This window comes from Vicia villosa, unplaced genomic scaffold (genome assembly GCF_029867415.1).
Source record: "Vicia villosa cultivar HV-30 ecotype Madison, WI unplaced genomic scaffold, Vvil1.0 ctg.001937F_1_1_3, whole genome shotgun sequence".
Taxonomy (NCBI): domain Eukaryota; kingdom Viridiplantae; phylum Streptophyta; class Magnoliopsida; order Fabales; family Fabaceae; genus Vicia; species Vicia villosa.
Window position 1 is genome coordinate 37,117 of NW_026705783.1, and position 72,089 is coordinate 109,205.

Genomic DNA, 72,089 nt, shown 5'->3' on the forward strand with positions numbered 1-72,089 from the left:
AGTTTCGTAGAGATTTCACTCCCTATAAGAATGTTTCTCAAAGGGTGCTCAGAGAATTCTTCGTTTCAAAACCAGAACTGGTGTATCTAAGACTTATCAAAATGTTATACGCAAACCTCAAATAAGACATGTCTATCATATTAGAGTTGGCGCATTCAAAGTGTATCTTGAGAGTCATGTACTAAATGATATTGCCCCGTGTTCATACGCTGATCACCATGAGACGCATCAGTTGGACGTCATCTCATTATGCTTCGGATGGCTGGCATGTGCTTTAGCTCTGATGTATCCCTATATGCCCGAACAAGTAATGCGCCAATTGATGTGATACTTGAGGATTTGGAGATTCATTTGGTACCAGAGGAGTATCGTAGGGTGCCAACTCATGTACATTAGACTTATACACACAGCTACATGACATGGTTCTATATGATGTCACACCACATCATGACAACTAATGCTCTTGGAAGACCGCCTGAGCCATCTAATTAGGAGGTACTTGAGACTAGGGATGGCCACACTAAGGATTTGTCGACGGTCTGTTGGCGTATTGTGGAGATAGAGTGATCTAACATAGAGGCCAGACTCTTTGAGGAAGGAAGCCCTCGGTTGGCGCTTGTAGAAGGCATGATTGTCGAGGCACGGAATGTCTTGCAGTATAGGTGGATGAGAAGCCAGAGGGTTAGGCAGACCCAATAGTTTATGTTTGGTTGTATTTTTTTGTTTTTTTGAAACAAGTTATGTATTTATTGCATATTTTGATTTTACTTTAATTAATGTATGACTCTTTTAATGCATGTTTGAATCAATTAATGTATATGTTTTTGAGTTTATGGCCTAAAATCACCCAAAATATGAGTTGGTCTAAAAAACTTCTAATGTTGGAACAATGTTGTTGCCTTGAAAGCATCCATGGGAATTTATAGAGATGCATATCCGGAATATCTCATGTCATATGCCTTTAAATGACTTTAGGAGGTATTTCGGAGATGCATCTACGAATACACTCAAATAATATATGGAGATGCATCTCTGGACCATATTTTATTCAAAATGAAATGGACACCAGAAAAACAAATGTTAGTGTGATTTCACGTGGGTCTGAAAATGCATCTTCGAATGTATGAAGGACATTTTTGAATTTTTAAAGATGTGGGGTGCTCCCTTAAGAATAAAAAGAGCTTTTCACAGGATTCAATAATTTGCATAAACAATTGAGAAATGGTTGTTGTCGATCCAATTATGATGCGTGAAATTTTAAGCCTTGCAACATTCATACACTCTAGTAGATCAAGGTGGTAAACTTAATAACATTTAAAAATGAAAAACGATCGGATGAATTAATTAAATAGACAAGTGAACTAATTATATAAGATTTAGTTATAAACTATTGACAGAAAGAATACCCAAAACAATTCAAAATTATGAACAAAAATTAAAAGATAAATATACTATATTAGGTGTGTATCAAAAGATGAAATACTGTCAATTTTTTTAATGGAAGAGAGAAATATTGTAATAAAGAACAAACTATAATACACATATAAAATAAAATATATATTATGTCAACTACAATAATTCAAGAAATATTGAACATATTGATTTACACATGAATCATGCTGACAGTTTATTATTGGTGAGTTTCATTGATTTACCTGCTGCAATACTGTGTATAGTAACAATATCAACTACATAGTTACCTCTTGTAATTTATATTCAATTAATAAGATATTGTGTATCTGTACATATAAATTTATTTATTATTGTATAAAACTAGTATATAACCCGCGCAACGCGCGGTTGACTTATATTTTAAACTTCAAAATATTGTTATTATATTTATTATTATGACTATTAAATTTAGAAAAAATATATATTAAGTGATGATAACTCAATATCACACATTGATATACACATAATTATGAATATAATAATAAAAATAAATAATTGATTGATTTAATTGTTAATAAAAATTTGTATCAAAACAATAACTGACTCAATAAATATAAATAAATGATAGAAGTTACAAAATAGAAAAAAATAGTTGAAAAATTTATTAGTTATATTTATATATTTATTCAATCAATGACATTTTTAAATTGTTAACTTTTGATATTGTATTTATTTTAATTTTGTAAGAATTCACTCTCCTTCTAACTATTAATTTTTTATATTTTTCATAGATTTTAAATTATTTATTAATTTCATTCGTTGATATTCATTTCATTACTATTACTATGAAATATTTAAAAAAATATTTTTATTATTATTAATTTTGAAGTAATGATGGTTTAATTCAACAGTTTTATAATGATCAGTTTTCATTAAAATTATTATAAAAAATTTAAAAATTCTAATATTTAATTTTATAAAATTAATTAATTAATAATTAAAAAAGTGAGACCTTGAATAAATAATTTTTTTTGTTAAAATATCAGGTTAATGATTAAAATATATGATTAAAATATATTGTAGGACTCTTTTCTTAAAATGAAATATTATATATTACACTTAAATTTGTAGAACAACAGTGCTCTATAACTATTCTTTTTATCTTTAAATAATTTTAAAGGTCAATAGTCAAATTAAAAATTCTAATATTTAATTTTATATAAAGCCCATAAATTTTGAAATTAGAAGACCGATAAATATGTGCATTTTTAATTCTATAATAATCAACATATATCAAAATAAATATGACTATAAAATATTATTAAAATAATAATTACAATTTATATCTAAAGAAAACAGTACTACCATTCTAGAATTGTGAAGCAAGAGGAAGAAAATTTTTAAAAAAAATTAAAAATCATACTAAAAATAAAAATATCTTAACATAAGTAGATGTATTACAATTTCTAGAATTTAGATTTTTCATAAGAATGCAAGAGACGTATATTTCAATATTCGTTCTGAGATTGTTATTTGTAGGAGCTTGTGCCAATTATACCTTTTTTTAAATTGCAAAACCTGCAAAATAAAAATTAGAAATTATATTACACAATATGAATATGAGTATTAAATGAATTTGAATATGATCAAAATAATATTGATGAAGTAAATTTAAATACGATCAAAATAAGAAATAAAATTTATTAGAAAAAATATGGACATAAAAAAAAATGGAACCTTCCAAAAGCTTTTGGATTAGATAAAGATAGAAAAATCAATTATCTTTTTTATTCAATAGAATATTTCACTCATTTATTCCATGCTTTGTCAGATTATTCATCAAATCAAATTCCAAAATATATGGGTGAGAAAGAAAGTGAGAAGAGTTTATCTATTTAAGGAAGAAATGTTGACAAATTTATGGGTTTCAAAATAATAAATGGATATTATGATGGACAGATTCATAAAACTCTTCACTTTTTAAACATTAATTTTTGCAATAATTATAAATATAATATAATTAAAAAATTTGTAACTGATTTTGTTCCAAAAATAAATTGTAATTAGAATAGGATGGGGAAAACCTTCAAAATACATCGTTACTAATTGGTATTGGAGATTTATAACTATATTAAAAATGTAATTGTAGTAATTAATTATTATAACTAAAGAAGGAAAGAAAAGTTTTACTCTATTTCAAGTTATTATTTATTTGTATTATTTATCAAAATGGCTCAATATTATTATTAAAATATTTATTATTTTTATTATTATTTTATTTTTTAACATTGCATCAATTATTAAATAATATTTTTATTATTACTATTATTTGAATTATTAATACTGTGTCAATTAATAAATAATATTAATTGTTACTTATTATTTAAATTATTAAGGATATTATTATTATTATTAAATTTTTAATGATTATTTATTCTATTATTATTATAATTATTATTTATTTCAATATAGAGTTTGTATAATTATGGTTTGTATTTAGAATTATTTCCAAATGACATGTGGTAATAGTTGTTATCAAGATGACATGTGGCTAGGGTTGCCATCATGACTTCTTTACATTTATATTAAGTAGATTTATTTATTTACAATAAATTTGAAAAGAAATACTAAATTATAAAATTAAGAATATCATAAAAATTCAATTTTATTAAATAAACATATAAAAAAAGAAAAAAGAGAAAAAAACATTATAGGAATAAATTTTGACATCTAGGAATAACCACATAGAGAAAGAAAATTTTGACATTTAGGTACAAATTTTGTCTCTAAATAAAAAATATAAATGTTGATTAAAATAAAATATATTATATTGATAATGACTCGTGTGATAAACAATTAATTATTTGTACACAATCATCAATCGATACATTATTAGTTAACTCCTTTTGTAGATATATATTATAATACAATTAAAAATATCTGAGATACTTACTCAAAAACATCTATTCTGGAGCAATACTTACTTGGGCAGAATCTCAAATAAATCAACTTTAGACACTCTTTCTCATATATATATATATATATATATATATATATATATATATATATATATATATATATATATATATATATATATATATATATATATATATATATATATATATAGGGAACGACTCAAGTGAGAACATTTGGTTATTATGAGAAATGAGAACAATGAATCACGACCATTAAATTTGATTTTAATGGACTGGATTGGTTTCTCTTTTTAAGATCCAGTACATTAAATATTAAGGATCTTAGAAAGAGAAACCAATCCAGTCCATTAAAATCAAATTTAATGGTCGTGATTCATTTTTCTCATTTCTCATAATAGCCAAGTGTTCTCACTTGAGTCGTCCCCTATATATATATATATATATATATATATATATATATATATATATATATATATATATATATATATATATATATATATATATATATATATATATATATGCTAATTAGTGCCCTTGGGGCTAACTTTAAATGATTAAAATGGTAAGTTTTTATTAAAATGTGTGTATTCAATGTATTGAAAATTGAAATGTTGACTTTTATAAAGAATATTTTCTTTATTTAGTATGCTTAAAGAGTGCCCTGAAGGCACTGGTTAGCAAGACCATATATATATATATATATATATATATATATATATATGAGGAGGGTTACATTGACTCCAATAGTAAGTTATAATAACTTACTCCACATCTTGACCATTAATTCTTTTCAAGTGTAATGGTTAAAAATAACAAATCATTAAATGTGGAAAGAGAAAAGTATTCCTTATTATTTTTAACCATTAGATTGAAAAGAATTAATGGTTAAGATGTGGAGTAAGTTATTATAACTTACTCTTGGAGTCAATATAACCCTCCTCTCTCTCTCTCTCTCTCTCTCTATATATATATATATATATATATATATATATATATATATATATATATATATATATATATATATATATATATATATATATATATATATATATATATATATATATATATATATATATATATATATATATATATATATATATATATGGGGACGACTCAAGTGAGAACACTTGGTTATTATGAGAAATGAGAACAATGAATCACGACCATTAAATTTGATTTTAATGGACTGGATTGGTTTCTCTTTCTAAGATCCTTAATATTTAATGGACTAGATCTTAGAAAGAGAAACCAATCCAGTCCATTAAAATCAAATTTAATGGTCGTGATTCATTGTTCTCATTTCTCATAATAACCAAGTGTTCTCACTTGAGTCGTCCCCTATATGTATATATATATATATATATATATATATATATATATATATATATATATATATATATATATATATATATATATATATAAAAGATTGTTCAGACAATCTAAATTTATATTTGTGTCTAACTAATTAATCCTGATAAAATGTAAAATATATTTTATTTATCATATACAAACTTAACTTATATTAAGTTTGATTTTAATAATTTATTATGATGCACTAAATTAATGATTTTTGGTACAGTTTTAATGTCTAAATGTAACATCACTATATCAATTCACTCTCTACGTAGAGCTAGTGTAGGGTGTATATATATATATATATATATATATATATATATATATATATATATATATATATATATATATATATATATATATATATATATATATATATATATATATATATATATATATATATATATATATATATATATATATATATATATATATATATATATATATATTCAAATCTAATTATTTTATATCAATCACTTTACTATAGATTAAAATTTTGGCACTTGCAATACATATGTTTCAACACAAAATACAATGTTAGGACAGACGTTATAACATCATCTGCTGACACAAACCTCTTTTACCAAAATAGAAATTATACAGAATTAAATTGCTGAAGGTAAAAGAACACGATAAATTGTTAACCCATTTCGGTGGAACGTCACCTACTTTGGGGGCTATCAAGCCAGAAAGAAAATTCACTATGATAGTATTAGTTCAAAGCCTAAACAATTGTAGTTTAAATTTTTCCCCTAATCACTACCTTGTGCAAATTCTACCTAGAATCCTCAAGATATGAGATCCCCCTCTATCACTTCCTACAATCACCTTAGTAATAAAACCAGACACAACCCTGTTAAGTGCCAAAATGTAGTTATTTTGTGTTTGTAAATAGTGGCACTTATCGATACTTTTTGTTCTTACCGTTTGAATAATTCCCCGTTTTTGTGTATATTTGTATCGTTTGTGTTTTGTTACGTTTTCGTGTAAATATATACCGTTTGATAGTTTTGATGTCTTTTTGTAGGTATTTATGCGTGTTCGGAGCTTCGAGGAATAAAGTGTCGAAGACACGATGGCGAACGCGTTTTTAAAGAAATAAAAGTTGCTGTTCTGTTGAGCCCGCTTAGCGCGCTCTTGTGGCGCTTAGCGCGGTCTGGAGATTTTGAAGACCAAGACTGGCAGAAAGTTGGGCGCTTAGCGCGAGTTTTTGGCGCTAAGCGCGCTCTGGCGGTTTAGCAAAAATAAAGGGCAGCCCGCTTAGCGCAGTGGGCGCGCTTAGCGCGGTCTGCGATTTTCAGTTTTGCATATATGTTGTAAAATCACATTTTTAGGGTCTTTTATCATCCATTTCCCCCATGGAGTGGCTCTGGTCCAATTTTGATAGTTTAGAGGCTTAGGAAACACCATTGGGTGCGACGTCATGTGGATTGATCATGGATCTGTCTCGATTTCATTGTACCGGTGAGATCTTTCCGGTTCATCTTCTCTCTTCCCTTTGTTTCATTCCAATGGTGGGTGTTGTATGTATGTTTCTACTCTTATTGTATGTATATTTGTGGATCTTGGGATCGTTTATATATTCGCTTTACAAATCATCATTGTTGTTGTTCTTGATCTTTTTGCTTAAATGCTCTGGATTTGTGTTCTTGCAGACATGGACACCATAGATCTTGATTAGGAATGATAACTGTTAGTTTCTGGGTTGCAGACATGGATTTAGGACTAACAATCGTAGTGGGTATCGAGTCTAATGCCTCCGTGTTGTTTGTGTCGGTGGAGAAATCGCTGATGTGAATAGTACGGTTGAGCTTTCGTCGGTGTTGCAGACATGGACCCCGATGTGGCATCTCGAGTGATGCCCGGTGATGTTGATGCGTATTGTGAGTGTCGAGCGATAGATCTTCAGATTTAAGTATTCGACGGGTAGAACGAAATGCAATTCCATAACTATTTCTCTTAGACTATTGAGATTGTTTATCTGCTTTTATTTACTTTTCCCGCATTTACCTTTCCGCAACCAATCATGAAACTTAGAATGCGAGATAGTCGAACGACAGTTTTTCTCAACCAATCTCTGTGGACTACGATACGATATAACCTATATCACCCGGTAATAAATAATACCTATTACTTTTTGCTTGCCGCTTTACCGCTTCAACAAAATGGCGCCGTTGCCGGGGATTGGTTTTGAGATTAATCGCATTGCGATGGTTTTGTGTTTTAAGTTTCGTAAATATGTCCATAGCGTATATTTTGTGCATATTCCCATACTTGTGTGTTTTTGTATATTTATACATGTTTATGTTTTCATACTTGTACATGTTTGTGTGTTTGATTTTGTTCCTCTTTACTTTTGCTATTTAGCAAGATGAAGTTGGCTAAACAAATTGAACTCGGATAGTTCGTAAATTCTAAATCTTCACTTTTCAATTTGTTTAGCCAATTAAGGATTTTGTAAATTTTGCATTTTATGTATATTATGTTTTTACACATACTTGTATATACTTTTTCTTTTGATTCGTTTGTTAAGTGTTTGGGCAGGACGTTTCCTTTAGGTTGCGTTTGAGGCGAAAGCATTGGCGTACCGCGAGGAAGTTTCTTACCATTCGCGAAACAATAAAAGGCGTCGAGCTAACGACGTAAAACGAGCGCTTGTTGGGAGGCACCCCAACGGTTTTATTTTTCTGTTTTTCTGTAAATGAGTAGTGTAGGTGTTAAGTGGAGGCACACTGGAATTCCTGTTTTGTTGCACTGTTTTTTTGTCTTTCTGGTGTAGCGCGCTAGACCGCGCTAAGCGAGGTCTGTAGCTTTTGGCTAATGAATTCTTTTTAATGATTCATTTGCCTCACCTTTTTCCCACTTACACCAAGGCTTTATAGTATGTATTTTATAGTTATAATTTTAATTCTTTTGTTGTTGTTTAGACTCAAATTTTGGCTCGATTACTTGAAGTCGCATTTGGTAATTCTCCAATTTTGATTGATTCTACATGCCAATTGTGCGGTAATGATTGTTCGAATTTGTACATAGCAAGGTACTCGTTTATCGCTTCCTATAGCTTAACATGTTTAGGAGACTTTTCATTTGTACATTTTTCATATTATTCATTCTTTTTGCATAACTTGTTCATGACTTGAATCACATTAGTTTCCCCTTTTTACCATAAATGTGAGGTGGCTTTCCATTGTATACATATGCGAGTGACCGACATTTCTTGTTTTAACTGGATATTATTATGTTTAATCTGTCGTTTGTATTGATTTTGTGAATGCACGAAAGTGATCATGGCACTTGTTTGATTTTGAGCACAACTACCTTAGCCAAGTATCAATTCACCTTGTGAGTGTGTGACCATTCGTAACCCCTTTGCACCTTTTCGTCATTGTCCATTTTGTTTTTGAACTTGAGACATAGTTCACATTTTTGATGGATTTTGATTATCGTTTTTCTTGAACCTTTAACTATGATGTTTAGTTGTATTTTTACCTTGCCTTAGAAAGTAGGGAGTATTCACTTTATATTGTGGTTGAATTCAAGTTGGGGAGAGGATGTTTGCTTGTTTATGTTGTGATTGATGTGAGGTTGAGGAAAGAAAAGAAAAAAATGTGAAAAAGAAAGAAAAGAAAAAGAAAGAAAAAAGAGAAAAGAGAAAAAAAATTTGAAATAGAAAATAACAAAAAGAGTTGGGAATAAGATTGTGCTAATAAGTATTGGGTTTGGTGTGAAACATGTGATGAAAAAGAAAGTTTGATTGAAATTCCTTTGTTTGGAACTTTGTGGAAGTAACTACTCCCTTAGGTTTAGGCAAGTTTTTGTTTCGATTAGCTTTAGGACTTATCGCTTGTTTGTTAACCGAGCCACATTACAGCCTTTAAAGCCCTTGTGATTCGTGTCGTTGCATTTTTCATACTATTTTTGGATGAATGCATAATTTTGTCTATTGTTTGCAAGATTGTCGGGTGTGTGTCAAAGTCCTCGCCTTTCGGTGTTTTCCATCTACCGATGAGTTTTTGCTAGGGGTGATTCATTATTGAGCTTGTTTTTGTTTAGAATTTTTTGTATGATTATTGTACTTACGATTGGTTTCATTTTCATGCGTCGTTGTAGGATTGTGGTAAGTTTTTACTTTGTTTGTACGTTTTTGGTTTGAACTGTGCAATTGTTTCGTTTTCTAAACTGTGTTGATTCTTGATTCTTTGGATTTTTACTTTTGATTCTTTGAGTGTTTGGCCTTGTTTGAGGACAAACAAATTCAAGTTGGGGAGAGTTGTTAAGTGCCAAAATGTAGTTATTTTGTGTTTGTAAATAGTGGCACTTATCGATACTTTTTGTTCTTACCGTTTGAATAATTCCCCGTTTTTGTGTATATTTGTATCGTTTGTGTTTTGTTACGTTTTCGTGTAAATATATACCGTTTGATAGTTTTGATGTCTTTTGTTAGGTATTTATGCGTGTTCGGAGCTTCGAGGAATAAAGTGTCGAAGACACGGTGGCGAACGTGTTTTTAAAGAAATAAAAGTTGCTGTTCTGTTGAGCTCGCTTAGCGCGCTCTTGTGGCGCTTAGCGCGGTCTGGAGATTTTGAAGACCAAGACTGGCAGAAAGTTGGGCGCTTAGCGCGAGTTTTTGGCGCTAAGCGCGCTCTGGCAGTTTAGCAAAAATAAAGGGCAGCCCCCTTAGCGCGGTGGGCGCGCTTAGCGCGGTCTGCGATTTTCAGTTTTGCATATATGTTGTAAAATCATATTTTTAGGATTTTTTATCATCCATTTCCCCCATGGAGTGGCTCTGGTTCAATTTTGATAGTTTAGAGGCTTAGGAAACACCATTGGATGCGACGTCATGTGGATTGATCATGGATCTGTCTCGATTTCATTGTACCGGTAAGATCTTTCCGGTTCATCTTCTCTCTTCCCTTTGTTTCATTCCAATGGTGGGTGTTGTATGTATGTTTCTACTCTTATTGTATGTATATTTGTGGATCTTGGGATCGTTTATATATTCGCTTTACAAATCATCATTGTTGTTGTTCTTGATCTTTTTGCTTAAATGCTCTGGATTTGTGTTGTTGCAGACATGGACACCATAGATCTTGATTAGGAATGATAACTGTTAGTTTCTGGGTTGCAGACATGGATTTAGGACTAACAATCGTAGTGGGTATCGAGTCTAATGCCTCCGTGTTGTTTGTATCGGTGGAGAAATCGCTGATGTGAATAGTACGGTTGAGCTTTCGTCGGTGTTGCAGACATGGACACCGATGTGGCATCTCGAGTGATGTCCGGTGATGTTGATGCGTATTGTGAGTGTCGAGCGATAGATCTTCAGATTTAAGTATTCGACGGGTAGAACGAAATGCAATTCCATAACTATTTCTCTTAGACTATTGAGATTGTTTATCTGCTTTTATTTACTTTTCCCGCATTTACCTTTCCGCAACCAATCATGAAACTTAGAACGCGAGATAGTCGAACGGCAGTTTTTCTCAACCAATCTCTGTGGACTACGATACGATATAACCTATATCACCCGGTAATAAATAATACCTATTACTTTCTGCTTGCCGCTTTACCGCTTCAACAAACCCTGTGACAAGAACCAAAACAGAAGATTACACTTACAATAAACAATACTTAGTTTTGCGTAAAAGCTTTAAATTAAGAACAATACTCAACTCTTTGCTTAAAAGCTCATGAGTGAGAACAATCAATCTACCTCAATGTATCAAAAGATACATGAGTGACATACACAAAAAAACACAAAGAACTTGAAGTACTCTTAAAACCCTAAACCCTTATTTTTGCACCCATGGTTTCTTGTTGTGAATGCTTTCTATTTTAGGTTTAGCAAGTCCTTATTTATAAATTTTTGCAGTATGGATGTGACTCTTTAATCAAATCCAATCTTCTACTTTTAAATCAGCTGCAAGATCTTCACAAAAAAATATGAATAAATCTTCAAAATTTCCTAAAAAGTCTCCAAGATACTTTTTATGAAACCAAATCAAATCTGCATTGTTCTTAAAATATTCTCACTCGGCTGCGCCCGTATGAGTACTAAAATCTTCCCGAATCTCATATTTTTCAGCCAAATTTTCAAGAATTTAAACTAATTGTATGCCAAATTTATGAAGGACATAATCTCCATTGATGGATATAGATAGAGAGAGTGGTTGACTTAAGAATCAAACCAATCCAATTACAAAACTTGTTATTGAATCCAGAATGTTGTGAAGACCTTATCAATTTGTATGGTGTTGGATATTGTATTAATTTTTTTATTCAAATAAAATTCCTCTTATTATTTTTAGTTTGAAATTGTAAATATTTTTTTAAAAAAAATCTTTTAAATAACACATGAAATATATAAAATTAGTGAAAAAATATAAATTAAAGGATTATTTTTTTTTCTTTATCAAAATGAATAAAAATATAAGAATAATGAAATATGAAAGAAAAAAAATGTATTGCAAATATTGTTTAGGGATTTATTTACGATTTTGACACATTAATAAAACAATATCATTCATATTTTAAAAAAAATTATATTTTAAAGTTATAAAATATTACAAATTTGTCATTAATAAAAACTAAATCTCTTTTTCTTGTTTTTTCTCTTCCAATTTTTCAAAACTATAAATCAAAATCTCTAAAATCTATTTTAATTTTTTTAGTTTTCAAAAATCATATTTTAAAAATTAAAAAATAGTTTTGAAAAACTATCTCTTGTTTATGCATTTTGAAAACTAAAAAATTAGAATATATCTTAATTTTTAGTTTTAAAAATTGGAAAGAGGAAAGAACAATAAAAATGATACACTTTTTTATTAATGATAAATTTATAATAATTTATAACTTTAAAATAATTTTTAAAAATAAAATTATAAAACACATTATTTTCTTTAAAACTATTTTTTAAAATTAATTTATAAAATGTCATTTAAAAAAATAAATTTAAAAAATATTTTTTTAGAAATTAAAAATAAAAACCATTCAAACAATCTATAAATCAAATGACCCTTTAATTTAAAACTAAAAACTCAAACCATATTTAAACATACAAGTTAAATAGAAACATTTAAACCATATTTTTACTGGGTTGAGATCTTCTTCATTTCTCAAAAGAAATAGAAAATATTATTATCTATGTTTTCATTAAATACAAGTTAAATTATATAAATTATATGTCACACATTTCAAAAATATATACATTTATACAATACTAATATTTTAGTAATTATGTATAATGGAGAATATTTTAACTCATTTTTACCGAATGTTTTCAATACAACTTCCTCGATTTGATGTTGCAGCTTCTCCGATTTCTCTTGCACACGGAAAAAGTTGACTGCAAGTATTCAATTTCGACGAGGACCGTAGTGAAAATTAATAATTGAAGAAGTTGGTATTGCTTTTTTTTTTTTTGTTGAAACATAATTAAAAAGCTAAGAAAGAAGGTCAAGAAAATAGCTATTGGGTTTTTGGGTCGTGGTACTGAAAGTGATGATGTTATGATTCATGTTGGCAGGACCGGCCCAATTCATATTGAGACTTGAGGCGAAATTAAAAAATGAGGCCTTTTAGATTATTAGTAATAATTTTTTTTAAAATATATTTTATTTAAAATTTTACTTTTCGAGCTTTTTGTGATGCAAAATTATTTATTAAATCTTTGTAATCAATTTTGTTTAACAATTCTTTTTCAATTGATAATAAAGCCAATCCATTTAATCTTTGTTGAGACATTGTAGATCTTAAATAAGATTTTATTAATTTTAATTTTGAAAAACTTCTTTCAGCAGTTGCAACAGTAATAGGAATTGTTAACATTATTCTATAAGCAATATATGCATTTGGAAAAGAATCAAGTCTCTTTATATAATTAAGTATATTAATTGGTGTATCAATTTCCACCTGTATTCTTTCTCTTAAAATTTTTAGTTCCATAAATAAATCCGATCCATCAATATCAGATTCGGCGTTATGTTTCAATGATTGTTCAAGGTTAAAACAATTTTCTTTTAAATTTTCAATGTTAATCGATTTTAATATCTTAATACTAGATAGAAAACAAAAAATATCATTATATATTTAAATTGTTCAAATCTACTTTGAAATGAAGTTATTGCTTGATCTATTATATATAAGAAATAATCTGTTTTAAATGATTCTTTAGGAGATTTTATAACTTCATTGTCTATAATCTCATCAAAATGTCTCTTTCTACGAATAATACGTTTTTCACGAAATTTAGGTTCTATATTCATTTCAATAGCAATTTCTTTTGCAGAAATCAAAGCATTTTCAAATCCATTTTCTCTATACTTTTCAAAAAAATGAAACAAGACCTTTAAGTTGTTCTATAGCAACATCAATACACATATCATTTGATTTCATATTTTTACTAATAGAGTTTACTGGAAACAATATCTCATACCAAATAGTCATGCCTAACAAAAACTCGAAATTTTCAAGTTCATAAGTAGTTAAACAATCTGCTTCACTTTTAATTTTAGGTTCATCAATCATTTCAGGTAATTTTAATAAAGCATCTCTAACCTGTAAAGTTTGAAATCTCAAAGCTCTTACACTTTCAATACGACTTTCCCAACGTGTTTGTGACAATGATTTAAGTGTTAGGTTGGGAATATGATCTTGTAGAATTTTCCATCTTTTAGTAGAAGAAGAAAATATTGTATATATGCGTTGTAATACTCCAAGAAAAAGATGTAGCTTTAGGACAACAACTAGCCATATCACAAATTACTAAATTTAAACTATGACAACCACATGTAGTATAAAATGATCTAGGATTAATGGCTAAAAATCTTTTTTGCACACCTTGATGTTTTCCCTTCATATTAGACCCATTATCATAACCTTGTCCTCTTAAGTTATTAATATCAATTCCAATAGTATTTATTTCATTCACAATTGCATCAAAAAGACCTTTTCGAGTTGTATCATTTACTATTAAAAATTCTACAAAATGTTCAACTATTTGTATTGAAGTAGAAGAAATGTCCACACATCGTAATACAAAAGACATTTGCTCTTGATGACTTATATCCGGAGTACAATCAAGTATAATTGAAAAATATTTTGCATTAATAATTTTTTGAATAATTTTTGTTTTAATTTCATTTGCTATCAAACTTATTAACTCATTTTGTATCCTATTTCCAAGGTAATGATTGTGGATTTATTATCTTTAATTCGACGAATATGTTCTTGCACTATAGGATCAAATTCAGCAATCATTTCAATTAGACTTAAAAAATTTCCATTATGTTCTTGGTAAATCTTTTCATTTGTTCCGCGAAATGCTAAGTTATTTTTTCCAAGAGTTTTAACAACCGCAATTATTCTTAACAATACATTTCTCCAATGTTCTCTATCTCTATTTATTTGGTCTTGAACATGTTTGTCAATTGTTTTATTTTTTAACAATCTCATTTCTAAATCAATCCATGGATCCATATTTACAATGTGTTCCTTACTCATCTCATGACTCCTCAACGTATTACCCATATTTTTCCAATCGCAAATACCATCACATGCTAATTTGCTTGTACTAGAAAGAGTATTAAGCAATTTACAACAAAAACAAAATACTTTATTCAAATCTTGAGAATATATTAGCCATCTTCTTTCACGTTTTTCACCATTAGGCAACTTTTGAATATAAAATGAAGAAGAAAAGTGTCGTGTAGATTCATCCTTAGGAAAATTTATATCAGTAACTTTAATTGGACCCTTTTCTACTAATAAATCTCTCAAACTTGTACTAATATTTATCCACTGACTTGGATCATATATATTTTTAGTGGCTTCAACACTATGAAGCTCTTCTGTTAATAAATTATTATTGACATTTTCTTCATCGTCTATATTATTAACTTCTTCTACAAAATAATCTATATTTTCATTTTCGTTGTCTATGTCTATATTGTTAGTTTCTACATTATTAACTTGTTCATTTGATGAACAATCACCTAGATTTTCAAATTTACTTTTTTTATTTGTTTTGATAAATTTATCTAAAGCTCCCTTTTGTGATTCAACTAAAGCATCAATTCTTTTCTTTTTTCTTAATTTTGAACTTCCAGATTCAAATTTTCGAGTCGACATTGCTCTAAAATAAAATAACCAACGTTTAACAATGAACACGTATAAAATATAAACAAATTAAATTCACCAAAACTAATAAAATAGAAAACAATCAAATTAAACAAATAAAAAGACAATAATTAAAAACGAAATGAGAAAAGGTTAGATAAATAAAACCTGATTTTATGCTTTTTTATTTGTTTTGATAAATTTATCTAAAGCTCCCTTTTGTGATTCAACTAAAGCATCAATTCTTTTCTTTTTTCTTAATTTTGAACTTCCAGATTCAAATTTTCGAGTCGACATTACTCTAAAATAAAATAACCAACGTTTAACAATACTATTCTTTTTACTATTCATAGAACCAAACAATGTTCCTATTTTTTTCTGTAACTTTCTAAACTCACAGTCTCACACGGCAGCGGCACAAATGGCTAAATGAAAAAGGTTTTGTTTTTTTCTTTTATATATAGAATCAACATTAAAAAATATTAATAGGTAGTATTAATTAGATGCAAATGTTATCAGTTGCCATTTTTATTGGTAAAAGTAACATCTTTTTAGGCTATTATGATGGAAATGAACCGTTACAATGTATTGACATAATTAACCAACGGTCACAAGGACTATTTACATAATCCTTTGGGCCGGCCCTGCATGCTGGTGTTTGTTTCTGTTTTTGAAATGAAAATTCAGTCCTTTTAGGAGGACAACACCTACTTGCATGAGTGGGTTAGCCTTAAAATTCAATCCTTTTGCTGCCAGACATGATGCATCATAACATGTGAGAGTTAATAGGGACATCATGATCTCCCAATAAAGTCTGAATTCATTGACAATTTCTTTTTTCACCCTTATCACAAACCTTATTGAAAAGTAGAAATTGTCCTTCAAATTTGAAGACATCTTGGAATGCACTTATTTACTATATTATTGAACGTAAATAAGTGATCCACTCTATTATACTTAATTTCGGAGATATATATTTAAAAATATTATGTTTTAAAAAAAATGTTTTTGAATATGCATATCTATAAATATTTTGTTGTATTTTTTTTTTAATTTCGTATTTGGGGTATCTGAATAGACAAACCTAGTAGTCATGCATCAGGAACACAATAAAATACAAACAATGTTCCTATTGAAAAAAACAAATTGAAAATAGAAAAACGATTAAAATAAAATTATAAAAATTTGAATATATTGTTAGACGAAGACAACTTATCTAGAGGGAGGGGGTGTTGAATATATCCTCAATTAAAAGTACTTGGTAAAAATACTGTTTTAAAACGTTTTAACTATGGACAACGAAAAACGCCCGAATCAATTCGTCTAATCCAAACCATTATCGGAAAACTCAGATATGCGTTAAAGCCACTAAGATTTGCAATGATAATGAAAAGAAATTGAATCAATATACTTCAACAATCATCACGATACGTTTGAATTCAAACACGCTAGTATTTATTTCCAATGAAATGATTAAAAAGAACTGAGTGAAGCAATTTATCAAACACACATTGTGCAGTCAATTTTGATCAAAATTTTCTTAAAGTTTTGTTGATTTGAAATCCAATTACAATCACAAGAATTGCAATCCACTTAACAAAACAATTTTGAAATGATAAAGAGTCTATCTAATCGCATCGATTGCACAATTATCGAATTCAACAATTTGCTATTAAAAGTAAATGAGAGGGAGAGAGATAGAGAGAGAGAGGACACGAGGATTTGTGTAGGCAGTTCATCAATCGTCCTTGTCATGGCTACGTCTGCCCCCAATTCCAAACAGAATTGAGATAATCAATCTTACTTTATAAAATCTGTTTATAAGAGAAATATAGCAATCCAAACAAACCATATGTTTGTTGTTAATCCTAACTCTTTCTCTTCCCTTGATCTTGAGCTCGATCAAATCATCCAACATTACCAATTCGATCCTCCGGTTACTGCTACTCGTTTGACCGAACCACCATTTTTCAAATCTTTCACTCGGCTGAATCAAAATTGTGAATTGTTTTGTAACTCGATAATACCAGTTGATCCTCCAATTATCGCCACTTCTTTGACATAACCACTTTCTTCTAAACTTTCACTTAGCTGAATCCAATTGCGAATTATCGTGACCCAAGACTCCCAAACGATCCTCCGGTTACCGCTACTTCTTCGAAGCTTTCATTCGCTTGAATCCAAATTTCGAAGTCTTGTGCAAAACCGCCAAATCAACACCTTGATCTTGGAGGACAAACCTCATTGTTTTTCCAATGAAACCTCCAAAGATTCTCAACCCAATTTACAATTCAATAACCTAAATTGGACGTTATCAACCTACTCTAGATGACACCCAAAAAAAGAATGATTATGTGTAATTTGTTTGTGTGTATGCATAGATGTGAGGTTGAAGATGAAGAGAACTCTTTGTATGTTTATGATTTCACCAAATTGAAATGATGCATGTATGAGGTATTTATATGTGTGTAAGTTGGAGGCAAAAGGAAACCTAGAGGTTTAGAAAAGAATATTAAATTTCAAAAATTTTCACACTTGTGTCGACACATGTAAGTCATGTGCTGACTCATATTGACACATGTGTCGACACGTGTATGTCATGAGTCGACTCATAGCAGTAAATTTTTTGTTATGTGTCGACTTGAAGAGCCTTATGAGTTGACTCATGCAAACAGAAGTTGCATGCTTTAAAAATCAAGTACATGTGTCGACTCATAAGTCGTATGTGTCGACTGATAGAAGAAAAAATTCTTTTATGTATCGACACATGCAAACAGAAACTACAATATGTGTTGACACATGCAAACAGAGCCTACAAGGTCTAATAATGATCCACATATGTTGACTCATAGCACCTATGTGTGGACACATAAGTCTGTTTTTCACATAAAAACATAATTTTTAATACTTAAAACCTCTTCTAAATGCATTATAAGTTTCTAGTACTAAGATGCATATTAAGACTCAAAGATACCGTCCACTATACAAAAATATTGAATTGTCCAATGTTTTGATATCATGCAAAACATCTCTAATGGGAATGTGCACTCACATATACAACTAAAAATCAAGTTAAGAGTTTACAATTTTTTTGGGATTTTTTCAAAAATATGAAAAGATAAAATAAATAAAATAGAATAACAAAGAACTTAGGGTTTTTAGAAAACCAATTTTTTTGCGCTAGGTCGCGTAAAGGTCAGAAATGCAGGAACGGAATGACAAAACGCGAGGATACAATTCCTATGACTATAATATTGGTTAAAATCGATATAGTCCCCGGAAACGAAACCAATTTAAATGGAAAACGTGTAGTAAATAGTGTCAGAGGTGTTTTTCGGAGATGGATCTTCAAATTCACCCAAGAAATTTCCGAAGATACATCTCTCGACCAATTTTTGACAAAAACACGGCGACTGTTTTATTTACGAAGAATGAGGTGATATAAAAAACATTCGAAAATTCATTTTCAAAAATTACTAAAGATGATTTCAAATTTTCAAAGGTGTGAACTATGCCGTACGGGTGGAAAAAAAATTCCCTATTAAGAGGTCACACCAATTCAAGACAATGATATTAGTGGACTTTATTCGGCTGCGAATTGGACCACGGCTATATAAGGAGAATCAGAATGAGACATACCGTCAATTACATGTGATGTTTACTGGTTCCGCATCGGTGAAATTGTACTCTACGTGTACAACTACATTAAATATAAAATATGATGAATAAATTGAATTCAAGACGTCTCACTCCATCCTTGAAAATTCCCAGATCTTTCTCATGATTCAAGTGAGTGGAATCTTGACATTGTAATAAAAAATAATTTAATTCAAATATTTCTGATTTTCAAATGTTATGAAAATGATAAAGATACATAATGATCAACATTTGATTTCTAATCCAATTACCAACAATTTTAATAATTGATTTTCTGAACGACAAAGATGACAAAGAGAAGATAATGAAAAATTAGTTTCTACTATTCATTCACTAAACATTCAATTTCATAAGATTAAACACATAATCGATAGCAATGTTAAACTATGAAGCACAGACTCCGACACGGACACCGGGACAGGACACGACACGGACACTCCAACACCGATAATTTTGAAAACATAGGACACCGACACCGCTACATATAAGCTAATATTTGAGTTTCATTTATCCATATATTAATCAAAATTAATGTTTGAAATTCTTTATTGATAACATTGTTTCAATACATGTTTAACTCTTTCAGATGTGTGTGAGATTTGTCCAAAAAATTTATAAATGTGATTTGAAAAAAGAAATAAAACAAATTTTTGTTTGAAATATTTGTCTGAGTTGTCGGAAATATGTTGTATGAGTGTCATACGAGTGTCGGACACTGATTAAAAGAGTGTCGGAGCAAAGAAAAACAATCATTTTTTAGGGGACACTTGTCTGACTTTTCCGACACCTGTTTGACTTTTCCGACACGTGTCGTACGGGTGTCATACAAGTGTCGGACACCGCGACACGCCTACTCCTAAAGGTGTCCGTGCTATTTGTTAAAAGCAAAATCATCAAAACAACAACCGTCAATATATCATGTTTCACGTTACAACAAACATGGAAGTCTAAAATGTGCATTGACTAGAGATGAGATTTTCCATTGATTGGATCGGAATTTGCTTAGTAAATACTTATTGGAAATAATCATAAAACAAACAGTGAAGTAAAAATGGAAGAAAAAATAAAAAGCATGGATTGCAAAATATTCCAGACTCTACAAATATATATATTTTTTTATCACCACCGGTTTAGTCCGGTTCAGGAGTCAGTTCTGGCATCAAGTGATTTCAGCCCCTCCTAATTGCAGTTGCAGAGATCAAACAGTGATTCTTCATACCAAATCCAACGGCAATCACCACTAGACCAACTAACGATTGGTTACAGACTGTGATTGCAGTTGCGGAAATCAAACAGTGATTCTTTGTTGGCACTAGACCCTCTTTTTGATGAGAAAGATTTGAATGAGTTAATGTTTTCTATTTAAAAAAAATGGTTTGATTTAGGAAATGTTGATTTTATTTTCTGGGCTTTTTAATGAATTAGAAATTATATGATGACGATGAAAATGAATTTTCATCAAAAAATTAAAATTTATTAATTAAATACTACATGAATCTAGAAAAAGAAATACACACTCAATATATCCACTAAACGGATTTACACATTCAATGTCACACGAATTGAAATTAGTCATATTGTAATGAATAAAAGAAATTCTTGCTAATATAATGAGGACAAATATGATATTAATTCATATCGATTTTAATGGTGTACAAGATGGGATACAATACACCATATGTCCTCAAAATTTTCATTGTTAATTTATGGTTAAATAAGACTTTATAGTAGATTTGTTTTGATTAAACCTTGATTAAATAAGATCTACTGTTATTTTGTAAGGATTGAACCGAAGCTGACCAACTCAAATTCTCCAAAAACGTGTGTAATCATTAAGTTGTGCTGCTATGCCCTACAGTCGTTGACCCAACGACAACTATGATTTTTGACTTCAAATTTACATAAATATATAGAAACCATTATGATAACAGTTAAAAAAATCAGAAAACTTATCGCAGACACTACTAGCATTTCTACATCCATCATGGTAGTGCCATCAAAGACTAACAAACACATCACAGCATCTTTCCACCCCGTCTTTCTCTTTATCCTTCTCAATTTCATAACCTCTACAGCAAGGAACGATGATACTTTTATGCCATCTTGCTCAAACATCAATGAAACAACTCCAAATAGTGTTTTTCAAAGGAATGTCAAGGCCCTTTTATCATATTTATCTTCCAACGCTACTGCCAACAAAGAATTCAAGACATAAACAACTCCTCCAATACAGTCTATGGTTTGTTTATGTGCAAGGGTGATGTCCCTGCTCATCTTTGTAGCCAGTGTGTCACAAACGTGACCAGTTACAATTTATCTTCAGACTCAGACATTAATTGTTCCTTGTCCAAAGAGGTTATGATTAGGAATGACGACTGCATGGTATGATATTCCAACAATTATTTTTTCTCCACTGTTGACTTAAGTTTACTTTTTACCTCCTGCTCCTCTGTCAACATATCAAACCAGGCAATATTCGAGCATTCTGTTTCTGAAACTTTGAATGGAGTGGCAGATGAGGCAGCCAATTCTTTAATTGGTGTCAAGAAGTATGCAACAAAGGAAGTAATGGTATCTGAATTTCAAAGCCTTTATTTTCAAGCTCAGTGCACACCGAACCTTTCGCCACAAGATTGTCGAAAATGTTTGAATACAACCATAACAGATTTACTTCAGCCTTGTGAAAGTGAAAGTAGCAATATAATAGTAGGGAACTCTGAAACCTCCAGTTGTTACATCAGAAATGATTTGTACCCTTTTTATCGCCCTAGTAATGCTCCGACTCCACATCCACTTGATTCAAAATACTCACAACATCCTTCTTATCTTTCCCACAATTGTTCAAGCAATGAAACTATGAACTACGATTTTCACTTACATCTCATAACATTATTCTCTTCTTTGTCTTTAAATGCCATCAAAATTGGTTTTTTCAAGGAGAAAGTGGACACGGCATATGGCCCCTTTATGTGTCGTGGTGATATATCCCAATCCCCTACCCTGTGTCAGCTATGTGTCCAATATGCAATCAAAAGAATATCATCAGAGTGCCCTTCCTCCAAAGAAGCTGTAATTTGGTACGATAAATGCTTACTCCGTTATTCATATCACTCTCTCATTTCAGATATTGATACAACCGCACCTAAATTTCACCAATTCAATATGATGTTTAGATTGTCACAATTCTACAACAATGTTGATAAACAAGGTAAGGTTTTATTCAATTAATATTATTCTTGCATGACTCAATTCAATAGTAAACAAGTAATAGAATTCAAGTGGTTATGTTTTAATTCATGGATGAAGCAATTTTTTGTTATGCTTTAATTACCTTTCAACCAAAGATTAATCAAGACCATTTTCAACCAAAGATTATCAAAAAATAAAAAATCACGATAAGTTATAAAGATAATATGTAGTATTTTGCTATTTATCATTTCATTACTCTTTATCTTGAAAGACATGAATAACTAGTTATGGTTGAACTCTTGAATCTCTAACCATTAAAGCAACATTATTTACTACTGGTGTAGTAAGGAATTTTTATGACTATCATGGATTAACAAATTTTTTTGGTATATGTGAAACACATGTTCATCATTTGTACAGAAAAAGAAAAAAGAAGCTCCCGAACGATCATAGTTGTTGTCCCGATCATCCTTTCAACATTACTGTTAACTTTGTTAACTTTTTCCTGCTATTTGCTAAGGAAAAGAGCGAGAAAGAGCAGCTATAAAACCTTAATTCTAAAAAAAAATTGTAAGTGTTCTGATTGAAATTTTGTAACAGCTAGAAAAAAAAAAAAGTCAATTAATTCATATGTTAATTAATTTGTAACTTCCATGAAGATTTGCTAGTTCTTTTAACAATTCAAACTAATTTGTCTAGTTGGTCATGAAAGTACCACTTTAGAGGGTTTGCAATTCGAAATGGTCGTAATTAAAACTGCAACAAACAACTTTTCACATGAAAACAAGATTGGCGAAGGTGGATTTGGACAAGTTTACAAGGTGAGCAACCATGACAAAGTTTATTCATATTACTTTATTACAAAATTATCTGCATAAATGATGGTTTGTTTTCTAATTAGGGAATTCTTTCTGATGGAAGACACGTAGCTGTTAAGAGGCTCTCATCGAGTTCAAATTAAGGTATAGTTGAGTTCAAGAATGAAGTTTTATTGATAGCCAAATTACAACAAAGAAATCTTGTGGCATTAATAGGTTTTTGCCTAGAAGACCAAGAGAAGATTCTTATTTATGAATATGTGCCAAATGGGAGCCTTGATTACTTTTTATTTGGTATGACATTATAACTCAACAAATTTATGCATGCTTTTAACTTGATGTACTTTATCTTAAACTAATACAAGTGATTGATTACAAAACATATACTCCATCTGGTCTTTAATATAAGAAAAATTTACTTTTTAGGTTTATTAAAGAATTAATGTATTTGGACTATATGTAGTCTAGATACATTAATTCTTCAATGAATCTAAAAAGTAAATTTTTTCTTATATTAAGGACCAGAATTAGTATTATAGTTTCGGATTCATTCAATAAAATGTTTAGATACTCAACAACAACATTTAAGCTGGGATGCACGTTACAAAATTATTGGAGGAACGACTTTAGGAATTCTTTATTTGCATGAATGTTCTCATCTCAAAGTCATACATCGGGATCTTAAACCAAGTAATGTTCTATTAGATGAAAATATGAATCCTAAAATATCAGATTTTGGCATGGCTAAAATGGTTCAAATAAATCAAGACCGTGGACATATAAACAAAATTGCTGAAACATGGTAAGTTTTAAAATATTACCTATATTTTTTTAATTCAAATTTGCTTTTCTTCGCTAAAAATATAACGATTCTTGTTTTTATTTCTAGCAAAAATCTCCTTCAAATATATTTGTCTCAAGGGTTACATGTCTTCAGAATATGTAATGCTTGGGCAATTTTCAGAGAAATCAGATGTTTTTAGTTTTGGTGTCATTGTTTTAGATAGGGGTGCTCGTGGTGCGGTTTGGGCGGTTTTGACGAAAAAAAATCATCCGAACCGCAAGAGAAAAAATAGTGCGGTTTGGTTTGGTTCGGTTGGCTTTTAAAAAAAATCCAAACCAAATCAAACCAAACTAATGCGGTTTGTTTCGGTTCGTTTGGTTCGGTTTTTTACAAATATTTTATTGAGCCATACATACACATATAGATGATAACATAATTTTGTATTTATACATTCATACGCTATCAAATAACAACAAAACTCGTCATATTTTGACAACAATTTTCCATTTAATATGTAAAATTTAAATTAGACAAAAGTGGAATATTAAATATAAAATAATAGCATAAAACAATATAAAAATTAGGGTTAAATGCAATTCACCCCCCTGCCACTAGGGCGACATTCGGTTTTGCCCCCCTGAAGTTTTTTTTTTGTAAACCGCCCCTTATAAAACACAGCTTCTGTTTTCAGAACCCCCTATCCCTTGTTTGGCTGACTGGACGTGGGGGATTTGGCTGACTGGGCATTTGAATTCTTTGTTTGGCTGACTGGACTTGTATACTATGTTTAATAAGCCAAAACCATTCAAAAATTTTGTCAAACCCAGGATTCGAACCTGGTACTTTAATGCTAGCAACCAACATCTCCAACCAACTAAGCTACACGTTTTTGTTGAAACAAAATGTTTCTTATTTAGTTTTCTTATTTAGTTTCTTGTTTTATATATATTTTAAATTTTTTATATTAACGTTAAGTTTTTTTTTTATATCATACAATATAATAAAGCAAAATGAGTATTTTGGCAAGTTTGCCATTTGTCACAATATTAGAGTCTTTGCTATTTTTAAAAATACTAATAATAGAAATATTGCTATATTTATCTTTATATTTATTTTTATATTTAATTAATTATTTCATTAATATGTTTAGACAAATAATTAAATTTTCAGCAGGGCTAATTAATGCATATTTGGTTTTCAAGATATTTGGTTCATTTTCTTTGAAAAAACAGACCCCAATACAACTTTCATTTAGTATTCCAACATTCTTATGATTTCAAAAAGGTTATTCATATCAAAATCCCAAAAGTTATCCATATCAAAAACCCACCTCTCTCATTATATTAATAAAATAACATTTTTAATATAATTTAAAATTGAAATAAAAACTAACTTCACATGTTAAGAGTATAACCAAGTGGCGCAAAAGAGAATTATTTTTTAATTGGCATTGCAATTGGGAGATGAAATCATAAATATTGACAATATCATAATGTGGTTTCAAGATTTATTAATATTTATAAGAATTTATTGAAAATGTTAATTGAAATATCATGAAGATGATCCTGGACGGTATATGTTGCATTCAAATATAGAAGTTATTATTTAATTCATTTTCTTCTACAACAACCACCACTAACTCTCTAAATCAAATGCTAAACTTTTAGAGAATTTATTGATGATAATCAAAATATAATTTAATACTTAAAAGCTTTTAAAATGAAATATTATTTGTTAATAAGATATACATGTTTAAATTCAAATAATATCTATATAAAGATGTAAATATAAAGAAAAATTAATCAATGATATTCTTTAATGTTGAGTTTTAATCAATCATATAAGAAAACAATATGCTTTGGTTAAGTCTAAGTTAACCTTTATTCTTATTATCTATAAATTAAGGGTTAATCATATCTAAAATAATATTTGGCAAAGTGATTAAATGGTCAGCTCAAAAAATTAATGCACCGGTCCATTTTGGATTGTAAACAGAAATTTTCATTTATCCATACAACGTATCAATTTTTTGTGTGTGTTACCAATGTAACCTTTGACTTTCTCTTCCAACATACAAAACCAATGCATCAGTTCTTTATCCCCTACTCTCTCTGCTTTCATCTTCCTCTTCATCTTCCTTCCTCCTCCTTCTCTCTCTTCCGTATTCTTTTCTTCCTTTTGTTTTTCTCTCTTCTTCCTCTATTTTTTGAATCAAAATAAAACAACTGAACCTAAATGCATCAAACCCGAATAAAATAGAAGAGAGTGTTGAAGAGTTGATTACACATGCTATTGTTGATGTATTGTCGAAACGTCAAAATCACAATAATCCTTTTTTATTTAAACCCTAATTGATTTTTTATTCTAAATGTTTATGTTTGTGGTTATGTTTGATTGTGTTTGCATGGTTCAATTTAGATATTCAGAGAGAAGAAAAATTTGTGCAGAAGGATAGTGAGGTCTCTCAGAAGGATTACAATGGTAATCTCGAGCTTTGCTTCTGCTCTGTGAATCAGTAGTAAGGTTTTGACATTAATTGCGATCATAATTGAGATTGAAGCACTTATTTTGTGTTGCCTGAGTTATATATCCCTTTTGCTTGAAGAAATGTTTCCGAGTTGATTTAGATTATGTGATACATAGCCCTGAAGCCGGAAAACAAAACAAAGATGTCTCGTGAAGTGATTTGTGGTGAATTTGGTATTTGGTGATATTTGAGTATAAATGCTTTATAAAAAATCACATTGCAGAAAATAATCAATTATGATATTCTCATTGTGATTTAAAATAAATATAATCCTTTATTCTTTTGGTTTGATGCATGAGCATGGATTCACTAAATCAGCGGATTCTTTGATTTCATTATTTTATTTTGAAAATATAATCCTGATTGATTTTTCAAAGGCAATTATTCTTTGACTAAAAATTTGCTCAAAATATTCTTGCAGATCAATTTAGTCTCTCTCCATTAATAATCTTCAAAATAGTTATTGACATTTTTATAGAAGACAAATTAAACCTTTTTCTTAATTTTGGCTTAATATGCACTAAACTGATTTTGTATTAAAATGTCAAAAGATTAATTTAGGTATTATTTTTTGTGAACTGAGCTGGTCGCTAGAAAATTTTGAGGGTAATTAGTGAAATGTGATTTTTATGTATGATTCATGTTTTTGAATTGATACTGAAGATATTGGGTTCCCATCATATGATAAATGAGGTTTATGTTACCATCATATGATATCATGGATCTTTAATCTATTGAGAATTAGCTTATCATTTTAGATTGTTGAACTGATATATGGTTTGAGGAATATTCAAATTGCTTGCAAACAAATACTGAGATCATACTCAATTGGCAAATAACATTTAGGCTCTGTTTGGTAAGTCAAATTTTCGAGCTTATAGCTTATGTCTTATGTCTTATAAGCTCATATGATAATTTAGACCCGTTTGGTAACGGTCTTTTCATCACGAGCTTATAGCTTATTTTACTAGCTTATAGCTTATTTTTCAGACGCTATTTCGAATAGCGTTTTAACTTATGTCTTATAGCTTATCATTTTTTCTTCCTTTTTTATCCTTATTATTTTAATTAAAATTCATTTTTAACCCTTGTAATTTATTTTAATTTAAAATAAAATAAATATATATTAAATATCTTTTATGTCATTTTACATTTATAAGTTAATTAAACCGCTAATTTTACCAAACACTTCAATTAGCTTATAAGCTATCAGTCTCAACCAGCCGCTATAAGCTATAAGTCACCAGTCATCAGCCATCAGTCATAAGCTATAAGCTATCAGCTAGCTTATCAGTTAACCACTATTTTTACCAAACAGACCCTTAATAATATTGACATGCACTCTGATTCATCAAAAGTGAAGAAATGTCTACGTAACCTTTATGTTTTTGATTATACTATTGAGATGTGATGGTTTAATTTGATTAATCATAATTTTATTATATATTTCTCTAGGTATGAATACGATGTATTAATATAGTATTAATTAAATATTTAAAATCAATTATAAGTAAAATATTTTTGTTAATAAAAGTTATTAATAAATTATTAGATATTTGTTTATTTCTATTTAAATCTCAGTTTTTAATAATAATAATAATTATTTTAAATTAGTGATTTGATTTTATGTTTTAATGTTTTTTTTTTGTATTTTAAATATTTGGAATAAGTTACTTATAAAATTGAAAAGTTTACTTTAATGCTATTTAATGTCTTGTTGTTATTTTTTCATTAATGGGAGATAATGATAAACTAAACTTTTAGTAATTAAAAAAATAAATCGAGAAGTAGCATCTTCTTTTGATGATAATGATGATGGTACCAATAATGTTAAATTAATATATGTTAAATTCAATCATTAAATGGTTAGTAATTGAAAATAAATTAAAAGTAAATGGAGAGACAATATATTAATGTAAGATTGTTTATATTACACTTGCATCCGTATATAGAAAACCACATTTAAATATAGTTTACATCCCTATTATTAGGTATCATCCCATTCCCACCAACAATTTTTTTTTATTTGACCGAAATAAACTCATATCATTCCATAATATAACTGTTGTTCGATACAAAGATGAATCGAATAAAGAGACATACGCCTAGACTAAGAATTGGTCGCCCTTGCTAACAAGTGAGCAATCGAATTCGCTTGACGTTTAGTAGACTTAACCTCAAAGTCGGGATGAGAAACTAAAAGCTGTTTAATACTAGAAATAATAACACAAAATTCAGAGAGACCAAAACAGTTATTGTTAACGGCATGTACCACCGTTTGAGAATCGCTCTCAAAGCTAATGTGCTCCATATGCATATGAATAGCTCATTGAATTGCTTCCTTAAGTGCCAAAGCTTCTGCTTCTACAACCGTATGGTTGCCATAGTCCCACGATGTACCTGCCAAAATAAAACGACCGAAACAGTCTCTGAAGCACCACCCTCTATTAGTAGTGCCTGACTGATTATTGAAACCTGCATCCACATTGCATTTGACCCTCCCCGAAGGGGGGCTTCCAGGTGATATGATGGTGATACAGTCATATAATTGCAAGTCCTTAAATATAATGATATTCATTCCATTAAGATTTGTTCAGGTCATTTGATTCAAAAGTGCGGTTAAAAAAATTATGACACTATTTTATTTTTGAGACAATAAATATTTAATACATACATGATTTCATTTAAAAATAATAAGAGTACAATGTATGAAAAAATAATTTGTAATAATTGGGGAGAATGTAAAAAAAATTAATAAAAATTGAATGAGAATTGAATGTTCATACAAAATTTGTTAAAACAATAAGATTCAAACTTTACTACTAATCCAACTTTATTACGAAAAATAAAATTAATGATCTAAATATGTAGTGAGTCAATAAAATTTTGTACTGAATTTATAGTATTTTAATAAAGGAAAACAACTTTACAACTGATCCAACTTTATTACGAGAAAAATAAAACCATTGATCCAAACATTTAATGAGTCCATAAAATTTTGTAGTGAGTCATTAAAATTTTAATAAATAATTTTGTATTCTAATATGGTGAAAATTATATGAAACCGAAAAAATGAAACAATTGATCTAAATATTTATATTATTAATATTTCATCTTTTATTTGGATAACTATTTCGACTTAAATTTATTATTATTCTTAAGTTATTTTTTTATTTTTTCAAATTCCTATTTTTATTACAGTCTACAAACAAATACGCGTCCAAAATCATATCCCACCTAAAAACATATCGAATATTCAGACCAGAATCGATACAAAAACACAGGTTATTATTTTTTTTACATTTATTAAAATAAACATAAATATATTTAAAATAATATATGAATCCAAACACGAGAAAATGAGTTGTTTTTTAATTATTTATTATACTAATAATTTTATTTTGAATTAGTTTTTTATTTAAGATACTATTTTTTTAAGATAATATGGACAGTGAACTATATATTATTAAGCTAATCATTTTACTAATATATATTTAATGTCAAACAATATTTTTAAATTAATGAGTAAATCTTAATATTTTTTTTATCCAAATATTTTTATAAACTCTTTTGGTAAAACAATTTTGTTTTTCTATTTTACATTTTTATTACATATTAAAAACAAAAGTGTGCGTACCACATCAGTATCCGGGCGAACGCACGGGTATTCCAATAATTATTAATAACAATGACATTTTATCTATACAATAGTATTCTAACTATAAGTAAAATTTATAAATTATAAGTGTTTTTAAAATGAGATTTTTTTACTTAGAAAATATTAAACCCGTGCCTCGCACGGGTCTAAGTACTAGTATATGTTAAAGTTTCATATATTTTTATATATATATTCAAGTTTTTTATATATGTTAAAAACTGTTAATTTTTTTTTTATATTAACGGTTTGTTTTATATATATGTTAAATTTTTTTATAAAAACTGTAAATAAATCTTTTATCATTTAAAAACAAACATTTTTATAAACTTACATTTTATTCATTTTATAAAGTAACAAATTTTATAAACTAACATTTTATAAACAAACATTTTTATAAACTACATTTATTCATTTTTAACTAACTAAATATGTAATTAATAGTTTATATACGTTAATATATATATATATATATATATATATATATATATATATATATATATATATATATATATATATATATATATATATATATATATATATATTAATAGTTTATAAAAAAATTAATATATTAAGTATGTAATATATATATATATATTTATAGTTTATAAAAAATAATATATTAAGTATGTAATATATATATATATATATATATATATATATATATATATATATATATATATATATATATTAATAGTTAATAAACTAAATATGTAATATATATATATATTAATAGTTTATAAAAAAAATTGTAATTAATATGTACAGTTGGGGAATATATTAAGTATATATACGTTAATATAGTTTATATATTAATAGTTTATAAAATATTAATAGTTTGTAATTATATATACTGTATATATTATATAAACTAATAATTATTATATACTATAATAAAACATATAAACAAAATAATAAACCTATGATAATTTATAAAATATTATTACAAAAAATATATGTTAGTTTGTAAATGTTATTATAAAAAATGTGTATTAGTTTATAAAATGTTGACGTTAAAACATATATATTTTTTATCAAAAATATTATTAATATTATTTACAATATATAATACTAAAAATATTATTAATATTACTTACAGTATATATTATACTTATAGAATATATTATTAACTTTAAAATATATATGTACTTCAGTTTCATTAAATAACAAAAAAGACTAAATAGCCTAGTGGAAACGTGCCATAAGGTTTATCAAGGGGGACATGGGTTCGATTCTTGTCTTTGACAAAATTTTGGAAAAACTACAATTTGTAATTTTTACAAACTCCACATGGATGCCACCTTGCAAGAAATCCCTCGCCCAGTCAGCCAAACAAAGAAATCCCCCACGTCCAGTCAGCCAAACAAGGGATAGGGGGTTCTGAAAACAGAAGCTGTGTTTTATAAGGGGCGGTTTACAAAAAAAAAAACTTCAGGGGGGCAAAACCGAATGTCGCCCTAGTGGCAGGGGGTGAATTGCATTTAACCCTAAAAATTATTATAACGAAACAAAAAAATAGAAGAGACGAAAGATTAGTGAAAGTGAAAAAGAAAAAAAGTGTTGAGAGATTAGAGAAGAAGATATGCGATAAAAACAAAACTGAAAGACGGAACATTTACATAAAAATGAGAAGGTGAAAAAGAAAGAATATAAGAGAGTAAAGATTATAGAAGAAGAGGGAAGATGTATGTGGCAAAGAAGGTGCGATAATGTTATTAGAGATTTTAGAAGATCGGGACTGAAATTATATGTGTAAGGATGAGAAAATTGTTCGTAATCATAATGCTAATGTATAATAAGTTTAAGTTTGGGTTGGATGTGAGTTAGTAAAATTTAGGTTGTAACATAGTGCGGTTTGATTCGGTTTGGTTCGGTTTACAAAATACAAACCGCAAACCGAACCGAACCGTGCGGTTTTGTAAAAACTGACCCAAACTAATCCGAACCAAATGCGGTTTTTTGCGGTTTCGGTTTGGTTTGGTTTAGTTTACGGATTTCTATTGGGTTAGTTTGGTTTTGATCACCCCTAGTTTTAGAGATTATTACTGGAAAAAGAAATATAAGTTCTTATGATCCACATCATATTGCCGAAGGCCTCACAAGTTATGTGAGTATGTTAACCTAGTTAGTCACTTGAAATGTATTCAAATTGAGACAAGCTTCATGATTTGATTATTTAATTTGATAAATTCTACAGGTATGGAGACAGTGGATAAATGAAACTCCATTAATCATATTGGATTCAAAAATAGAAAGTTCTTCTGTTATTGAAGTTATTAAGTGCATACAGATTGGTTTGTTATGTGTTCAAGAAAATCTAAATGTCAGACCAGCAATGTCAACGGTTGTCTCATATCTCAACAGTCATTCACCAGAATTGGCATCACCACAAAAACAAGCATTTTTCATACACAACAGAATGAATCAAGAAGTAACAGCACAAATAGAATCAAGTTCTGCCAACAATTTTGAATCATATTCCGTTAACAAGATGTCTATAAGTGAATTTTATCCTCGATAATATGTTAATTCATTTTCATTAAGCATATACTTGTTTTTAGTGAATTTTTATAAATATGACTAAATATGTTTTCCTTTCCCATAAAAATATCAACTTGTGTTTTTGATTACTAATTTTATCATTTTTTAAAAATAGTGACACATGTCTAATTGAAGTCCACAAGGCAAGTGTGACATGACTTTTTTTTTAATGACATGATATTGCTGAGACTTAAAATATCATTAATTGAATAATATCGAAATTGAGGGTTGAATAGATCAATCGATTTGGGTGGCTCCAGAAGTTGGAGGAGTTAAAGTACTGTGTTTCGAACTTTAGCCAAGGATAAAATACTAATATAACAACCCATTAGAATATTTGTGATTCTCTATTTCTCAATGAGTTTCTCTAATCTCTCCCAATAGAGAAGTTTTGGAGTAACTGCCACAGGGCCGGCCCTGGGCCAGGGCAAACAGGCCCACAGTCCAGTGCGTCAAAATTCGAGGGGCCTCAAATTACAGGCCCACAGTCCAGTGCCTCAAAATTCGAGGGGCCTCAAATTATAGACTGGGTGTGTTAAAAATACAAAATATGTTAAGATTATATTCCATATAATTACTGTTCAGCTCAATAATGAATAATTTGAAGTAGCCAAACAGACATGAATTTTCTCATATATCAATAGTGAGTGTTTTTTTTTTTTTTTTGAGTAAGCAAGATATATTAATAAGAGAACTAAGGGTTCTCAAATCCTGTTTACATCAAAGAAGGGGGAAACCAAACCCCACACAAAAAACCAAGAGATTACAAACCGATTCGACACTACGAAATATAAAACAAAGGATTTTTGTTGAATTCGTAGAAGTCACAAATAGGATGAGTAATATCTCCAATAAAAGCCCACTTCCAAACCAAAACCTTGATGCTCCATATAGTATTATCCACATTCCAAACTTCATTACGAAAACACACCCCATTTCTATACAACCATAGGGTCCACACCGTTGCAAACCAAACTACTCCTATTTTACCCTCTTTAACTTTCTTTTTTGTACAAAAGGAAAACCAATCCGAAAAACATCCCAAAACGTTCTCCACCGTCCCACCGCACGGTTTGCCAAACCAACAAGCCACGGAATCCCACACCAACTTAACCATCGGACACACGAAGAAAGAGTGAGCCATACTTTCCGGGTCTATCCCACAAAAAACACATTTGGAAGCCTCTTCCGAGAATAAAATACCTCTTAAAAGTAACAAATCTTTTGTTGAAAGTCTATTAACAAGGAGCCTCCAACCAAAAGCCTTTACTTTAAACGAAACTTCCACTTTCCATATCAAACTTAAAGCCCCATCGAAAATGTTAGACGGACCGTAAGGGATACGAAAACCGGCAAAAAAATTATAACAAGAAGCAACGGAAAATACTCCATCCGAATCGGCTCTCCACTCCAAAACATCGGCCTCCCTACTACAAGGACCATATCCCTCCAACAAACTCCCCAAAGCCTCCAACTCCAAAGCAATACTATTATCTACCAAACTCAAAGGATTAATCCCTAAATTCCCCCACGACCAAACTCCATTTAACCACCCTCCCATACCCGCTACCGCCACTTTTTTCAACTCCGACACCTCATACAAATTCGGAAACTCCTCCCTTAAACAACGAGAAACCAACCACGGCGCTTCCCAAAAAGGTGTGGAAAACCCATTCCCCACTCTAAACCGACCACACGACACCAACGGATCCCTACCCCCCTTCACCCCAACGCCTCCACAAGACAACAAATCCCTCCACCACAGAGAATCCAAAGAAGAAGAATGAGAAGAAGAAGAAGAAGAGTGAGATAAAGGGAAAGAAAATGTACCTCCACAAAAGATCTTCAAATTTAAGTCGCCATATCTCGCTTTTAGCAATCTAAACCAAAGAGAATCTTCTCCTCTAGAAATCCTCCATCTCCACTTATTTAAAAGGGCCAAATTAAAGTCAAAAATCTCCTTCATTCCAAGACCCCCTTTCTCCACCGGTAAGCAAACATTCTTCCAACTAACCCAACTAATCCTCCTTTTATCATCCATCCCTCCTCCCCACAAGAATTTACCTTGAATACTAGAGATCTCCTTAGCCACCGTTACCGGCATCTTATAAAAAGACATGGTAAAAATAGATAAGGAACAAATAACCGATTTCAAAAGAGTAATTCTACCTCCCAAGTTAAGAAACCGGTTCTTCCAACCCATAAGCCTCTTCTTCAACTTTGTCACAAGTGGTTTCCAAGTATCCACCTTTCTCGGATTACACCCCACAATGATTCCAAGGAAAGAGAACACCCCCTCTTCCAACTTACAAGAAAGAACATAAGAAGCCGCTTCCAAAAAATTTGAACTAATATTATAACCGATCAACTTGCTCTTATGATAATTTATGCCTAACCCCGAAACAAGCTCAAATGCCTTAAGCACCGCCTTTAAAGCCCAAACTTGTCTCCAAGATCCCTCCCCCACTAAAAGGGTATCATCCGCAAATTGGAGGACATCCACCATACACTCTTCATTAAAAGTAATGCCCTTAAATTCTCCAATCTCCACCGACTTCCTCACTAAACCCGCTAAACCCTCCGCCGCCAAAACAAAAAGAAAAGGCGATAACGGGTCGCCTTGCCTCAAACCCTTTTCCACCACAAATTCCTTTGTAGGACTACCATTAACCAACACCGACATCTTGCTTTGAAAAACCAAAAGATCCATCCACCTCTTCCACTTTATGCCGAACCCCATTTTATCCATCATAAATCTAAGAAAATTCCAAGATACTTTGTCGTAGGCTTTCTCAAAATCAACCTTAAACAATAAACTCCTCCTACCCACTTTCTTAACAAAGTCCACTACCTCATTTGCCACCACCACACCATCAAGAAGATGTCTACCCGGCACAAAAGCATTTTGAGAAGGAGAGACAATTTCATGAAGAACCTTTTTCAACCTTCCCGCTAAAAGCTTAGAAATAGCCTTATACATACATCCCACCAAGCATATAGGCCTATAATCATCCAAAGAAACCGGATTCGGAACCTTCGGTATTAAAGACAAGAAGGAGGAAGAAATAGCTTTACTAACCTTACCACCCAAAAAGAAATAATTGATGAAGCGGATGAAATCCTTCTTGATAAAGAACCAACACTTCTTTAAGAATAAAAAAGAGTACCCATCCGGTCCCGGACTTTTAGAACTACCGCAACTCCAAATAGCTTCCTTGATTTCTTCTTCAAGAAAAGGAGATTCAAGAGAATTAGATGCACCGGAAGACAACCTTTCAAAATGGACTCCCTCTAATAAACATCTTTCCGATACCTCCTCCCCAAATTTGCTCGAAAAATGCCTCCACACCTCTCTTTTAACATCCTCCACTTTCTCGATTAAACCAACGGGAGAAGAAAGTGGGCCTAAGTGATTAAATCTTCTCCTTTCCTTCATGACGTTGTGGAAAAACCTACTATTAGAATCACCTTCACTAAGCCATTTGAGCCTAGATTTTTGGACAAGCATATTCTCCTTTATTCTTAGATTTAGCCACAATCTTTTATTCGCCCCTCTCCTATTCAAAAGCGCCTCTTCAAAAAAATCATCCGAAGCATTCTCCAACACCTCATCGCCCAAATTAACATCTCTCACACTTTCTTCCACTTCCAAATCAAATCTACCGAAAACATTGTTATTCCACCAAATCAACCTATCCTTCAATCTTCTTAATTTTTCTTTTAGAACAAAATCACCCCTTCCCTCCACAACCATCTCATTCCACTCTTTCTCGACAAAAGGAAGAAAAGAAGACAAAGAAAACCATTCGTTGTTGAATTTGAAAGGTTTCGGTCCCCAATTTGTATTATCCACCACCAACCACACCGGGCTATGATCCGAAATGTCTCTTTTACCAATAAGTTGCCCCACCACTCCCCATTTATTAACAATATTATTCGAGATCAAAAACGGTCAATTCTACTCATAGATTTTCCATCTCCGCTATACCACGAAAACCTTTTTCCTTTACAAGGGACATCCACCAAACCGCTCTCATCAATAAAGTCTCGAAATAAAACGGTCGCCCTATCACCTTCATAAATCCTCCTACCCTTTCTTTCACAAGAACTTTTAGTAGCGTTAAAATCCCCTCCTATTATCCACTCCCCATCGCACATCCTCCGCTTTAAGTCCAACAACTTTCTCCACAAGACTTTTTTCTTATCCAAATTACAAGAAGAATAGACATTTACCACATAGTATACTCCTTCCTTCCAAACCACTTTATTCCCCAAGAAACCTTCACCTCTAATGAGTGTGCTCGAAACCTGTTCACATTTTTTTTTTCAATTAATTGTTTCAAACCATCAAATCCAACCTTCTACTCTACTGTTCCACTATTTCACACCTTTTTATTTATACTTAAAAATTATTTTTAAAGTATTCTTTTAAAAATGTATATACTAAAAATTTAAGTATTATTTAAAGATATATATATTAGAAAAAACATATATTAATATATGTTTTGTTCTAAAAATATTTGTACATGTAGGTGAATATTATTTGTACATTTATATATTTTTTATCCGTGTGAATACACAAATATGATTGATCCAATAGTTCTCATATATGATAAAACCTCGGTAAATAAATAAATTTTACACACAAAAATTATGAAAAATAATTGTATGAGACGATTCCTAGTTTTGATTAATTGTTCAGTTTTTTGTTAGGGCCCATTTTATTATTTGCCCCGGGCCTCTAAAAACACAGGACCGACCCTGAACTGCCATAAAGGAAATTATCGAAAAATACAAAAATATGTTGATTATGGAGTTTGGAAATGGGGAGATTGTGGCATTTCGGAGTCGCATATTACGACTCTTGCTAATCGGTCGGATTTTGTTTCTTTCCGGAATGATCTTAGTTCGTTGGTTCCGTCTATGTTAGGTAAGGATGAGGTTGGGTAGAACTTGACGGCGGACAGAATTTTTTCGGTTGCTTCTTGTTATAGGCATTATGCCGATAAGCACATTCCGTTCGGGCCTTTTATTAAGAACAATGTTGCTTTGTCCATTATTTGGAGATTGGAAGTTCCTTTCAAAATCAAAGCTTTTGGTTGGAGACTTCTTGTGAATAGACTACCTTTAAAGGACCTTCTTAAGATTAGAGGTATTTTTTTTTCTATGGAAAATCTAAAGTGTGTTTTTTGTGGTACGGATCCGGAAAGTCGGGATCACTCTTTCTTGTGGTGCAAAGGCTTGGAGGTGGTATGGAGAGAGATTTCATTATGGATTGGTAAACCATGGGGGGTGATGGAAGAAGAGTGTTTATCGTGTTTCATGGATTGGTATTCTTTTTGTAAAAAAAGAAAGTGAAAGATAGAAAGTTGGGAATAGTGTGGTTGGCGACCGTGTGGATTGTTTGGTTAAGTAGGAATGGAATTTGTTTCTGCAATGAGGTGTGGAATGTGAATAATACGGTTTGGAATATTAAATCTTTGATCTGGAAGTGGTCTTTTATTGGAGAAATTACTCATCCCATTTGTAGTTTTTACGAATTTAACAAATATCCTTTGTTATTTATTGCGTAATTCTAATTGGTCTGTAATTTTTCTGTAGCGGGATTTGCCCCGTTTTTGTGTGTAATCGGATTACGAAAACATTTAGTTCTCCGTTTAATGAATATCTTGCTTACACCAAAAAAAAAATCTATAATCTATAACTATCTATAAAGAGGATAAGTGAATTTGTCTATAACTATCTATAAAGAGGATAAGTGAATTTGGGCTTGCCTATTTTCTTTACAATTTTATCCTTAAAAAATCATTGTTATTCCAACAAAGCCACTATCTAACTGCTGCAGATGTCACTATATAGGGAGAGAAATCGGTTACCAAAATTTAAAAACCGAAAAATATCAAACCATCTTTTTCCTCTAGGCAGACAAGGATTCTTTGACCTTCCCATCATCTCTCTTTTCCATTCTCTTATTTATTTCCATAAACTCTTCCAAGCGGATAAAAGATGCAAGAAAGATTAAACAATCATGCCAAAATAGTGGGCTGAGAGCGCCATGGTGCTTTTTTTTATTCTGACTTCTTCTTTCACTTTTTAGTTTTTGCTAATTCTAATTTTATTTGTGAAGGAATTGTATGCTTCAATGAAATGAGCATCGATCGAGGGGTTTTGGATTTCCGGCACATCAGTAGAGGTTCATGCCCTCTATTTACACTTTCTTTTTTCTTCTTTTATTTTTGTTTGATATGCTAATTTTCTCTCTTTTTTTTCTTGATTTTTATTGTAGGTTGTTCTAATTTTTTTCTAAGTTACCAATCTTATTAACAACAAAGAGAATTATATGAGAGAGTTAAAACAAAATTAAAATTATAGTTTGGTAGAGTTTCATTGCATATAAATAATCCATGGAAAAAGACTGGACATCTTATGAGTTATGACCAATAATTACAAATTCATCTTATTTGTCTTTACTGATAATTTAAATTAGTAATTGTTTTCTTTGTAATGCAATAGCACAACAGAGAAATAACTGCATATATATATATATATATATATATATATATATATATATATATATATATATATATATATATATATATATATATATATATATATATATATATATATATATATATATATATATATATATATATATATATATATATATAAAACCTTTTATGAGATTTTTATTGTACATCAAAATAAAATAATATTATTTAAACACAACTAATAGAATTAAAATTTAGAGGATATTCAAAATGTTTTAGCAAATTAATTATATATAATAATATAATAATTTTAATATTTTCTGATATTACAATATAGAGTTCTATTTTAAACTAATAGAATTCGATTGAGAAAGAGTGCCTTTTTTACTAATATAAAAAATATGATTATTTAAACATTAATATAACAATATGAAAAATAAAACATTGGTGATTCATATTGCTTGCATTATATGAGAATATTGTACGCAAAAAAAAAAGGACAAATTAAATATAATGAAATCTGAAATAATCTTCTTAGTTATTTTTAGTTATTTATAGGTTTTGAGTTAAAATATTGGAGTAGAATAGGATGATCTCTTTGCAAGAAAATTAATGTTCTCTACTTTTTTTTTTTTTAAAAATGAAAACAGAATGTTGAAATAATATTTTTTTTAAAGAGACATATGAGAAAAAATAATAAAATACATACATGCATTTGTGAAATAAAAAAAACGGACATACGGACACACGAGTTAAGTGTGTTTAGACAAATATATCTTAATTTAAACATATTTGGTGATTAAAAATAAATGTATGTAATTAACCCCTCTTTAGTACCTATTTATTTAGTTCATTTTCAGGTGATGTTATTATACAATTTATCTATTTTATTTTTAATTTCTATCACAAAATTTATATAATAAATATTTTAAATTAAGATAAAAATGAAATAAAAAAAAGAGAAAATGGGTGATGCACTGACAGTGTAAAATATTTTTATACTGTCAACCAATCACCACCCATGTATCCAATTAAACCATTTTTTTATTTAAAAAAAACTTAATGACATGGCACCTTTATGATTTTCTATTGGATGATAGTGTAAAATTATTTTACACTGTCAGTGCACTACCTTTTAACTCTAAAAAAAATACGTTTGTGTTTTGACGTTGTACAAATTAAAAAAAGCGGGCAAATGGGCACGAGCTAATTAAAAGAAATAATTAATGTCTATAATTTTTTTAGTTTATAAAATGTTTAAATCAACAATATTTTTTCTTGTATATAAATATTATTTTTATTTTGCTATTACTTATAAAAATATTTATCTATACCTATATATAAAGAGGATAGGAGAAAATGGGCTGGCCTATTTTACTCCCAAAAATACCCTTTAACTACTTCTATATTTTTGTAAAAAAAAAAAATTATATTTAATAAAAAAATTATATCAAAGTAACAAGTTACCCACTAGAAAGAGAATAACCGAATCTTATCTTAATAATAACTACTCTTTATATTATCATTCTGGAACCATTTTTCTTAAAAGCAACAATTTACTAAGGCATGGGAAAATTAAAAGAAGTTATAAATGAGAGGTGGATTAAAGGTTGAGCGGTTACTGTAATATTCTATGCCAATTTATGAATGAATGACATTTGAGACATAAAAAATCTTCTATTTATATTTGTTTTCACTCTCTCAATTTCTTATCTCCATGTATTCTTTAATCTCATGTTCCTTCCTATTTATCTGTTTTATTTTTATTTTTATTTTCATTGATAGTATGGAGGTTTGGAGAAATATAAAAGTCATGGATAGACATTAAAGTAATGTATTGTTGAACCACAATATCAATTAATTCACAACCAGTAGGATAAAATGATTTTCATATTGCTCATACAATATCTAACCATGGATAAAAATTTAGACAAATGATAAGCTTACACCGTTTTATGACATCAATTTTGTGCAGAAAATCTTCTTTTTGTTAAAATTTTGGGTGTAAGATATGGTGTATGAAAAAAAGAGTGTGTAGATAGCATATTTGAAAAACTTATATTTTCTCCTATTTTTTTATTGTAGAATGACCATAAAATCAAAATGCGAATAAACAAGCAAGATGATGGCTTTAACATTAATGAGTTTTAACATGCTAGCAAATCTTTCAAGATAAATTATCTGCTTTTTAATATCATTATAAAATTTTGAACGAAACTATTAATTTAGTGCATACTAATGGTAATTGTTTCATTTGGCATAGTATAATTATATACGTTGAGAATAGTCTTCTAATCCAATTTACTATGGGTTCTACTATTCTTTTGCTAATTTGTAATTAAAATAGATCAACTATTTTTATATTTTTGTTATATTTTATAATTTATAAAATAGTATAATTATATATTTTTGTAGTTTGTAATTTGTAAATCAAAATTTGTCTATCTGGCAGGGTAAATGGAACCCTTAAAAATATAGATTTATTTTTAAATGAAAAGATGGAAACTGTAGATGGGATATGAGTGTGAGAGAGAGATTTGTATCTTTCATTATATTTGTTGATTTAGGACAACTTCTTAAAAACATGCAAGTGTTAGCACATTAAAAATAGATAAATGAATACAAGAATAACACCTTCACATCTATTATGAGATGCAAAATCAATACTTTATTTTATATAGAAATACATATCACAAATAAGATAAGAGAGATAGAGAGATATGGAGATGGATAGAGAGATATGGTATCCCAATACTATTCCATGCATTAAACCAAATGTTCTATTTGATTGTGTCTTATAACTCTATTTTTAATAATGTGATGTATAATAAAACTCTTATAAAAGATATACACGTAATTATTGTCTTTCGCTGTGTGCATTATAAAAAGCGGACAGACGGGCACGTGAGTGCCTGTGTGAACTTAATATGACTAAGAGAGAGAGAGAGAGAGGGAGAGAGAGAGAGAGGAAGAGAGAGAATGCATATCACAAAGTTTACACAAAAAATATTCATTTACATTTGACGCTGTGCGCATTATAAAAGCGGACAAACGGGCACGAGAGTGCCCGTTTAGACGCAAGTATTCATAAAAAACATATTAAAAAATAATGAGCGATATTTGGTTTGTCGATTTTAAATTTTATGTTAAAACGGTGAGAGAGAGAGAGAGAGATTTTTCAAAATCTATAAACTACATATCAGAGAGAGAGACATTTATGGAGGGAGAGGGAGAGGGAGATTTTTATAAATTTTTATGTGTGTACGATAAAAAGAGCTGAGAGACCACACGAGAGTGCATATCACAAAGTTTACACAAAAAAAATTGATTTATATTTTGACGCTGTGCGCATTAAAAAGCGGACAAACGGGCACGGGAGTGCCCGTTTGAACGCTAGTATCAATAATAAATTTATTCTCGTTATTATTCAATATTTTGATCAATAATTTTATTTTTTCCATTTCATATAATTTCCATATTAAAAAAAACAAAATTTATTAACATTTTAAATAAATATTAGTAAGTTATAAAAACTTCAAACAAACATCGAAATTTGAAATTTTAAATATTTATATTGAATCATTTATAGAAAAAATATGAATAAAAATAATTGTTTTAATTTAATATTTTAAAATATGATAAGTTATATATTTTGATGCAAAATTATTTTCTTTATAAGTTGATCAATATTATCAAAAATATTAATAACAATAAAATTATGAGAATATGAAGGCAAAATAAGTGAATACCAAAATTTTTTTCAAATTATTTCTCTTTAATATATGAGTGAAGGTCCATTTTGATCCCTCACAAATATTACACGAGTCAAATTAGTCCCTCACAAAAAAATTGACCCAACTTAATCCCTTACAAAATTTAACCGGATCATATTAGTCCTTTTGCTAATATTTTTCTCAAATCAGTTTATTTCCTAGTTTTAAACCGTGACTGGACTGCCACGTTGGATTTTATTTATTTTTCATTTTGTAAATACTAAATTGATTTTTATTTTTAATTTCATTTTTAAACAGTTATAAATTAATAATATAAAAAGCCAAAATTGTTTCTTATAAGGAGTTGAACTCAGGCCCACGTGGTTAATTTTAAACAATTCTAAATTTAAAATACAAAATACAAAATTTGTATCAATATGGTCTCGAACCTAAGTCTCTTCAGATTAAATGAGAGTCAATTTAATACAATAGAAATTGATTTATCTATCTGTAAATGATAGTCACTTTACTAACAATAGAAATTGATTTGTCTAGTTGTTATTGATAGTCACTTTACTAACCGTAGAAATTGATTTGTTTAGTTGTAAATGATAATCACTTTATTAACAATAGAAATTGATTTGTTTAGTTGTAAATGATAATCACTTTATTAACAATAGAAATTGATTTATCTAGTTGTAAATGATTATCACTTTACTAACAATAGAAATTGATTTGTCTTGTTGTAAATAATAGTTGCTTTACTAACAATAGAAATTGATTTTTGGCAAAATACTCTTTTTCGTCCTTTAACTTTGATTCAGGGTCCATTTTAGTCCTTAAACTTTTAAAAAGACCATTTTGATCCCTTATATATTCAAACAACGTCACTTTAGTCCTTTCCGTCAATTTTTCAGTAACGGTGTCAAATATTGCCCCTGTGGCATCTGATGTGGCATTTCTTCTTCACCATCATCTTCTTCATTGCTCCATGTTCTTCCTTAAACCCAGAAAATACAAAATTTGTTCTTCCCTAAATTAAAATATGTGAACATAAATTAAAATACAAAATATAGAAAGCAATTGTTTTTCTTCAACCATTTTTAATTTAAATCTTTATATTACATATTATGACTGTAAAAAAATTAAAGTGTAAAGCAACAATAATTATAATATACTAGTTAGAATTTTATTTAATAAAAATCATGTCTCCAATATTTTTTGAAAGCTTCAGACGATTTAACAAACAATACATGAACCATCATACATACCATTATTGTATCTATTATTACATTTCCTAAAGAAGAAAAATAAATGATAAAATTGATTAGAAATTTTGTTGTAAAACTTAGTTTTTTCCAGAAGCATAAGATTGAAACCTTCATGATCAATTTCTAGCAGAAGAATAAAAATCAGTTGTAAAACTCATTAATTCATAAAAACTCATTACTAATTTTCATTCTATAAAATACCATCAAACATCACAGAAAAGTAATTTCCATTCGATCTGGGCATACGATTTATCAGTGCATTTGTTTCCTCTTTCAATAAATCCCCAAAAGGGTTTCCCACTTCGTCGTTGCTACTCGTTGCTTCAAGTAAGGTAAGATCTGATTTGTACCGTATATACACTCTCCAAAAGGGTTTTCGACTTCATCGTTCCTACGCGGCCATGTTCGGTTCTTGAGTAGATGAAGCAACCCAGATTTCAGGTTAGGAACAAATCTGAGGTGAGATAAGATTTAGTAAGAAAAGGAACAATAGGTAAGGAAAAGAATAAATCCGATGGTGGTGGCGACTGTGATTGATTGGTGGTAAGAAGAAGAGGATTTTTTGGTTTATCAGAGATGATTGGAGGCGATGAAGTTGGTGGCGGTGAAGATGAATCCATGGGTCATCTCTCATTCTTCACATAATATCCATAAAAATAAAACCCAGAAAATTAAAATATATATTTTTTTCTTAAATAAGTCTCCACATCAGCCACATAATATCCACGTAAGAGTCATGTGTATTCAAAGTGGCTATTTTATTTGACTTTGACTAACAGAACTAACGGAAAGGACAAACGTGACCCAGTTCGAAAAGATAAAGGATCAAATTGGTCTTTTTAAAAGTTTAAAGACTAAAATGGACCCCGAGTCAAAGTTAAAGGACGAAAAAGGGTATTTTGCCTTGATTTTTCTAGTTGTAAATGATAGTCACTTTATTAACGATAGAAATTGATTTGTCTAGTTGTAAAGTGAAGATTATTTAACTTGAATGGGACTTGGATTTGAGACCTCATAGGTAAAAATTTATGTATAGAATTTGTTAATATTAGTAGAAATCATGGAAATTACTTGTTTAAAAATTACTTTATAAGAAATAATTTTGACTTTTTTGATATTATTCATTGATAACTGTTTAAAAATGAAATTAAAAATAAACATTAATTTAGTATTTAAAAAAAAAATCTAACGTGTCAGTCCAGTCAAGGTTTAGAAGTATGATAAAAACCGGTTTAGAAGTAGAAAAAACCAATTTGAGAAAAATATTAGCAGAAGGACTAATATGACCCGGTTAAATTTTGTAAGGGATTAAGTTGAGTCAATTTTTTTGTGAGGGACTAATTTGACTCGTGTAATATTTGTGAGGGACCAAAATGGGTCTTCACTCTTAATATTTCAAGAACAAATTTTAAAATTGTATCCATTTATCCTTTTAGAATAAATAATATCATTATTACCTTATACTTAGAGATGAAAATATGTTAGGTCAACCTACAGGGCCTATAATCTAGCATATTTAAAACTAAGTCAGGTCAGACCTATTTAATAAAAAGAATAGGTTTAGGCATTTTTAAAAGCCTATTGAATTAAATAGGTCAGAGTTATGCTATAAAAACCTTTAAAATCATTATTAGGGTGTCAAACCCTCTGCTAGAATTTATAAGTAGTCCCGACAAGAGCATGACGAAAATCGATTTACAAAAAAAAGCACAAAAAAAGTGAAAGAGGTAGTTCATGGCATGGCATGAGGGGAGATGGTAGCAGTAATAAGAATGTGAGAACTTTTTCTTAGTGGCAAGTGTGTTGTTATGGGAAGGTGTTTATTTATGTAACTTGTATTGATCTTTACTGAATGTCAAAGATTTTGTAATAAAATATACTCCCTCCGTCTCATAATAAGTGTCTCGTTTGTATTTTTTTCCTATACTCAAATTAATTGTCCATTTATAATTCCAATGCATCAATCATTATTATTTTTCTACTATTATACCCATATTTATTAACTTTCACGTTATCCAACTATTATTAATAGGAGTATTCTAGTAAATGACATTAACTTTTTTACTAAAACCAACACATCCAATCATTTTCTTAAAAGCCGCGCATTGCTCAAATAAGACATTTATTATGAGACGGAGGGAGTATTCATGTGGTCAAAATATTTCATAATTGTGGGCGAGTCTCTGATTTTGATTTTGAAAATAGTTTTAAATAGAAAAATGTTTACTCTAATTGTATTATTTCTAAAAGGAGAATTGTGAATGACGTCTAGTATACTATCGTTGCTATTTGAAAAAAAACACTCTCGTTGTTAAAATTAGGTTGTTACATTGTGATATTGGAGCTTGGCGGTAGATTTCGCAAAGTGTTTGTGAGTCGGGTGTCCTACGCTGATCAAGTGTCGGATTTAGTGGGAGTAAGTGTTTGGAGTGTTATGTGTTGTGTGTCTCTAGTCAAGAATGATACATGCTTAGACAATTGATTGTCTCTTAATTGAAGTTAATATACCCTATAATACTTAAGTAAGAATAATATATAATTAAAACCCTAGAATATTAGATGACTTTGGTTAACAAGTATCTCTGAATTCTTTAGATGTGTCGGTCTGGAGAGGGCGACATTGAATTGAATAAGAACTACAAGTTATTTCTGCAATAACTCAATGGATTAGAAGTTGTGTTGGTCGTGATCACTCAGAGAGGCTGGGTAGGGACAAGTAGACATCAAACTTACAAAGGATTGCAAGTAAGCACTTGATTTGGGGGACCTTTTGAGAAAAATTATTGGATGTTCATTCCAGTGAGTTCGGAATGAGACAAGATGATGTTTATTAGCTATTAAGAAGACGTTGTTGTGGAATTCTAGAGCAGACTGCAGATAGATGTCAATTGAAAATAATTACTTAGATGTCAATTGAACGTTTTCTGTGAGAAGTAAGAGGGAATTGCACATCAAGAGTGATCAAACCTAATGAAGTTAGACAACGATTATACCATTGGTAGGTACTTGAAGGGTTAAAGTTGGGTGTTTAATCTATGTTAGATTTGTAACTAAAAGTATTAAGAATGAACCTTATGATGAACGAAGGTAGGAGACCATGTATCACGTGGATATGTGACGTTATATATGTAGTATGAGAGACAATGAGTATAAAGGTTAACATGAGATGAAGGTAAAGTAGCACCAAAAATTTAAGTAATCATAAAAGTTGAGATGGAAAAGTGTTAATCATTCAAGTCATGGATGACAATGTTTAGAGATTTATTAGAAATGTTAAACCACGTGTAGACAAGGGTTCATTATAAGAGTGTTAAGACGGTGAGACTGGGAGCATATTAAAAAAAACTCAGATTGTATATATAGTGAGATGAAATCAACAAAATTATATGGTATAACAAGTATTTGGAGATCTTGAAGATTAAATTATAGAGTTTGATTTAGGGATCGGACATTAAAAAAAAAATATAGGAAATAATTTATGCTTGAGTAATTCTTCTTTTTCAGTCGAGCGTTAATATTTGAGATACGTGCTCAGTGATCAAATGGATCAGTAAGATATGTTATTTTTGAAGAAATAATTCTTTAGAGTGTTAGGTTGAAGAAAAATTTACTGGTTGGTACCTTAATAAAAGTTAAAAATGAATAAAAAATTTATGAAAAGATAGATGTGTCAGGATGATTAGTCAGAATTTATGCATAAAAGATTGATTTGGGGTAGGGCTGGAAATGAGTCGAGTCGAGTCGAACTCGTCTCAGTTTAGTTCGACTCGTTAACAATTGGACGAGTTTGATTTCGAGTTCATGACAAATTTCTTTTTTCAGCTCAAACTGACTCGTTAAGAATTGTCCGAGTTTGAGTTCGAGTTCGAGTTTATTACGAACTTTTTTTCCAACTCAAACTTGACTTGTTAGAAGTTCACGAACATCTCGGTTCGACTCGTTAGCTTTATCTTGTTAGGTTTAACTCGCTTATTCTACGAATTTAAAAGTAATTTTTTAAAGTCTATTTTTTTATATTTTTTATATTTTAAATTAATATTTTTAAAATAAAAATATAGAAATAAAATAACAGTTAAAAGATTTGAATTTATACGATGTAAGTTTTATTTGTATAATTATTTGTAGAAATATTTTGCTAACTTGAGAATATAAATTATCAATAGAACTATTAGATTAAAATAAAATATGATATTAAGATTTAGAGCAAATCTTTAAACCTACTCTTAAACACAATATAATATATCTCATATATAATTGAATTGACTCATGAACCTAACGAATCGAACTATATATGTTCAAGTTCAGCTCATTTAATTAACGAACTTAATTTTTAGCACATACTCAACTCATTTGGTTCATGAACATGACTCAACGATTTAATTTTCGAATCAAGTTTCAAATTATTTTCGAGTTAGTTTGATTCATTATCATGTTAGAATTTTTTGGGGTCATACATGTAATAAATTAATGTGTTAGGACCATTATTTAATTAGCCAAATTAAAGTGATCTATTTAATGTAAAATTTATGGCTAAGGATGTAATTATCATGAAAAATATTGTGTAGATACCAAAAGTCTTATTTCTATTATTTGTGATGGGTAAAATTGGAATAAGAAAACTTGAATAATTATGACCCTTCATGGAAGGGCATGATGTAACACCCCAAATCTACCCTGCAATTATAAGCGAAAATCAGAGTGCATTTAAGAATATTCATCAAAGATGGGATGTCACAATTCGACTTAATCAAACAAACATACTTATATTGCATTTAATAATGATACATAGCATTCGGAACAAAACTTCATTCATCACTTACAACTTAAACTTATAAACACCTTTCAATTTAACTTAACACAAATGTCATCATGGAATACAATAATCATATAATAACGACTAATCCCCCCGAGTGCTACGTATCAGAGCAATGGACACCAACTCGACTTGCCATAAAGCAACATAAAGACTTCACATAGATAACCTCGGACATCCACGACTAATCTTGAGTACCTGCCCATTTCCCATGGTAGGGGAAATATCAGCAAAGGGGTGAGATATCTTACAATATAAAGGAATGCATGATAAATAATATAGGAGATATAGATCATACATAATTTCACCACTTCGCATCACATAACATCTTACAACAAGTTTCACCGCAAAACGACTTATCAATATAATACAACTTTCAAAACGGCAACGATGTCATTAATCACATATTCAAATATACAAGTATGATATCAAATACGTCACAACAAACATATCATTATCACGTCACAACAAACACCTCTTCATCTCAACAATCCAAACACAATTCAAATGCAATTCAAATGCGACTCGAATGCGACTCAAACTTATGCACATGCATGTGATACCATTGGAGTAAAACTCCCGTCTCAAATAGTTTGCCATTGGGCCGTCTTAAACATTTGCCACAAGGGCCGTCTCAAACATTTGCCACAAGGGCCGTCTCAAACAATTGCCACAAGGGCCGTCTCAAACAATGCAATGGATGCGACTCAAATGATGCACATCCACAAACACAACTTAAACCACTTAATCAACTTAAACAACATAATCAACTTGAACGACATAATCAACTTAAACAACATAACCACATCAACTAAACGACATCAACTCAATGCCAAGGTTCTATGGCAATAACCGTATCATAGTAATTTACCACATCTAAATCACATCATCACATCATATCGACATACAACATCTATTCAACTTCATTCTTATCAACATAATACAACTTATCAATAGTGACCATAGGGTCTACAACAACAACAACAAGTTCATCATGTTATAGCAACAATTACAATTCAACATATTGTACAACAACAACAAACATCAACAAATTCTTCATATTCCTTAATTCAAGTAATCGTCATAACACATTACATTCAACTTCCTAATAAAGACATATATATTCTTAATTCATCACATGGCATCATCGTCGACTCATACATATCAAATACGCACAATTAATCACATATAGAATACAACATATTTATCAATTATGCATATCATCACATGTCTCATTATCTCATTATAAGGAAGGCACATATTATCATTTCAATAACATTGTATCGTCATAAGGAAAACATACATCAAGATATACCGCAACATGATTACATTGATTCATAGCAAAGAACATACTTCACATGTTAACACAACATAGTCCATCACTTAATCCTAATAAACATAGTAGGAGAATGGATCCTATGAATCATTTTACTGCATCATGGTATAGTTCATTGCATTAGCTTTCCGACGCTTCAAACGGCGCCTAAAACGGAGTTACGGATCAAAAGTTACATCATTTCAAAGTTTGGAAAAAGTTATGCAAAACAGGGTTCGCGGCTCGAACAATAGTTCGCGGCGCGAACTGAGTGAATCAAATAATCCCCAAGTTTCTGCCAAGCAGTTCGCGGCTCGAACAATAGTTCGCGGCGCGAACTGAGCAGATCCAGTTTTTCCCAAGTTTCTGCCAAGAGGTTCGCGACTCGAACAATAGTTCGCGGCGCGAACTGGCGATTTTCAGAAAATCCCAAAACACAGAAACAACATACGAAACTCATTCAAAAATCCCCAAACTTAACCCAATCAAGTTGGAAAACACCAATCATCACGAACAACCACATAATACATGTTATAAACACAAATACAACACATATTATGGATCTTCTAACAACACAACATCATTAAGCATCAATCAAACACATTTCAAATCATCAATTCATGCATTTGTTCTTAAACCCTAACTTTTCTATGTTTCAATGAAATTGCAAAGAATAGAAAGCACACACAACATTATCAATTCCACATTCATCAACATTGCAACACAATCATGGATTTCAATTATGGAACCTAATCTCTACCATACCCATCATCATGCCAACCCTTAGAGAGTAAGAACCCCACCCTTACCTTAGCAAAAGCTTCACTTCCTTCAATGGAACTCTTCCTCTTCATGCCATAGATTTCCGTCTTCCTCTCTTCTTTCTCTTCTTTCTCTTCTTTCTCTTCTTTCTCTTCTTTTCCACAAAATGAGTTATGAGGTTTAATCTCTAAAACCCTAACTCTTACTATCTTTTCTCCCTAATGGGCTTAACCCATAACCCATCCATTGTGTTATATTCTTTCCACTTAGGCCCAATTCATAACATCTCTTTAATTACTCAATTAAGCCAAATAACACACATAAATAATTAACCACACAACATAACCGAATATTATTTCCAATAATATTCCACATTTACCATCGATCCATAACTTTAACAATACTAACTGGCAATTGTACTTCTCTGACTAATCCGAATAATAAATCCGACCATAACTTAACTGCTCAAATTAACATATTAATCCAAATTACGTTTGTAGAATAATACCGATAAACCTCGACTTCAACTAATTCCAACCAATAAACCCTTGATCAATTTAATTAAATAATTAATTAAATTCGGGGCGTTACACATGAGATTCTAAACTTGAATAGGCATGACTCTTTATGAAAGGGCATGTAATTCATATAAATAAGGGGTTATGGTCCCCAATTGTAGACACGACACAAGAAAAATATCATAGAATATTTATTCTCTTTATCCCATTGAAAGAGAAACTAAGGAATTAAGGAATCTACAATTGGAAGGTCATTTTCCTATCAAGATCATCTTCTTCTCATTAAAACTTCATGGATCCTAAAGGTACGCTTCCGCTTTATATTTCATCATGAATTAAGTATGGGTTCATAATAAAGTCTTGATTAATTAAGAAAAATTTCCAACAAGTGGTATCAGAGCCTCCCATACTTGATCATGTGTGAATTTTGGTAATTATTGATGTTTAGCATTTCAAAAATTGGGTTATTGAAAATTATAATTCAATACACAATTTTTTTTAATGATATAGATGATTTTACGGATGATTATTATATATTATATATATACCACCATGGATGTATACATGGATAGCACGGTTTCGTATAAGGCAGTGTTCGTATCCTTTGAACTGGTTTGAATTGCTACTGTATGATTCCATGGCCTTTTCTTTTCTTTTAACGTTCTATTTTTTAAGGCAACATTTTGGATTATAATAATATTATTATGATTTTGTTTTTCAAAACAGTGACATTAATCCATTACTTATAGAAATGTTTTCTTTATGCTTAAATTTTGGATTAGTGATATGTCTAATATTTTAAATGAGAACTTGAGATATATTTGTAAGCAACACAATTCTATAAAGAATATTAATAAAAATCAATATAAGGTATAAATATATTTCAGTTTTGAAAATTAATTTAATTTAATTTGTCATAATTTTAAATTAAAGTTATTTGACATTTTAAATGATTCTATTGAGACTAGAAATCACCAAAGTGACGCTTCTTTTATGGATTTGATCATGAGAAATGTTGAATGTTAGTGTGCATATGTTTCTATGTGAGTATTAGTTGGCCCAAAGGAAAATTGATATTTGACATGATTATATACACACACTTTGTAATGATAAACATGTGATAATTTTAAGGCTTCATATGTAAATGATAAATCAATCCAAAGAGGGGTTTATTATTTGACATGTTTTATTATCAATGTTGAATTGTTATAACAAGAGTATCACTAGCAATTAATATTATTGTCCAAAGACTTGATATTGATGGTGCACTAGATATCTTGAGATGAGTTATGACATTATTTGAACATATATTATTTGATTTTATTCATGATTTATTTTAAATTGTTAGTTCTAGCTTTTAATGGTGCCACTTTTAAGGACCGGAAGGAAAACATTTTAATTGTTTTTGGCTGCATGGATCTTGACCTTGCATTAATGATAAATCGTCCCTTTCTCCTATAGACTTCAGTACCTCTAATGAAAGAAAAAATTATGAGAAGTGAGATCGCTCTAATCGCACGAGTCTTATGATCATAAAGTGTGGCGTTCCAGAGACAATCAGTGATATTATAGCTAAAGAAATAACAAATGCTAAATATTTCCTTGCTGAAATTGAAAAGCGCTTTGCTAAAAGCGATAAAGTGAAAACAAACACACTTCTTCAAAGCTTGATTTCTATAAAGTATAAAGGCAAAGGAAACATAAGAAAGTATATTATGGAAATGTCTAATATTTCTTCCAACAAATTTATGGCACAAAATCTTTAGTTGTCGGATAATTTACTCATGCATTTGGTATTAATATCTCTTCCTGCACAATTTGGTTAATTTAAGATAAACTATAATTGACAAAAGGAGAGAGTACAAAGTGGACAAATTTTTATAGAACATTTAAGGACAAACTCCATGACAAAGGGGCTTCCACCCACAAGGTCTTTCATGAGCAAACTGCTCACATGGGTGTTATAGAATTAGAGGATTCTTTGGTTTAGTGGGAGTTAGTCATTGTTATCAATTATGTTCTATGTTTGATAGTATATTCATATTACGTTCTGATCAGAAATAAAGTTTAGTTATTCAGTTTATTGCACTTTGTATGATAATATTAATTTTATTAAAGTAAAGAGGACCAGTTGAAAATTGACATGTATTGATCACCTTCATGTGATTTTCATGCTGCACATTTCATGATTAATCTATGTCATTTAGTTGCGTTTATATTTGTGATCATTGATGGGTTTAATTATGACTGATATAATGAAAACCGCTTTGGTCCTATATATTGATGTAATTAATGGACGAGATGGGGATATGTCCCATGTTTATAATGGAAATTTTTGAGCTCATAAAGTCTAACACATTTATAAGGATACATATATGACCAGTGGGAGATTGTTAGAATTTTTTGGGGTCATACATGTAATAAATTAATGTGTTAGGACCATTATTTAATTAGCCAAATTAAAGTGATCTATTTAATGTAAAATTTATGGCTAAGGATGTAATTATCAATATTGTGTAGATACCAAAAGTCTTATTTCTATTATTTGTGATGGGTAAAATTGGAATAAGAAAACTTGAATAATTATGACCCTTCATGGAAGGGCATGAGATTCTAAACTTGAATAGGCATGACTCTTTATGAAAGGGCATGTAATTCATATAAATAAGGGGTTATGGTCCCCAATTGTAGACACGACACAAGAAAAATATCATAAAATATTTATTCTCTTTATCCCATTGAAAGAGAAACTAAGGAATTAAGGAATCTACAATTGGAAGGTCATTTTCCTATCAAGATCATCTTCTTCTCATTAAAACTTCATGGATCCTAAAGGTACGCTTCCGCTTTATATTTCATCATGAATTAAGTATGAGTTCATAATAAAGTCTTGATTAATTAAAAAAAATTTCCAACATATCAGCCCTAGTTCGGGGTGTAATACTTTGCGAGTTTAATAAAATAAAATAAATAGTGTACTTATTTTTTATTTTATTGAATGCCTTCTAGAGCTGGATGTTTTTTTTTTGCGAGTTTAATAAAATAAAATAAATAGTGTACTTATTTTTTATTTTATTGAATGCCTTCTAGAGTTGGATGTTTTTTTTTCCTTCGTGCATTCCTCACGCCTAACCTTCATCTTCTTTTGACATTAAAATTTAAATACTCAATACCATTCCCAAGTCTCTACTGCTGTCGAAATTAGTTTAAATACTAATATCACCAATAATTATCAAGAATGTCATTCCCATGCGAGATATATCGCAAATTCAAGGAAACTCACGTCCCATTGAAATAAAAACTACTTAAATTTGTCAGCAAATCATATTTTAACTTTAAAAGTTATTATTGTTACGTTGAATTAGGGGTTGTTATTGTAGTTTGGACGGTTTTGACGAAAAAAATCATCTAAACCGCAATAGAAAAAATTAAGCGATTTGGTTTGGTTCGATTGATTTTTTAAAATAAACGAACCAAATTAAACCAAATCAATGCGGTTTGGTTCGATTCGGTTTGTTCGGTTTTTTGCAAATACATGCATATATATGACAACATAACTTTGTATTTAGACATTCATACACTATCAAATTAAATAACAACAAAACTCGTCATATTTTGACAACAACTTTCCATTTAATATGTAAGAATTAAATTAGACAAAAGTGAAATAATAAACTGAAAATAATAGTATAAATCAATATAAATTATTATAATAAAACAAAAAAATAGAAGAGACGAGAAATTAGTAAAGATGAAAAAAAAAGAGTTAAGAGATTAAAAGTGCGATAAAAACGAAACTGAAATAGGGAACGTTTGCATAAAAATGAGAAGGTGAAAAAAATAATATAAGAGAGTAGAGATTAGAGAAGAAGAGAGAAGATGTATGTGACAAAGAAGGCGCGATAATGCTATTAGTGATTCGAGAAAATCGGGATTAAAATCATATGTGTAAGGACGAGAAAATTGTTCGTGATCACAAGGTTAAAGTATAATATGTTTAAGTTTGGGTTGAATGTGAGTTAAGTAAAAGTTAGGTTATAATATAATGCGGTTTGATTCGGTTTTGTTTGATTTACAAAATACAAACCACAAATCGAACCGAACCAAGCGTTTTGTTAAAAGATGATCCAAACAAATCATAACTAAATGTGATTTTTTGAGGTTTCAATTTGGTTTAGTTTGTAGTTTTCTAATTTGGTTTTGAACACCCATAAGTTAAATGTTAATAGCATGAACTTTGAATCTCACAATTGTGTTTTATGTATGAATATATTATTTTTGTTGTACAAGATTGCTCTTTAGAATTAATTTTTTTATAATAATATTAAAGTTTATATATGTTTTATAAATATGTTTGGTCCATATAAAAAAAATGGCATGTTTTAATATCTACAAAATTATTATTTTTGTAGTTTTAGTCCATATTATTAAACTACTCTGTATTTTTAAATGATTCTTGTACAAACATGTTAAAACGTTATAAAAAGTTCTTTGAAAAAATAACTCAAAATTTGATTTTTAAGTCGAGATTTTCATTAGTTTTATTATTATCTTTTAAAATTTAAAAAATTCATATTTAATTCTTCTCATTTTAAAAAAATTCTAAATTTTGATAAATAAATATTTTATAGTATTATAAACATCTACAAAAAAATTTAATCAAATATTTAAAAATTAAAGAGTAATAAAATAATTTTCAAAATTTTAGAAAATAACAAAGACTAAAATTACAGTAAAACTTTTAAAAGGATCAAAATATATTTTTTTTTATAGAAACTACAAATAAATTTTGAGATATTTATAAGTACCGAAAAGATATTTAACCCTTATATATATATATATATATATATATATATATATATATATATATATATATATAGGGTTAAATACTATTTACCCCCTGCCAAACTAGCGAGATTTGGTTTTCCCCCTTATTAAAAAAAAATTTAGCCTCTGCCCCTTAAAAAAAAAATTCTCCAAAGGGAAACCTTAATGAGGGAGATTCCATCAGACCTGCCTACGTGTAATGGATCTTCTTACTTATGTGGCTGTTTGTGACACCGTGACAAGGTCTCCTCATATAATTTAGGATTTAGGGTTCACGATGGTATTCATTCTGATTTCATCCATTGTTGCTCTTTCAATTTCTTCACCTTCAACGTGGGTTTATTCCCAAATTTTAGGGTTAAACAATCTCTTCTTCGTGATTCCAGTTGCTTCATCCTTTCTTCTTTTATAACCTCACCTGTGGAAATGGAATCCAGTAAAAGTATCGGTAGCAGCAATTCCTACATCTCCAACGTGAATTTGAAGGTCCCTACATGTGGATGCAGTCGTCCTATGAAGACGTGGGTAGCTAAGACGTTGAAGAATCGCGGACGGAAATTCTGGAAGTGCAAGAATGCAGGAGTAAGTTTTTAGTTATTTCATTTTTTTGTTAAATGGGTTTACTGAAAGTTGGATTTAAGATTGTTGTTTTGTAATTGCAGATGGAGAATAGTTGAGTTTTTTATTTGGGATGATGAAATCAGCAGTTCGGAACATTTATGCAAGGACTGTGAATTGGCAAATATGAAGGTTAAGTTGATGGAAGGAATTCTGGAGTAATGTGTTTTGGTTGTTCAATTAATGTGATTTAGTATGATTCATTAAAGTTTTATAATTTGTTGAAAAGTTTGGTTGATAATGTAGCATTCACACAACCATTGTACCATAAAATTACTTAACTGACAAAATGCATAACATTGTACCAACATTGTACCAAGATACATCACCATTGTACCATAAACAAATGACATAAACAAAACATTGAAGTTCACTAGCATTATACATAACTAGGACTTATACATAATCATGACTTAATACTTCTTCTTCAATTTCTTCTTCCCACGCCTTGACTCAACATTGTTCTCTTCATCAGTTAATGATAATGGTTCTTCAGAGTTAGCACCTGGGCCAGTGATTGGTTTTTTAAACCAAAACAACTTATGTGTTTCACTTATCCTCCTCTTGATTGGCTTGGTAGGTGACATCTTTTTCTTACCTCTCCTTTGTGAGGTTCCATCCACAGCAGAGCATTGGGTAGAGTCAAAGTCTGGCAGGCCATTTAATACAGACCATTAACGTATGGCATACCTAAATTCATCTAGGGAGTTGAATTCCATACCCCACTGAAATTTAAAATCCTTATTTAAATGCTCCTTTTTGAACTTTTCAAACTTTTGGACTTTAGCTTTCTCACTATCAGACAAATCAGGATCAGAACTTTCTAACTCATCACTAATATATTCATCTTCCTCACAAGGTTTGTCTTTACTAACACTAACATATTCAACAACCTTTGGGATCTCTTTCTGTGGTAAACTTATATCTACCCCTTCAAGACCATCAACAAGTGCAGTGACCCTCTCATCTTCACTATCACCTAGCCCCTCAACCTCATCTTCATCACTTCCTTCCATCTCACCAACCTCATTAACACACCTAGGAAGTCTTACTGTTGCTCCCATATCTACAACATCATGCTCTATAAAAAGTTCCCCATCTATTCGATTAGCACATCTATATGCAGCAAAGTCATAACAATCGTCATCCTTTCTAATCTGAAAATAATCTTCACATATTTCACGAATTAGAGTCCAGATTCTATATGTCACTTCCCGGTAACCCCAACCCATCACCAACCTATGTATACTATCCAATGTAAACTCTTCTACACGGAGTTCCGAAACTAACAACGACATACCACCTCTATAAATCGTACGACCGTCGTTCAGAAACACAAACTCTCCACCATATTGGAGTACATCATTGAACTTATCGTTACACTGAAATCAGAATAATCATACATTACAAAAACCCAACATTTACCCTAATCTTAACTGAAAAAACGAAAAACTAGCTACACATACCTCCTCATCACGAACGAAGGTTCCTTCTTCTTCGTTCTTGTTTGCATGCATGACTTGCTTCTCCTGCTTGGACTCTACCGGCTCCTTTTCCTTTTTCTTCCTTTGCTTGGACTGTAAGGGCAGTTTGTTAGCCTTTGACGGTGCCGGAGCCTTATTCTTACAAGCACGCTTCTTCTTCCCCATTTCAAGTTTCTAACAATGTTAAACCCTAACATTGCAAGGGGGGATTATGTATATAAGGATGAAGAAATATGAGGAGACCTTGCCACCGTGTCACAAACAGCCACATAAGCAAGAAGATCCATTACACGTAGGCAGGTCTGATGGAATCTCCCTCAATAAGGTTTCCCTTTGGAGAGTCTTTTTTTTAAGGGGCAAAGGCTAAATTTTTTTTTAATAAGGGGGAAAACCGAATCTCGCTAATTTGGCAGGGGGTAAATGATATTTAACCTCTCTCTCTCTCTCTATATATATATATATATATATATATATATATATATATATATATATATATATATATATATATATTTAATAGACAATTTATGTCTAGCAGAATTTGAGTTTGAGACTTTGAGAGAAACACACCCTCAAAACTCAAACTTTCACCGGTGAGTCACACACATTTAACCCTAATATTAAATTTACTCTTTAGAATTATGAGCTAATTATCAATTTGCATAAAATATTTATTTTATATTACAAAATAACATATTCAAGTTTGCTCTATAGAATTAAGAACTAATTAACATTTACGTTAAATATTTAAAATGAGTCTTTTTATATATAACAAATAAAAAAAAACCATATATTGTAAAAATGATGTGAAGTTAAATAATTGGATATTATGTACAACAAAATTCTATAGTAAGATTACAAAAATAATTAGAAATTGTTTTAATCCATATTTCAATAATTTTACACATTTTTTAAACTTTTAATTTTGACCTTTTTAAAATGATTCTTATGCAAATATTATTTATGTTTATTTAAGGGGTTTGAAACTCCACTAGATGACTCTTCCCTTATTGCCTAACATATTTTTTTGTAGTGTGAAATAAATTGCATATGATAAACTCCTTTAATTAGCATATGATAAACTGCTTCATGAAGAATCTTTCCTTGGAAAAGAGCTTCTAGTATGGGAAAGACTTTCATGTACCGTGTAAATAGCTATTTTGACAAATAATGGATATTTATTTGAGTTTCAAACACATAATATTAAATATACCTTTCCCTTCCACTTCAAAATTACATAAATATATCTAAACCATTGTGATATATAAAAAACAGAAAACATATAGCAGGCACCAGCATTGCTACATCTATCATGGAAGTGTCATCAAAGACTAACAAACACAGCAGGACGTCTTTCCAACCCATCTTTCTCCTTATTCTTGTTTGCTTTATGAATTTTGCAACTGCTAAAGCAAAGAACGATGATGATATTCCATCGGTGTCTTGCTCAGACAACAATGAAACTACTCCAAATAGTGTGTTTCAGTTGAATCTCAAGAGCCTTCTCTCATATTTATCTTCCAACGCTACTGCCAACAAAGAGTTCTACAGCACCACAGTAGCAGACATAAACAACTCCTCCAATACAGTCTATGGTATGTTTATGTGCATGGGTGATGTCCCTGCTCATCTATGTAGTCAGTGTGTTACATATATGACTCATTACAATTTATCAGACTCAGTAATAAACTCTGATTGTTCCCTGTCCAAAGAGGTTGTGATGAGCAATGACAATTGCATGGTCCGATATTCCAACAACTCATTCTTGTCCACTGCTGACTTAATTCACTATTCTAGCTCTTGCACCTCTGTCAACATGTCAAATCAGGCAATACTTGAGGGTTTAGTTTCTGAAACTTTGAATGGAGTGGCAGATGAGGCAGCCAATTTTTCAACTGGAGTCAAGAAATACGCTACAAAGGAAGCAATTATATCTGAATTTCAAACCCTTTATTTTCAAGCTCAGTGCACACCTAACCTGTCACCACAAGATTGTCGAAAATGTCTGAATGGAACCATAAAGTGGTTACTTCAGTCTTGTGAAAGTAAAAGTAGCAATATAATAGTAGGGAACTCTGAAACCTACAGTTGTTACATCAGAAATGATTTGTACCCTTTTTATCGCCCTAGTAATGCTCCAACCCCACAAGAACTTGTCCCAGCTTCCAATACAATTGATTCAAAATACTCGCAGCATCTTTCTTATCTTTCCCACAATTGCTCAAGCAATGAAAGCATGAACTATGATTTTCAGTTACATCTCACAACATTATTCTCTTTTCTGTCTTCAAATGCCACCGAAACTAGTTTTTTCAAGACGACTGTGGACACATTCCATGGTCTCTTTATGTGTCGTGGTGATATATCCCTCTCCCCAACCATGTGTCAGTTATGTGTCCAATATGCAATCAAAAGAATATCATCAGAGTGCCCTTCCTCCAGTGAAGCTGTAATTTGGTACGATAAATGCTTACTCCGTTATTCCTATCATTTTCTCATTTCAGATATTGATACAACCGTACCTAAATTTCACCAATTCAATATGGCCAATACTTCTCACCTCAACATGCTGCAAAGCTTCACTAATTGGAAACTTGCAGATATTTTATCTGAAGTGCCAAATTTGCAGACAGGAGATAGTTCTATAAAGAATTATGAAACAACATCGGTAAAATTAAATAAACGTCAAACCATTTACACTCTAGCTCAGTGTACACCAGATCTGTCTGATGAGGATTGTGACTCTTGCTTGCAAAGCATTTTCCAGAACGAAATTCCTTGGAATAGTTTGGCAAGTCCCGAGGGGAAAATTCTATATCCAAGCTGCTATATGATGTTTGGATTGTCCCAATTCTACAACAATGGTGATGAAGCAGAGGAGTTTGGGCATGTTAATCCTCCTCCAACAACTAAAGGTGAAGTTTCATTCAATTAATATATCTTCCATGACTCCATTCAATAGTAAACAAGTAATAGAATTCAAGTGGCTAATAAACTTTAACTAAAATTGAATCAAATAGTTTGAACTGTACCTAGGTACAATTCTTGGATGAAACAATTTTTCGTTATGTTTTAATAACCTTTCAACCAAAGATTAATCAAAAAATAAAGAATCACGATAAGTTATAAAGACAATATGTAGTATTTTGCTATTTATCATTTCATTACTCTTTATATGGAAAGACATGAATAACTAGTTATGGTTGAACTATTGAATCTCTAACCATTAGAGCAACATTATTTACTACTGGTGTAGTAAGGAATTTTTATGACTATCATGGATTAACAAATTTTTTTGGTATATGTGAAACACATGTTCATCATTTGTACAGAAAATGAAAAAAGAAGCTTCCGAACGATCGTAGTTGTTGTCCCGACCATCCTTTCAACATTACTATTAGCTTTTTCCTGCTATTTGCTAAGGAAAAGAGCGAGAAAGAGCAGCTATAAAACCTTAATTCTAAAAAAAAATTGTAAGTGTTCTGATTGAAATTTTGTAACAGCTAACAAAAAAAAAGTCAATTAATTCATATGTTAATTAATTTGTAACTTCCATGAAGATTTGCTAGTTCTTTTAACAATTCAAACATATTTGTCTAGTTGGTCATGAAAGTACCACTTTAGAGGGTTTGCAATTCGAAATGGCTATAATTAAAACTGCAACAAACAACTTTTCACATGAAAACAAGATTGGCGAAGGTGGATTTGGACAAGTTTACAAGGTGAGCAACCATGACAAAGTTTATTCATATTACTTTATGACAGTTATTTGCATAAATGATGGTTTGTTTTCTAATTAGGGAATTCTTTCTGATGGAAGACACGTAGCTGTTAAGAGACTCTCATCAAGTTCAAATCAAGGCATAGTTGAGTTCAAGAATGAAATTTTATTGATAGCCAAGTTACAACAAAGAAATCTCGTGGCATTAATAGGCTTTTGCCTAGAAGACAAAGAGAAGATTCTTATTTATGAATATGTGCCAAATGGGAGCCTTGATTACTTATTATTTGGTATGACATTTCAACTACACCTCTTTTATTAGTTAATTTGAAAAGTTATCCATGCTTTTAACTTTATGCACTATATCTTAAACTAATACAAGTGGTTGATTACAAAACATATCTCTTTTAGTTTATGATTCATTCAATAAAATGTGCAGATACTCAACAACAATGTTTAAGTTGGGATGCACGTTACAAAATTATTGGAGGAACGGCTTTAGGAATTCTTTATTTGCATGAATATTCTCGTCTCAAAGTCATACATCGGAATCTTAAACCAAGTAATGTTCTATTAGATGAAAATATGAATCCTAAAATATCAGATTTTGGCATGGCTAGAATGGTTCAAATAAATGAAGATCGTGGACATACAAACAAAATTGCTGGAACTTGGTAAGTTTTAAACTATTATCTATATTTTTTTAGTCAAATATGCATTTCGTCCCTAAAAATATTCTCATTTTTATTTCCAACAAAAATGACCTTCAAATATATTTGTCTCTCAAATATTTTGTTTTTTTTTAATTATAATAAAACATGTCCAATGAAAGCTCGTGTGGGAAGTGATTTTTTTATGACGAGACATTGTATTTTGCCTTAAAATATTAGTTTTAATAAATTAGTCATTTAATCTTTAATGATCTTTTGAAATTTGAATTATTAAAGATTAAATTAATGATATTTTAAGTAGGGAGGACAAATAAGTTGGATATGTTTAACCCACCATTTGTAGCAGGCACGTGGCACTTGCATAAGACACATGCTACTAGAGTTAAAAACGAAAGACATGTTGAGAATAATGCAAGTGTGAGTGTGGATAATAGTCCCACATTGGAAATGCATGTGGTGACTTGAGCATATATAAGTAGGAGAACCCACTCACCTATTACCTTAAGGTTTTAGGTGGAATAAGTAGGAGAACCCACTCACCTATTACCTTAAGGTTTTAGGTGGAGAAGTGGTGTCTCTCCCACAAAGGTGTGTTGCTCGAAGGAATGTCCCGGAAATTAACAATGCTCCCGAACTCGACCCTCCCCCGATTGTTGCGCTAACAAATGGTATCAGAGCCTTTGGTTCGAGAAAGGGACCGGCTTACTTGTATCGAAAGTATCTCCACATGGTCGTTGGTATGTGTTCCGCATGTGCGTAGAGTGTCCCGTGTGTCCGGCGGTACAAGTGTCATGGTATCAGAGCCTTTGGTTCGAGAAAGGGACCGGCTTACTTGTATCGAAAGTATCTCCACATGGTCGTTGGTATGTGTTCCGCATGTGCGTAGAGTGTCCCGTGTGTCCGGCGGTACAAGTGTCATGGAGGGGGAGCATTGTAGACTCACACTTGAGGGGGAGTGTTGAGAATTTTGTTAGCGCAACAATCGGGGGAGGGTCGAGTTCGGGAGCATTGTTAATTTCCGGGACATTCCACTTGAGCAACACACCTTTGTGGGAGAGACACCACTTCTCCACCTAAAACCTTAAGGTAATAGGTGAGTGGGTTCTCCTACTTATATATGCTCAAGTCACCACATGCATTTCCAATGTGGGACTATTATCCACACTCACACTTGCATTATTCTCAACACTCCCCCTCAAGTGTGAGTCTACAATGCTCCCCCTCCATGTGGAAACTCCACTTCCACATACACTTGTACCGCCGGACACACGGGACACTCTACGCACATGCGGAACACATACCAACGACCATGTGGAGATACTTTCGATACAAGTAAGCCGGTCCCTTTCTCGAACCAAAGGCTCATGATACCATTTGTTAGCGCAACAATCGGGGGAGGGTCGAGTTCGGGAGCATTATTAATTTCGGGACATTCCTTTGAGCAACACACTTTGTGGGAGAGACACCACTTCTCCACCTAAAACCTTAAGGTGATAGGTGAGTGGATTCTCCCACTTATATATGCTCAAGTCACCACATGCATTTCCAATGTGGGACTATTATCCACACTCACACTTGCATTATTCTCAACACTCCCCCTCAAGTGTGAGTCTACAATGCTCCCCCTCCATGACACTTGTACCGCCGGACACACGGGACACTCTACACACATGCGGAACACATACCAACGACCATGTGGAGATACTTTCGATACAAGTAAGCCGGTCCCTTTCTCGAACCAAAGGCTCTGATACCATTTGTTAGCGCAACAATCGGGGGAGGGTCGAGTTCGGGAGCATTGTTAATTTCCGGGACATTCCACTTGAGCAACACACCTTTGTGGGAGAGACACCACTTCTCCACCTAAAACCTTAAGGTTTTAGGTGGAGAAGTGGTGTCTCTCCCACAAAGGTGTGTTGCTCGAAGGAATGTCCCGGAAATTAACAATGCTCCCGAACTCGACCCTCCCCCGATTGTTGCGCTAACAAGACAGTGGTTTGAAGGAAATTTTTGTAGCGATTAAAAACCGAAGTTGACATATTTATAAGAACAAAAAACCATGTTTAACCCTCTATTTTTTTTTTCATTCATAAGCTTTATTTCTTTCTAACTTAAACTTTCTTTTCATAGGGGTTACATGTCTCCAGAATATGTAATGTTTGGACAATTTTCAGAGAAGTCAGATGTTTTTAGTTTTGGTGTCATTGTTTTAGAGATTATTACTGGAAAAAGAAATATAAGTCCTTACGATCCACATCATATTGCCGAAGGCCTCACAAGTTATGTGAGTATGTTAACCTAGTTAGTCACTTGAAATTTGTTGAAATTGAGAAAAACTTGATGATTTGATTATTTAATTTGATAAATTCTACAGGTATGGAGACAGTGGATAAATGAAACTCCATTAATCATATTGGATTCAAAAATAGAAAATTATTCTTTTATTGAAGTTATTAAGTGCATACAGATTGGTTTGTTATGTGTTCAAGAAAATCCAAATGTCAGACCAACAATATCAACGGTTGTTTCATATCTCAACAGTCATTCACCAGAATTGCCATCACCACAAGAACCAGCATTTTTCATACACAGCAGAATGAATCAAGAAGTAACTGCACAAATGGAATCAAGTTCTGCCAACAATTTTGTATCATATTCCGTTAACGAGATGTCTATAAGTGAATTTTATCCTCGACAATAGGTTAATTCAGTTTCATTAAGCATATACTTGTTTTTAGTGAATTTTTATAAATACGACTAAATATGTTTTCCTTTTCTATAAATATATCAACTTTTGTTTTTAGACTCCACAATAATTTTTTCAAACTTTCATCGCTACATAATTTCGCTTACTAATTTTACCTTTTTTTAACTATAGTGACATATGTCTAATTGAAGTCCACATGGCAAGTGTGACATGACTTTTTTTTTAATGGCATGATATTACATACTTAAAATATCATTAATTGAATAATTGAACTATTTAATATTTAATTGAAATTGAGGGTTGAATAGATCAACCCATTGTGTTAATGGCTCAAGAAGTTGGAGGAGTTAAAGTACTGTGTTTCGAACTCTGGCCAAGGATAAAATACTAATATAACAAGTAACAACCCATTAGAATATTTGTGATTCTCTATTTCTCAATGAGTTTCTCTATTCTCTCCCAATAGATGATTTTGGTGTATTTTAGCTAATTTGTAATATTTTCTAGTTTTGGAGTATTTGTCATAAAGGAAATTATCGAAAAAACAAAAAGATGTTGATTATGACGATGTCAAGATAACGACAATGACAATGAAAATGAAATTCAATAAACACTATATCAAAATGCAATAGTGACAAATATGTGCAAATTGGAATGGATAAAACATATACATACTGATTTTTGCCATCTAACTTGAACCGCGGACGCTTACTTGAAAGTCATAGTTGGAGAATCATTATATTTGTACCTGCATAAACCAAAAGGCATTGTTTTTACAATTTTATTAGACTACTAATTTAACATTACAACATTGTTGGTAAAACTAATTTGGCTTATTTGCTATCAAGATGGCAGTAAAAAGAGGCATTAACTCATTAAGCCAAAACTGAGTGAAAATTTAGTAGAGACATTTTATCAAACAGTTATGGGGTGTGAAGTATGGTGAGCAAAATCAAATAAGATTATTCTAAGCAATGGTGAACTCCATTGATTGAAACCTTGAGTTGCTTACTATCAACGTAAAAACGAAGAAGTTGAATGAAGAAGAAAACAATTCTGTTATTCATTGAGTGAGTCCAATCAGTTACAATGGTTACACTATATATAGTAGGCTAAGAAGTGTAACAAACCTAACTGAAAATATAACTAACTAACACCCAAACTAGAAATACAGTTGGCATATTAGTCAATATCTTCTTCTTTATTATCTGTTACCCCCCCACAAGCTTGAGGTTGGTAGATATCTACCAAGGCAAGCTTGGACAAACAACTGAAGAATGGTTTAGGACCAAGGGCCTTAGTAAACACGTCCGCAGCCTGTGCATGGGAAGGAACCGGCAAGAGGCGCATGAGACCAGCCTGAAGTTTTTCTCGAACAAGATGACAATCAATGTCTAAGTGCTTAGTACGTTCGTGAAAAACAGGATTGGACGAGATATGCAAAGCACTTTGATTATCACAGTAGAGAACAGGAAGACGAGACGGTTGTTGTTTGAGATCTTGGAGAAGAAAACACATCCATTGAAGTTCACGAGTAGCAGCAGCTAGTGCCCGATATTCAGCCTCGGCAGATGAACAACTTACAGTCACTTGCTTCTTTGATTTCCAAGAGACCAACGACTTGCCTATGAAAAAGCAATAACCGGAAACAGATCTGCGTGTATCAATGCAGCCACCCCAATCAGCATCACTAAAACCAAGAATTTGAAGTTCAGAGGAGTGAGATAGAAATATGCCACGAGCGGGGGATCTTTAGAGATATCGAAGAACGCGTAAAGCTGCTTTGTAATGTGATTCAGTAGGAGCACTCATGTATTGACTGAGTTGCTGTGTTGCAAAAGCAATGTCAGGACGTGTTGTTGTCAAGTAGATTAGACGTCCAACAAGTCTACGATAGGCAGTTATGTCAGCAAAAGCTGAACCAGAATCATGTGACAAGCGTGTGGTACTGTCCAAAGGTGTCGATACGGGTTTACAACCAATGAGACCTGCATCTTTCAAAAGGTCTAAACAATACTTCCGTTGGCACAATGTTATACCAGAGGAGGATCGAGCCACTTCAAGTCCAAGAAAAAATTTCAGTTGGCCCAAATCCTTTATGCGAAAAGCTTTGTTCATGGCTACTTTCAACTCATCAAAAACTTGCAAAGAGGTACCGGCCAAGATAATGTCGTCCACATACACAAGGAGAGCTGTGAAAGATGTGGAATCAGCTTTGATGAAGAGTGTATGGTCAGCATGAGCATGAACAAACCCTTGAGAATGAAGAAATTTGGTAAGTTTCTCAAACCATTGCCTACTTGCCTGTTTTAGCCCATATAGAGATTTAATAAGCTTGCAGACTTGCCCTGGTTTAGAAGGAGTAACCCCTTGAGGTATCTTCATGTAAACTGCCTCATGTAAATCCCCATGAAGGAAGGCATTATTAACATCGAGCTGATGTAAATGCCAGCCGTGAATAGAGGCAAGAGCAAGCAGAACCCTGACTGTAGAGAGCTTGGAAACTGGAGAAAAGGTTTCAAAATAATCAAGGCCTTCAGTCTGAGTGAACCCTTGAGCGACCAACCTGGCTTTGAAGCGTTCTATGGAACCATCCGCTTTCCTTTTGATCTTGTAAACCCATTTGCTACCAATAGTAGATGTATTTGGGGGAAGATCCACAAATTCCCAAGTGTTGTTGCTATGTAGGGCATCAATTTCACTTTCCATAGCCTGAATCCACCTAGGATCTTTAGAAGCTATAGAATAGTTTGCAGGTTCAGTTTCAGATGCTAGGGCTAGTATATAGGCTTGATGCGATGGGGAAATGTTAGAACAAGATAGATAGTCTTGGATAGGATACTGACATGAAGAAGCAGTGTTAGAACTGCAAATGTAATCTTTCAAATGTGCTGGGGGAGCAGCATTTCTGCTAGATTTTCTAAGAGCAATAGGAGCAGGAGATTCTAAGGGACTGATATTTCTATTAGGCACAATAGGTTGTGTGGAATCAGTGTGGTCTAAAGATTCAGATTCAACTGTAGGAGAATCACTAAATAGAGGAGATTCAACATGTATATCAGAGATGTTCATATTATCATGAGGACTAGGATCAATAGGAGTCAAATTCTCAGTAGGTGAAGGAACATAAATTTGATGAGGTGTGTCTGTAGAATTAGCATGCCATGGGAATTCTAGCTCAAAGAATTTAACATTTCTAGAAACAATAATTTCATGATTAGAAAGATCAAGAAGGACAAAACCCTTCATACCTGACTTATATCCCAGGAAAGCACATTTCCTTGCTCGAGGGTCAAACTTGTGTCTATGAGCTGGTAGAGTAGAGGCATAGCTAAGGCATCCAAAAACTCTCAAAGAAGTGAGATTAGGCAACTCATTGTACATGAGCTCATAGGAAGATTTATTGTGAAGCAGTTTAGTGGGGATTCTATTCATAAGAAACACTGAATGTAGCACTGCATAGGACCAATATTTCTTTGCCAATCCAGCCTGAAACATAAGAGCTCTGCTTATATTCAGGATATGTTGGTGCCTTCTCTCCACCCTGCCATTTTGTTGTGGGGTATAAGCACAACTCCTCTGATGTATTATACCCTTAGAAGCATAGTAAGATGACATTAGAAACTCTAGACCATTATCACTTCTAATGGTTTTTATTCTTTTCTCAAACTGATTCTCTGCCACTGAAACAAACTCTTTAACTCTTTGAGAAGTTTCTGATTTGGATTTCATCATGACAACCCAAACATGCCTACTATAATCATCCAAAATAGTCAGGAAATATTTAAAACCATGGACAGAAACAGTGTTGAAAGGACCCCAAATATCTAAATGTATGAGCTCAAACACATGAGAAGCATTTTTATTACTGATTGGGAATGGCAATATTTTCTGTCTAGATAGATGACATACATCACAAGCACTATGCACACTATCAGAAATATAGCTATATACACCTTTCATACATTTCATTCTATCAAAAGATAAATCTCCTAGCCTCAAGTGCCATAAAACTCCATTGTCTATCTTATTTCTATTGACTGCAATGCTTGAAACTTGTCCTGCACACTTGATCTCCTTATGTGGCTCATTAGCTCCTAAGTAGTAGAGACCATCAACTGCTTTAGCCAAACCAATCCTCTTCAAATCCTTCTTTGCCTGTATCACACATTGATTAGTCTCAAAAACAACTTGACAGTCTTGGTCTGCACATAGTTTTGAAACTGAAATCAAGTTTACTTCAAATTGAGGCAAGTAAAGGACATTCTCTATGGTAAGCTGGCTGGACAGTTTCACACTACCACACACTTTTGAAGTTATAGAACTTCCATTAGGTAGATTAACAATTAAAGGTTTAATATCACCATATGTCACAAACCAATTAAGATCCTGACAAATATGGTGTGTGGCCCCAGTATCCATAATCCAATTGGACTTACTACTGCATCTAAAATTAGCAAGGAAAGAGTTACCTCCTTTTGTTAAGTTGACAGAGCTGGTGCTCCTCTCAAGCAAATTCATTAGGTTCTGATATTGCTCTTTAGTAAGAGTCATGTTGTCACTTGTAGAAGCTTCATTAGTGCATTTAGTAGCTGGTTCTTCTGCAGCTACTTGATTTGCATAGGAATTATTTCCACTTCCTCTTCCAAAACTTGGTGGATATCCATGCTTTTTATAGCAACTATCTATTATGTGACCTGTTTTTCCATAATAGGTACAGACTTTAACATTTCCTCTTCCTCTGCCTGATCCATGACCTCCCCTTTGGCCACCTCCATTGAAGGTCCCTCTACCTCTTCCATTGCCTGGCTACTTATTGGATTCTGCTGCATTCACCATGCCTGAATTATCATCAATAGAACTATTTCCAATGCTGACACCTCCACATATCTTTCTTTCTTGCTGCATCACCATAGAAAAGACTTTGTTTATCTGAGGCAAGGGATCCATTAGCAAAACCTGAGAAACTACTCCATGATACTCTTCATTCAACCCAATTAGAAATTGAATGATTCTGTCTTCAGCTCTATAAGCTCGACTATCCCTCATAGCTAAGCATGTGCAAGCTACTCTGCAGGTACAGTTAGGCATAGGTCTGTATTGATCAAATTCTTCCCAAAGACTTCTCAATGCAGTAAAATAATCTGAAACTTTGTTTGTTCCTTGTTTCAGATTCGAAATTTCTTGATACAACTGAGCAACACGAATTCTATCACCTCTCATAAACCTATCTTTGAGATCATTCCACATGTCAATTGCATTATCAATAAACACAACACTTTGTGCAATTGATGGATTGATAGAATTGATAATCCAAGTATGCACCAGATTATTGCATCTTTGCCATGCTCTGAAATTGAGATCATTAACATCTGGAACTTCTATGGATCCATCAACAAATTGATACTTGTTCTTCATCGCTAATGCTCTCTTCATTTTCATAGACCAAGCATGATAATTTTCCCCCGATAGCACTGGTGTCACACACACAGTCCCAGAGTTTTCTGATGGATGAACATAATATGGATCAAGAGTATCAATAGCTTGAACACCACTACTAGCACCACCACCTCTCGTCATGGTTAGGGTTCAAGAACAATGAATAACAGACTATAACAAACTATTTCGAGAAAGAATCGAAATAAGGAATGGAATCAAGACTACAGTTTCGAGAAAGAATCGAAACATACAAAATTGATTCAAGGAGAATCAATCACAAAAGAATCAAATATAAAACTGATTCAAGAAGAATCAAATGCAAACCTGATTCAAGAAGAATCAATCACTGAAGGTAGAACTTCAATGAGGAAGAAGAACAAGATTCAACAATCGTACGCAGCGGAAACAGAGCAGGTCGAACCTGCTCTGATACCATCTAAGCAATGGTGAACTCCATTGATTGAAACCTTGAGTTGCTTACTATCAACGTGAAAACGAAGAAGTTGAATGAAGAAGAAAACAATTCTGTTATTCATTGAGTGAGTCCAATCAGTTACAATGGTTACACTATATATAGTAGGCTAAGAAGTGTAACAAACCTAACTGAAAATATAACTAACTAACACCCAAACTAGAAATACAGCTGGCATATTAGTCAATATCTTCTTCTTTATTATCTGTTAATTATCTAAATACTAACCCGAGCCTCCAGCTTGATCAATCTTCCCGCCATAGAGACCTTCGAATGAGCTGACACAATGCAAGTCTTCCAGGGAG

At 31.1% G+C, this 72,089-nt stretch overlaps 2 protein-coding genes and 2 pseudogenes across 2 annotated transcripts; 3 read left to right on the forward strand and 1 right to left on the reverse strand.

Moving 5' to 3' along the window:
* Positions 1-14,837: 14,837 nt before the first annotated feature.
* Positions 14,838-15,809, reverse strand: LOC131637183 (uncharacterized). The gene has a single exon (XM_058907770.1). The coding sequence runs from the start codon at positions 15,807-15,809 to the stop codon at positions 14,838-14,840; it is 972 nt and encodes a 323-aa protein (XP_058763753.1).
* A 5,614-nt stretch (positions 15,810-21,423) lies between these two features.
* On the forward strand, positions 21,424-22,804 carry LOC131637178 (cysteine-rich receptor-like protein kinase 25; annotated as a pseudogene).
* On the forward strand, positions 22,799-32,948 carry LOC131637180 (cysteine-rich receptor-like protein kinase 10; annotated as a pseudogene).
* A 27,111-nt stretch (positions 32,949-60,059) lies between these two features.
* Positions 60,060-65,913, forward strand: LOC131637177 (cysteine-rich receptor-like protein kinase 10). Its single transcript, XM_058907766.1, has 7 exons — positions 60,060-61,689; positions 62,107-62,214; positions 62,375-62,496; positions 62,575-62,785; positions 62,935-63,169; positions 65,297-65,450; positions 65,541-65,913. Exons 1-7 carry the CDS (start codon positions 60,087-60,089, stop codon positions 65,865-65,867), a joined length of 2,760 nt encoding a protein of 919 aa, XP_058763749.1. The 5' UTR covers positions 60,060-60,086; the 3' UTR covers positions 65,868-65,913.
* The last annotated feature ends 6,176 nt before the right edge of the window (positions 65,914-72,089 follow it).

What these genes read in the sequence shown, in the direction of transcription:
- LOC131637177 (XM_058907766.1), top strand. Translation starts at nt 60,087, where the DNA reads ATGGAAGTGTCATCAAAGACTAACAAACACAGCAGGACGTCTTTCCAA. An exon ending in TCCTCCTCCAACAACTAAAG is followed by an intron (nt 61,690 to 62,106) that starts GTGAAGTTTCAT and finishes TCATTTGTACAG; the next exon opens with AAAATGAAAAAAGAAGCTTC. An exon ending in AACAAAATTGCTGGAACTTG is followed by an intron (nt 63,170 to 65,296) that starts GTAAGTTTTAAA and finishes TTCTTTTCATAG; the next exon opens with GGGTTACATGTCTCCAGAAT.
- LOC131637183 (XM_058907770.1), bottom strand. Translation starts at nt 15,809, where the DNA reads ATGTCGACTCGAAAATTTGAATCTGGAAGTTCAAAATTAAGAAAAAAG.